Source organism: Sphaeramia orbicularis, chromosome 6 (assembly GCF_902148855.1).
Source record: "Sphaeramia orbicularis chromosome 6, fSphaOr1.1, whole genome shotgun sequence".
NCBI lineage: Eukaryota > Metazoa > Chordata > Actinopteri > Kurtiformes > Apogonidae > Sphaeramia > Sphaeramia orbicularis.
The window spans coordinates 25,030,913-25,100,109 of record NC_043962.1 but is presented as its reverse complement, the minus strand read 5'-3'; the positions used below and the strand labels follow the sequence as shown (position 1 = coordinate 25,100,109).

Sequence of the window (69,197 nt, the reverse complement as noted above, 5' to 3'; positions counted from 1 at the left end):
GGAAGCAAACACAAACCATGAAAATTCAAATCAGGTTCATCTCAAATGACAACACACATACACAAGAAATGGCTGCTGCAGCAGAGTAATGTACAGTGTATGTGACTGTAGTGAGTCACATATCTGAAAATAATCAATGCCACAGACAATCTGACCTGCGTGAGCAGAGATTATATAAAAGCTGCAGAATATTTCTACACTGTGGGAACAGGTTGTAAACTGCATGGCCCAAGCGTACATCCACTTAACATGCACTACTTGTCTTAGCTGTGCGTGTATCGTTGCCACAGGTGTTTATTCCTGTCAGGACTGCACAGGTTGCTATGCAACCTTGTGCTCGTCTCTTCCTGAGACATCCAGCAATGGTCATCTACTACCTGTGACAGGAAGCACTGAGGGAAGGTGTTGCAGTGCTCCTAGAAATGGTGAAACAGCAGACATAGTGCTGATATGTGGCTGTGAATGACGAGGTTATCTGGCAGCTCAGCTATTTTTGTATAGTGGTATGTCTTGAATGTTGTCCTTTCAGTTTGAGGATTCACAGATGCAATTTTTACACACATTGCTTTGTTCCACTTAAATGAACGGAGACCTCAACCCTCTGTGTGTTTGGTCACATTAACCCCTAGTTACACATTATCAAACGAATTGGAATTTATTCCAAAATCTATCAAATATGAACGATATCATGATCAATAATTTGCAGGTAGGGGATGAGTAGAAACCGGTATTAAAAAACCAAACGCTATCAAGACCAAGAAATAACATCGTTTGTAAATCTTCAGATTTGTAATCAAAACACTCAGCAAAGCATGCTAGTCTCACTGACATAGACTTTATTTAGTACGACGTAGTCAATACGATTAGTCTAAGTGATCAGTAAATAACTGAATTTACTCCCAGTTTCACAGACTATAACAAAACAGTCCAGCTGTGAAACCGGCCTGAGGAGCGTTAGTTTCATTTTAGGCAAATGTGGATGATAGCAATGCAGAATCAGACTGCATTTCATAATAAAAATAAATTGTCTTTTTTTACAACCATACGTCTCCGTCATCCGGATAAATCTGTTAAATGTCAGATTTCAACCAGAGATCAAGACCAAACTTTCCGTTAGCTTTGTTAACTAATCCAAGCTAGCTTTGGGGGCTAGCTAAACTGCTAATGGTTTAACCTAGGTAAATTAGCTTAGGGACCAACTTACTGCTCAGCTGCCTACTTAGTGACAAAACACACCACGACACAAACTAGTATGTTAATTAAAACATGTTGTTGAAGAAAAAACAGAAGTACCTAAGTAGTTAACTTTTTTGGCTAGAGTTGACTAAGCCATTTATATCAGTCCCCTAAAAGTGTTCCTGAGGCTACAACACTAGTTGACAAAAAGTTGACTTCGTTGTTATTTATCACCAGAAAAGTAGGACAGGATTTTAATTTTAACCAAATTAAAGCCCTAATTTATTCAAGTGTGGGTTAGCTCTTAATTGGCCACAGACACTGAGTGATACGAAGGTTCCTCGCCAGCAAATAGACCGAGACCCCGTCCCTCCGTCCATCCATCTTTCTCACCGAGCAGCAACAGCTTGACCTCCCGAGCAGCTTTTTCCCCGTCGTCCCGCAGATTCCTGTCGATCATCTTGCTCCGCTCCTGTGCCGCCTTGTCGTCCGTGCTCAGAGTACATCCCATCTTCTAGCCTGAACCGAATAAATAAAAAAAACGCAAACGCAACACAACTTTAACTACACTGACATGCAAAGGCTACCGAGCTAGCATCCAGGGAGGAGGAGGCAGTCCGTCTCTCCAACACTTCACTCAAACACGCCCTTGCCTTGCACTCAAGCTCCTAATTTTACTCTTCTCTGGTTTTACGGCCAATATGTTACGGATATTAAACAAAAAACGCGACATCCACAACGACGGGGTGTTAGAGTCGTGTTTCTATGGTCCAGAGGATTGGAGCACGGCCAATGTTATTCGCAGAAAGAAGGGAGTAGACGGCAGCATCTGCGTCGGAGTCTCAAACTGTTCGCTTCCTGTTCTTAGCACATACTTGTGAAATGCGCATGCGCTGCAGAGCAACAAGCTTGTTTCAAAATGTTAAGCTTCTTACTTATTGACGAAGTGTCTGCAATTATCACAAAGAAAAGAAACACAAACATTAAAGTTATACGCGGAAAAATATGTATATATAATGAAATTGTATAGGCCTGCTATAATTCGCCTCGAATTTTACTGAATCCACTGCATTCTATTAGGTAACACTGTTCTGGTTTGCAAGTAAAATGCCTCTAGAATAAAAGTAGTGGAACTTTACCAAGTTTGAGTAGCTAATTATGAACAATTAAGTCAAAAATGATGGTTGGCTGTAGTTTCCAAAATACAGTATTGGGTCAAAATGTGAAATTCTGAGAACTAATGAGAGAGTGGGTTTTACTCTAAAGGAATGTTTGTCTCAGAGCTACCAAATCTACTTCAAAATACTGTCTGCTCATTACAATACATACTTACTTTAATACGTACTTTAATAAGGTGATTTGGAAAACAAATGACAAAAGTGCAGGCTGATTTCACACGTATTGGTTTATGTACATTTATGCAATAGATTCATGAATCTTCCACCAGAATAAACCTGAAAAGACCATTTATTGTAATGTGAAAAACATAAAAATGGTCTGGGTGTAAATCTACTGCCATGCACTGACAATTAAGTTTTACTTCCTATTAAAATAAGCTTTCTGGCGTAAGCAAACACTCAATAAAGAGATAAGAGCAAAACACAAAACTGTGATGCAAATTTTGTTGTTGTTGTTGTTGTTGCAAATTGTTTTTAGTCCAAAGGAAGATAAGCTCTGATATATTAACTTTCGGTTTATGTCAGCGTAAGTTCTTTGATGATGATGATGGTGATGAAGACAACCGCAGGTTTCACTTCACTTCAAAACCCTGTCATCACAACACAAAGGTGATTACTGATGTGTATAAACAAGAAAACAAGAGGAATGTGTCTGAAAACAAAATTATTCCAGTTTTATTGGCAATAGTGCATATAAGACTTAGCACAGTTTCACACTCTGACTACTGGATTGCAGAGGGAAATATTTTACTCCTCAACCCTTATTCAACTTTTCAGATTACAATCTTTCATCCCCTTCCTGTCCAGTAAAAACCATATATCTTCAAATGTGTTGATTAATGTTTGTGATAAACTACAGAGTTGAGAGTAGTCCTAAAATAACCAGTTCTATTGGGTCATCACCAGTGGACAGATTAAAATGTCCTAAAATACTATAATATGCATATTAATTTTCCTAATTTCCTTGATGTAAATGAAAGTCATTATAGTTACTGCAGTAGGTACAGATAGAAATTTCATGTAGTTGTATTTAATGTTTTTTATTATGGTGTTTTATATTTATACTATAACTGTACTATATTTCAAAGTGAAGTATTTTTGTTCCCCTGCATTTATTTGATACTTGACAAAAAATAGACTTCATGGGTCTAGTTTTAAACATTTTGCAGTTAAGGTAATCGATAGTGAGCAGACAGCTGGCACCAGTTGAGGTAAATCACCATTTTGATTAATTGTAGTGCATTTGTTTTGTTTGAGTACACAACACATAGGTGTGCGAGAGAGCATGCCTCATCCAACACTGATTTGCATTGCAAGCCTCTCATTGTGCTCAGTAACATGTTTGCATGTGCAGCTCGTGTTTGTGAAGAATGGTTCAGCTATTTGAGAGTAGGCATTGGCATCTTCAAGCAGAAAAAAGTTTAGTATTTTACATATCTGTGAGTTTTGATTCAAGGTTTTTCTCATTATCTTTATATCCATACAATCCTTTAAGTCTGTTTAAATTATATCATCACATTAATGCTCACATTTAGAAGTTCATTTGTGATCACTGATACATAAAACTGTCTGTTGAAATATAGTTTTTAACACTTTAACACTAAAAATCAGGCTAATAAAAACATTTGCGGTACATAGTCGCTCACTTGCTACCAGGGGCAGATCTATGGGGGGCAAGAAGAGGTTTGTAGAGAACTTTTAGAAGGAATATTTTAATTTTACTTTTAATATTTATATATTTTAGGAGCTGCATAGGTTTGTCTGGGGTAGTGTGTAGAGCATGGTATAACAATGAATAGTTTATATATATTTACATTTATAAGGAGATTCCCATGTACTGTCATCTCATGCTACTTTGCAAAGACCACCTGACATCCCTTTGTCAAACCATGTAAAATTTTCTAGATCTGCTAATAGTTGCTACAGACACACACTCTTGGATAGACTGAATTAAAATATCCCTTGTTAAAGCAATTTGCTGATAAATGTGCGTAACCATCAACACAGAATATGCAAAAATAATTGTGTAGGATATGCCTGAATGAGCAATAATGAAAAAGTAAGATCATTATATGAATTGCAGAAGTAGGTTTATTCATTCTAATAGAATACTTAAAAGAATAGAAAACGCAGCAGGAGAGAATCCTTCTGTGTTTTTAGTATCAAGTTCATCCAGAGATGGAAGGATGTGATGAGCATCACAAATGAATGTCACACCCTGTGGTTGTACTTTCTCCATAACCACATCCAGGAATTCAAATGACTGGTGGGCGATCATGTGATTAAAGTTTAAGAACATACAACAGCTACACATGGGAAATCTGCTGAAGCAAAAAAAATAAATAAATAAAACCCTGTAAAGAATAGAATTGTATTATACTGTATATCAAAGTCATAACCTGCAGCATATATAATGCCATGTGATTATTTGAAGAGCATGCTTATATGCATATAGCTGTTGGGAAATAATAATAACAAGTGGTGCCAGGCATAACACACCCCGCCCCTCGCATGTATTTTGCCCATTATATGCAAATAGGAAGATTTTTAAAAATCATAAACAATTTGAACTTTGACCTACTTTTCCCATCTATTCTGGGTCACTGGCAATCTATAAACCCAATTTGGTATGAATTGAACAATTAAGTGTTAACAAACAAACAAACCAAACCAAAATCAATACCCTTTGCCTCCCCTTCGGGGGTGGGGTAATAATGGAGCCACTTTGACCCAAAGTGAACTTGTCATATTCATAATATTCATAATATATAAATGGGATAGGAAAGGGCAGAGCTGTGGTCAGAATTCATCTCCTTACTTTACATATATTTCCATTGCAGATATTCCCTCCATCATGCAAAGTATCTTTTCTAAGTGAACATGGAAAGATTTTCATGTGCATGTACAGCTAACAAGCAGGAGGCGCCAGTAGGTTATGTGTGCAAAACGGCATCCAAGTCAACTTTTCTGAATCGCAATTATCAGTAAACGACAAAGCACACCTCAAATGACAATGTGGTTGTTTTCCCTGCAGAGACGGATGCGTGATGTTGTTGCCATGTCACTGCACCCCCCAAGCAACAGGAAATGTTGTAAGTGATGGAGCCCCAGAAGGCCACGGGGTGAGCGACAGAGCAGCATGTCAGCACTCTGATGCTCATTATGGTCCACAGAGAACACGGCCTTAAGTGGGACCTGTGTGTAAGTGATATGAAGGCTTCTGTGTTCGCAGCTGTACAGATTGGAGCATTGCTCTGTATTATTAAATCAAACATAAATTACATGAAATCATAATCTGAAACACTTTGCATGTTCTTTGCATTCTGCTCTACGCTGCATTTATTTGGTGAATGATTTTGATTTGCAAAGGCTGCAAGCTGATCCGATGTTTTTGTTGCAGTATTTTTGCTTTACTATTTGGCATTGGAATTGAAAACCATAAATAAATCGGAATAAACAGATATACAATGTTACCTATAAGGCTGAAAAAAATTTTTCACACACATTCCTCTTTTTATACCTATTTATACACATCAGTACTCATCCAAGGCCAGATACATACTGAGCCCCAGTTACATTTTATCTACCAAGAATACATCACAATTGTCAAAATCATTACATGAGAAGATGTACAAATATTATATTCCAACTTTATGTGCAGCAGTGTAATTGTAATGATAAGCGACAATGGTGGACAAGACTGAACACCATCATAATTGAATAATATTCTCAAAAGTGATTGAATGAAAATGGGACAAAAATGATTAAAAACCAACCATTTCTATGCGTTGATTTGAAATTGGTTTGGCCTCGTGGGACACAGTACCTGAAAGTGTGTCAAGGCTTGGGGAACTGGTAGAGGACTGAGATTTTTGATAATATGGGAACAGAAAAAAAAGACACAAATAGGTCCTAGATAATATGAAACTTCTTTATAGTGTGTATCTAATCTTTTTTAAGTTGCTGGCAGTTCATTAAATCTCTTGACTGCACCTCAAGCCCATGAGAGTCAACTGTTTGGCAATTTAAGTGGAGAAAACCAAGAACTCTTACCAGGATTTGGAGAAAGGAATATATATCTATATATATATATATATATATATATATATATATATATATATATATATATATATATATATATATATATATATATATATATATATAATTTTTATTTTTATTTTTATTTTTATTTTTTTTTTTAATTTTGAGGAGGTCGATGAAGGCAGGAAATGAGGGGCAGTGACTGGTTCTAGAGCTTTGGGAATAGACTGAAAAAATTAAAATTTCAGAAGATGTCATTTGGGGTAGACGGTATTTGGATAAGAATAATGGGACACACTGAATTCAGGGGTTTCACTGCTAACATGGGGTGGATATGATATGATATGATGTGATATGATATGATATGATATGATATGATATGATATGATATGATATGATATGATATGATATGATATGATATGATATGATATGATATGATATGATATGATATGATATGATATGGTGTGATGTGATGTGATATGATATGAATTTTGTTTACACTGTCATATATAAAAGTGACACATGCTTCAGTTTGCTTTTAGTTAATTTTACTCAAAGTTAATTTTTCTTTTTATCTTTTCTTTAAATGTCCTACTTCTAGATTTCTGAATGTTGATTTGACATTTAAAGGGATAATCACTGACAACAATTGATATGAACTATTTTCTATCATGATAACATATGTAAGAATGGGAAAGTCCTACAAGCTTAAGGTGTGATGTATACAAACATTTTTGTCCATGTAGTATCTGTATCGTTGCTGGAGCCTCATTGCTTCCATTACATTTTTTTACACAGAGATATGTCTGTGTCTGTGTTTTTCTGTGCATTCAAGATTTTGTGGTTGCACAAGGGTGAACTGTGATAGGTAAAGCCACTGAACAGATTTGGCTAATGACAGTGACACCAGCTTTCAGTCTAAACTGTCATAAAAATAATCACTGTGTATAGTATATTATTAATTCTTGTCAGTGTAACTTCTTAAATTATGATAATGAAGAAGAATAAAAAGCAGATGAAGACATATTTTTCATGCAATATACCTGCAGATGTTCTCTGTTCATTAGAAGTATCGTCAAACACACTTTTTCTAATTCATTTATTTATTAAACATCTAAGCACAACTGAGTTATAGGTGTATACTATAACTAATTCATTCAGTTATTTCAACAAACTCTGATCAAAGGTAGACATTTTTCAGGAGCAGCTTTACTCAGAGTTTAGGATAAACTGGACAGTCGAATATTGTGTTAAAAATACAGTGATCACAAAGTGAAGTTGGCAAAAATTCAATTGGACTTGAATTCTACTTATTATCGTTATGAAGCTGAACCGGCCACACTGTCTCATATGTTCTGGTTTTGTTCAAAACTGAAAAACTTTTGGCAGCCTATATTTAAATTTCTTTCTGATGTAACAGGGTCTCATGTTGAACCTGAGGCAACATTTGCAATATTTGGCATTACATCACATTCTTTTCATTTTAACCAGAAATCTAAAAATCTGATTGCCGTCAGCACTCTTCTAGCTCATAGATTAATACAACTTAAATAGAAAGATAAACAATCTCCAACATTTAAATATTGTTTTTTGGAACTTTTACATTATTTAACATTGGAACAAAAAATTGATATCCTATAAGAGGATGTGCCAATAAGTTTTTCAGTACCTGGCAACCTGTTCTGAATCACATAAAAGAGGTAGATCCATCACTTATTCCAGAGTAGTCTTATTAATATGAGTCTGTGATTAATATCTGTGTTCCTTATTTATTTATTTATTTATTTATTTATTTATTTATGTTAATTATCATCTTTTTATTGTGCACAAGGGTGGGAATGTTCATGGGTGTGGGTATTTAAAAAAAACAATGACTGTATTATGCTTTTACAGATGACTCAATATGTAATAAAAACGCTTTGAACAAAAATACAGTGATCACAAAACACTGCACATTAAAGAAAGCAGAGGCACACACTAGACCTGTAGATGGCAGCAGAGTCACAAAACAGCATCTGTGTGAGACAGACAACTTCAAATGAGAGCAAACCACTGACCTGTGACATGATCTGAAACACTGGGACAATATAAAGGGTTATATCATGTTATTTGTGAAACTGTGGCAGACTGGCCCTATCGTCTGAATGTATATATATATATATATATATATATATATATATATATATGTACTATATGCAGACATGTTTTATCTCTGTGTTATTAATATTGTTGAGTACTAGTGTGTAAAATCAACTTGTTTGTCACTTTCTTTTTGAAGCGCTGTCTGGTCTGTGCAAGAAAATCATTAAAAGGTTGTCATATCCAAAAATTAGATTTTAGAGGTTATTATATTTTAGTTCTGTATCCAAATTAATATCACTGTCATCAACTACCGTTTCTTTAGGTGTGGGCTGAAAAGGAAATGTTATTACTGCTTGGATATTGGTGTTTCGTGCGTGTATCCTGTCCATTTTTAACTTTTAACTGTAACTCTCTTTCCTTTTTTACTGTTTTGTTTAATTCTTAGGACACCCCAGTAGCTGTGTCATTTAAGAAACATGTTTCGTATATTAAAAAAAAAATAGTGCAAGTATTTAAAGTATTTATCTCCATATAATATCAGAGTCAGTAACCAAATTAACATCCGGGCTTCATCCCAATGATGAACTATGGATGGTCTTTCTTGATGAATCATACTGGAGATTATAATGTCAGGATTTGCTCCAGGTCGTAGGCAGAGTTACAGTAAACGTGTATGGGTCATTAACACCAGCCTATCAGCACATCATGGAGTATAAAAGTATGCTCTGGTAAAGATAACTCCAGAGGGGTTCATGAGGACAGACAGATTCCCAGAGTGACTTTCTGTTTTTTTGTGGCTTTTTGATGACTGAATGCACCAGTAAATTTCATAAAATGTGTTACATAGAAGGCTGTTATTGTGTGTGGCCCTCCTCCATTCAAACAGCTGTCTTCGCTCCAACTACATGACCTCATTTCCCAGGGGCATTACTGAGTATAGTGAAGAGGAGAGAGCTTCATTGTTGTTGTTGTTGTTTTTTTTTATTCCTATTCCTGCCTTCATTCACAGAGAAGGGTAGACTGCAACTTTTAAGTGGCAGGGATCACTGTGCCACTATGTTGCCTATAGATTTTCAGGATCCTTTAGTCTGAAACTGTTGAACCCATGTTACATGTAAGGAGGAAGGACTGCACATGTGTACTGATAAGAAGACATGAGAAGACGTGATGGGGGCGTGACTGAGTGAAGGAGCAGTGTGTGTTTGCGTGTGTTTATGGAGAGGACAGGCTTTTATCACTCATGGTGTTGTGCAATAATATACATCATATACCCTGAAGCATTGCAGTCTTAGTGGGTTCTTTCTGCTCTCCATTCATGTCTGATCACTTTTACTTCAGCCCGTTACTGTACATAAAACTGTCAGAACATAGGTCGGGCTCTTGAAGAACCTAATGTCCCACTAGCTTTACTATTTATGAGCAGGTGTTTGAGTAAAATGTACTTCTTTTTTAATTCTAATGACATCATTTTCCCTAACTTCTTCAATTAGAGCAGTGTTTCTCAGTGACTTCGTTTAGGGAAACACATTGTCCTCTGGTCAAGCAAATTTATTTTCACAAAACTAGGCTTGTAAGCACATTTACTGTGATATAATAGGCTTTCACCTGCAAAAATGTACACATATTTTCATTGCTGCAATATACTGAATTCTCACAAAATCAATAGTTTGTTTTTTTAACATATTTATTTATCTTTTTTGGCGCAAATTGAAGTTACATTGAACATTTGAATATTCAATTTCAGAGGCAGTAAGCATGTCCCATTCTTCCCACCCCCTCACCCTCCCACTCCTGGCCCTACATAACATAATTAATGATAGTAAAAAAAAAAAAAAAAAAAAAAATAGCAAAGTACTCATAAAACAAAACAGGTAAAAATTTAAAAAAAGAAATAAGAAAAGAAAAAAAGATAATAATAGAAGCAAAGAAAAGAAAAACAGCCTATTAACAGACAGATCCGCTTATTCACAATTACATCCTACACAGAATATATAGGCATGAAGTGTTATTAATATAATTAGAGTACACAAGTATATATAGCACGCTGAATAGGAAAAAAAAAAAAAGGTGTGTATGGGAAAACCGCACTAAAAGCATTTTTATAGTTTAGAGTGTTTTAAGTTTTTTTTAATACTTAAAAATACTGTTTGTTTTTCTTGACACAGATCTGTGGAGGTCGTTTTAAATTCCAAACCATGTTTCAGTTCTGATAGCGTCTTGCCCTTTTGTGTGTTCAGGTGGGTTTTAGGTGCTTCTTGTCATCAATATTTCTCAGTCCACATTTAACACACACAGGTTCATATTTAATCGATATCTTGTCAATGACCATCAATGTAAGCTCACGTCTGACACCTTTCAATCAAATCCTGGCATTACCAAGACAATGGGCAGCGTCAAAGTATGTCCGACATCAGTTAGTCAGGCATTAAAAATAGGTTTTCATACATTTTTCTATGACCCTTTCACAATGTGTCCATGATCCACCTGTTTAGAAAGCTACATTTAGAGCATTTACAGTCACGGAAAAAGTTATTAGACCATCAAAAGTCACCAAAACAATAGTTATGCAATCAAGTACTAACTCCTGTGTGTATCATGTGACTAAAACAGGCAGAAAAATAAAACATGGAATGCCTAAAAGCACTGTTTTTGGCAGTACATTGCCATAGCTATTGATGTAAGAACTGAAGTGATTTTGGTTATCAAGAAAACATGGAAAATGTCTAGATATCAGCTCTGAAATTAAACTCTTATGAGCTATTTTTGTTGTTATCATTATATTCGTCCAAACAAATGTACCTTTAGTTGTACCAGGCATTAAAATGAACAAGAAACTGAAGAAAACAAGGGTGGTCTAATAATTTTTTCTGCAACTGTATTTACAGAAAATGAAATGTTTTCAGACTCAAAGAAGTTTGTGAGAAGTAACAAACTTTGCAGAACTTGGTGAAATAACACTGAGTTTGAATCCCAGTCTTCCTGTGTCTTGGCATGCTCTCCTCCAGTCTTTCACTTTGCTTTTGGGTGCTTTATGCCTCTTCTGGCACAAAAACACAAGCAGCTCGGCTTTGTTTGGTGACTTATGACCATCCATCTAATGCTGGGTGCAGGTTTTCATCGAGGTTCAGATCTGGACGTTTTAAGTGATCTTTTCCAGAGCCTTATACCATCCGATTCAGTAGAGCTAAAGATGAAACCTTAAATAAAGCAGAGACCTGTAATCACCACAAATGAGACATTGATTCAGTGCTTATGCAAGGTTTGCCCACAGTACATATGATGAAACCTACACGTGCAAAGTCATTGCCTGTGGCCTATAGAAGAACGTAACACCCATGTGTGACCCTTATGAATTATACATTAAATATGAAGCTTTAAAATTACATTGCCCAAAGGAAGTCATGAAAAACACCTAAATATGCCACATACATAAAACACACATGGTATTATTATGTCACAGTTGTTAAGAGTAGAACCTATAGCAATATATCTTTCTGTTATGCACAGCCTGGTCAAAAAAAGGTCACATATTCTTATATTCCTTTGTAATACTTTCACTTTGATTACAGCATGCATTCACCATGGCATTGTTCCCATAAGTTTGGACAATGTCGCATTTTCTTTCATCCAGAGTTACATTTTTCAGTTCTTTATCACCATCATCTCTTACCGTCTTAGAATATACCTGCACCATCTGTAGGAAAAAAAAACATTGATGGGAATCCTGGTCATTCAGTATATTCAGGTTGTCAGCTGATTTCATTTTTTGGACACATAACATTACTGAACCTAAACATGACCAACAACATATTCAGACCATATGACCTTTATCAACAGTCCAATCTCTATGCCCCCCCCCCTCAATCGAAGCCTTTTTCCCTATTAGCTTCACTGATACATGGTTTTCTTATGGCTACACAGCTATTCAGTTCAAATCCCTTGAGTTTTCTTCACAGTGTGTATGTGGAAATGTTCTTACTTTAACTGTTAAAAATAACCATGTATTGTAATGTTGATCTTTGCCCCACCCCCCAAAGGGGAGGCAAGGGTTATTGTTTTTGGTTTGGTTTGTTCGTTAACACTCTAGCAGCAAAACTATTGGTTGAATTCATACCAAAATTGGTTTATAGATTGTCAGTGACCCAGAATAGATGCCATTATATTGTGTGAAAAGTAGGTCAAAGTTTAAATTTTGTAAGAATTTTTTCAATCTTTTATTTTCCCCATTTACTTATAATGGGTGAAATTTCACATGTCTGTAGCAGCAAAACTACTGATTGACTTCATACCAAATTGACTTTATAGCTTGCCAGTGACTAAGAATGGATCTCATTACATTTTGGGAACAGTGGGCCAAAGTTCGAACTTTTTATGAATTTTTAAAATCTTCCCATTTACTTATAATGGGCAAAATACTGTATGTGCGAGGGTTGGGGTTCGTTGTGCCTGGCAACACTTGTTTATTATTGGAATTCACCAAACATACAAATGATTTCCCATCATGATCATGTAAGGCTTCACTAATGCACTGGATGGTTTTTAACCCGTTTTAGTGGCCTAAGTAATCTTTACAGTTGTTTTCTCTGACTGATGAAGGCCAGTAATTTGAACCCTCTGAACCCTCTTTTAACATGTTTTTTTTTTAACCCTCAGAGACCTTAACAGTCACCGGCAGCTAAATGCATTTATAAATATTAAATGTTAAATAACTTTTGAACCATGCATCCTATCAACGCATATAAATGATCCAGGTAAAAGGCAGTTTTTCAGCTTTTCAGTGGCATCAGATGTGACTTATTTGGATGTTCTGAGTCTCTGTAGTGAAGAGGAAACACTTATTCATGAATAAACCCCATGTAAATGGCAGTGGTTTCAGACATATGTTTTTGTGTGCAGTTAGTGATACATTTGGCTAAAAAAAGTCAGTTTTTCTGACATAACATTTGAATTCAGCCTCAACATCTACATGATCAGTAAATTAAATATAGGAAAATATCTGATTTTCACTGAAAAAAGCAAAATTCAGAGGATAATGTTACAATAAATGGTGATGAATGGTGCTGAATACAGAGGAACATTCATCAGTGAAGCAACAGCTAAAGTTAAATAATTTGTTGTGGTTGAAAAATATTCTCTCTAAAGTGATTATCCAATGGAAATCTCACCTATTTGCTTAGTGAAATCCAGGTGGTGACTTTTTTTTTTTTTTGGCCAGGCTGTCATTGTTAAGTTTTAAACATTTAAATTCTTAAAGCTGTTGTACTGTAACAGACTGTAAACACACAGGGATTTTTGATAATGATATTGCATTATATTTCAATTTTTGGACAATGTTTTATTGGATAAAAATATCAGTACACCACCTTTATCCATTCACATACCCAGTAGCTGGTTAGCCTATGTAGAGGAAACGGAAACGGCTAGCCTTCCTCTGTCCCACATGAAACAAATCTGACAATGATGTAGAGTAGAAATGACAGATTGTGGATTTACCAGTGATTATGTGCTAATTATTTACGTAAACCAACACTTTCACAGTTTTTTTTATACTTCACCCAAACTTTGCTGATGCTGACATCAACTTGGCAATCTAAACTAAGATAACTAAACTAACTGATTGTAGTTTACCCTGTATTCTCTATACAGACACAAGAGTGGTAATAGAAGCCTGACCCTCCTATTTTACATATATATTTAGTTATTTTCAGTCATTATTAGTAAATGCAGAGAACAGGACATGGATTAAGCCTACATGATACTCTCAAAAGCTCAGCCACTACACGCAGAGCACACACCATTGCACTTGACCCCAGTCACCCCCTTCATCCATATTTCATACTGCTTCCTTCTGGTCACCGCTACAGGTCAATAAAATGGAAAAAAAGTTAAATTCAGCAGAAGTTTCATTCCAAATGCAATAACAGAACTGAACAAATCATTAAAGAGACTGCAATGTGTTAGTTGGATATGTGTGGTGGCGGGTATATAGTGGTGGAATTGCTGTCTTTGCTGCTTTGGGCGTGTATATGGTTGTGTTATGTCATATGTTTTGTGAGTGATGTGCTGTATTCTCATGGCTGTATGTTTGTGAAAACAATTTTTCTGTGAAGGACAAATATATATCTATATGTATCTACCAGGTGAACCACTGCTGGAGCCTCTAACTCCTACATTATCTAAGCACAAGCAAAATGTCAAAATCTTTTGCAAATATTACAAATAATATGTTGACTTACCAATGTACTACTGCATTTAATATGTCTGTGTGTCCATGGTCTGAAATCGAAGTGTAATATCACAGATTAATCAGGTAATACAAGCAGTACCAATATAGGTCAGATTGTCTTAGACATTACAGGAAGCTCATGGAGACAGGAAACCAGGAACTGACTTAGCCAAATACACATGTAGGCCTATTATAGATGCAGCGTCCAATTCTCATATTGATTTGCGTTCTTGACAAATGAGTAAACAGGAGACACGACACTCATGGCCACAGACCGGCCATTTTTAATGAGAAAATTGTCCTTAGATCACAACTATAAAATGATATTTATGTGAGATCTAAACACGATCATTATACAGAATGTAAAATAGGTGATTTAAGGAGCATGAAATAAATCCCAGCAAATCAAATCTACCAAATGATTAGTGTGTCATAAGTCTTAGCCAGGACATGCACATAAATCAAAAATATTTTTCCTCACATGAAATCATGTTTACATGCAAGGTGTGTGCCTCTTTGATGACGTGCTTCTTATTTCATTTGCAATATTGTTTCAAGGAGAGGGGCCATTATTCTCTGTGGTAATTCCATCAAAGTAAGGTCATCCACCAACAGGGGCACACTGCGTCACTGGTTTGGTTAAAAGGTCAAAACAACAGAGTCTTAAAGGTTAAAGTCCTGCAGCAACAAAATAACAGTGCAACCCTTTCCTTTTGTCCTCTTTTTAATATTGCTTTACCTTTTTATTTTCATGTCACAGTCACTCAAACATGATCGCCTACAGCTTGTGTCGCAGGAGAATAAGATTTGTTTTTGTGCTGACGAGGCCAGTGCTCTCCAAGGTCCTGAAACAAACATTTCTCCCTGTCTCTGTCTCTTGTTTATTCATTCAAATTTGCGACTCTAGCTTTAGGGATACAACACAACAGTCACTAATAGCCCCCATAACCCCTCCCTTCTCTGTCTGTCAGTCTCTCTTTCTGCCCCACATACACACTCACATAAACACACACACTGGTTCTTGTCAGAGGAGGAGCGACATCAACGTCGGGTTACTTTCTGCTTCTCTTTCTGCTTCATTGTGTCGACAGAGGTGAGAGTAACATGGACAAATCGACTCCAGCTCATCCATGCCATTCACAGCAGCAAAGGTAAGGTCACTTGTTTATCAATTTCTATAAAACCACCTTTCGGATTTTTTACTTTTTTATCATAACATATTTCAGCCGAGCAGATGTAAAGATGGTGAATATTTAAAGTTTGGAAATAATTCATATTTCCTAATTTTTCTTTTCACGCAACTTTACATGTGGAGATTTTTTTATACAGTCTAGAAAAAGTCTTTACTAGACAATAAGCTTTAAGTTAAGTGAGGACAGTGAGTCAGATGTTATCACTGAAATAAGAGAAACGTTATTAATAGAAGCCTGACAGAAACAAGATGAGGCATAAGAAATGTCCCTGCTGAATCAGACAAATCCTATTGACAGTTTCAGGAATAGAGTTTGACGAATTGATATATTGATTGAAATTCTATCCTTAACTGCCATTTCAGTTCCTCAACTTTAATGTGAAGTAAAAGTAGGTCGCACTACTTCCCAAAGGCCACCCTAGAAATGTTTATTTTGTTTTGAGTCCTGAGCTGAAACGATTCATTTGGCCAGCAGCATCAGATACCGACTCTGGATTCCCCAGTCTCCCTGCTCCCAAGGAATCCCCCTGGTTACATTAGGTTCGTGCGTAGAAGGAAATTTGATTTCAAATAAGCTGCTGGTCCCTGAACATCTGTAGGCCTTTGATTAAATCAATTTATGTTTATAAATCTTTACACATTAAATTACCCTTTTCTGCCTCCTGAGACACACTCCCTCAGCTGTAGTCAGCTCCTCAGAAAATATTAAAAGCGGTGTTTACACCATTTTCTTTCAATGTATCACACCCACTCATACCTTTACCTTCTGCTCTTTTATTATGTTTTTCTTTCCATCCTGACCACTCTGTTCCACATATTGTTCCTTCGTCCTACACTTGCCTCTTTTCTAGCTTCACTGCAGCACAGCATAGGACATTCAGTCTTTTATTACTCTGTTACACTGCTGTGTGAGGCCAAAGCTCAGGTTGATGTGAAATTTCCCACTCTTCAGATTCAGGACACACACTATGAAATAACAACAAACTTGACCAGCAAACCCTCTTACAATAAGTGGTGGAAAAATGTCACAACCACAGTCATTGCTACCTTGAAAACCAATTTTATGCACATGTGTGAGCAACAAACCACCTCAAACTATGTGTATGCACAGATTTTAAGCATTGTAATATGCATCTACAGGATACATTTACAGGCTTGGAGCACAGAGTTAAGTTGAAATGACATCTCTACATGATTAAGTGCTTCATATCTCTAGTTAGAAAGAGATATGTGCCTGTTTTCCAAAGACTAGCAGGTTAAAATATTTTTTTTTTTTTTAGATATACATGTATTTATGTATGTTTGCAATGAAATAATTAAAAACTCAACCTCTTTGATCCATGTGGTTGTTATATTCCCCTTTTGATGAATCTGTGTACTCTGTGCAGCGTACACACCTGCTCTTGTCTATGCAAACAAACCCGTCTCATCTGCCAGGGCCACTGTTTTATCGTCCATAATATCAAACACAGTATAGACTTTTAAAGCTGAGCAGATGAGTACTATATCCTAGAAGCATATTACCGGTACAGCTGTTGCAGGGAGCATCTGCTGGATCTAATTACTACGTTTCTGTGCCTGTCAAAGAAATACTACTTGCCTCTGTGACTATCTCCAGTAGCTTCGAATAACAATTAGGGAGGTCCAGTAATAAAGGTCTTATTAGTGTGAAGAAGTGAGGACGGGCTTGTGAACATGAAGTAATGACATCTCACGCTGTTGTTGACCAAATCTAAATATACAGAAGCATCATGTATAGTGAAGCATTCAAACATACTAATTAGACCCCTCATTAGTATGAATGTAAAGGCGTTAATGTTAACCCTTACTGTCCTGATAGGCTTGACTGTTCTGTTCACAGTCATACACAAACATGCAAACACACACACGTCACTTAATGGTGGAAGATTTTCTATAGGGTCCATCTTTGCTCTTTCACAAGAAAAGACCACTTTCATTTTACTTCATCAAACCTGGATCATTAAAGTGAAGACTAATGTTAATCAGAAAACAGATTCAGGACACATCTGAATCTGATTTGCTGCACAATTAGTTCATAAACATCACTAAGTCATAACTCTGTTTAGATGTATACAGATATCAAGGGCTATGTTTGAAGTTACTTTTTGAGTTCCAGGTATGCATTAACTTTGGTATGAGTTATTTGAGTGAGTTAACTTTTTTCTGTTGTCATGTACTTAAAAACTAAGGCTGAAGTACATCTGGGGACTTGGTCCTGAAATGCAAGGTGAACCTATGAAACAGTGTCGTCAGTTTTATCCAAAACCAAAAACATTCTTCAGCTCTTGCGCTAGTTGGACTTAACCAACTTCACTGAGATGACAGAAAAAGTCCTCACAAGCCCAAATCTGCTCCACAAACTGTGAAGACATGCTCTTGAGAGTTTGAGCTAAAGCCGTAGACACACACTCAGTCTCCGTCTCATCTGCAACAGAAAAGGCCCAGAATGGGTCTTTGATGAGTAATTGATAGAGTTAGAGCTGCTGTAATGAAGTTTCATCTGGCTGTAAGAGCAGGAAGGAAACATCTCTCAGGTACAGCATGATGTTATCATGTGGCCTAATGGAGTCACTTACAGAGTTTACCAGTATTCAAAGACCCTCATGGTCCTGTCTAAGCATCTTTACATTGATTTTTTGATCTGAATACGTCAGGTAATCACATTGATATGTTGTGCATATTTCTAGCATTGTTTTCCTGATGTTTTCTAGATATTTAATCTTACTGATGGTGTTTTGCTGTCAGTTTGATAGCATGGGGTCATTTTAAACATAAATCCATTAAAAATACAACAAACAGGTATCAGCATATGCATAGTGTTGCGCATTGTTTAGTGGATGCTTTTATCTAAAACACCTAACAGCGGTATAAGTGCTTCAGTGTGGGTGGCCCCATGTGGAAATCTCTCGGTACATTCATTGTATCAGTTATTCAAAGCTCATGGAACAGAGAGATCCAGCAGCACAGTCTCTTTTTTCTGTCATAGACCATGAAACATTCCACAGAGAACCCCTCTTCAGCTTCTGCAATATGCTGACATTAAAACCGAGGCTTATATTTGCTTCAAAGATATATGCATGCACACACATGTACTGTAGTTGCAAGTGCGCTCACACCTTCACACACATCTAATAGCATCCCATTCCAAAATCCAATTTTCAAACCAGGCTGTACCTATTTGATAGGAACAGACATGCTGTTAGGAAATGATTTCTGTATGCCTGCAGGATCAAGATAACAACTTGACATTTTTTAATTGGCTTGCACACACAGATTAGATGTTCTCAAAGGGTATTTGTGACTTTCAGTACTGACTGGGATGAGCTCTCTAGAGGTATAGGTGCCCTTGTTTCATGGTCCTGTTCAGGCTCTCAGGCTATATCTGATCAGAGCAAAGGCCTTCGGGTCACTTTAGTCACATTAGGTGAGGAGCATTTCTTGGCAAGGAAACTGTTTATCTCAAGCACTAAATCAGAACAAAATGTATGTTTATATATGAAATCTGGGCATTTTGCATCGAAGCAGACATTAGAAATCCCTATAAGCTACAAGCCAACCTCAGTGTGCTATTCCTGATATGATTATTTGTGGTTGTAGATATTTAAATACAGCTGCTGAAGCTTATATTTGCTCACCTGTCTGTTGTTCACACCTGAGCCAAGCTGGAAGCTCCAAAATACTCAAACACCTGTCCCACACAATGAAAGTTATACATGATTTTGCATCTGTTTTGGGGAGACAGGAAAACACACACACACACACACACACATAAAGGGTCATCAGGAATGAGGTAAAAACATTGTAAAAACACTGCTTTTCTTATCATTTCTGTTGTTAGCAGGTATTGCAAAAATATGTCTTGAGCCTGACACATCTGTGAAAGACATTTTCAAGACCAGACAGAATGGAGTCTCTAAATTCATCCACCAACATCAGCAGTGAGGATCAAATCAGTATCTTCTCTGAAAGCCCGTACGCAACTTGGGAGATAGTGCTCATCATCCTGGTGGCTGGGTCGTTGAGTCTGATCACTGTCATCGGAAACATCCTGGTCATGCTCTCCATAAAGGTTTGGAGTCTTCTCATTCTGTTTGATCGTTCATGATTAATGACTGTGTTTCAAGCATCCATCTCTGGACACCTTTAGAAAACTCCAACATTAGACATGAGATTGAAAATGAATGCAACATGTGCAACCCTGTGCAGAGTGGTAATCTAATAGAAACGAAAAAACACACATCACATTGTGCACAAAAAGATTAGCATCTGACAGCCTGTTCATGTTGTTTCTCTAAAGGTAAACAGGAACCTGCAGACTGTCAACAACTACTTCCTGTTCAGCCTGGCCTGTGCAGACCTCATTATTGGCATCTGCTCCATGAACCTCTACACGGTCTATATCGTGATTGGCTACTGGCCCTTGGGTGCGGTGGTGTGTGACCTGTGGTTGGCTGTTGATTATGTTGTCAGCAATGCTTCAGTCATGAACTTGCTCATTATTAGCTTTGATCGTTACTTCTGTGTCACCAAACCGCTCAGCTACCCAGCACGCCGCAGCACCAAGATGGCTGGCTTGATGATTGCTGCCGCCTGGGTTTTGTCCTTCATCCTGTGGGCTCCTGCCATTTTGTTTTGGCAGTTTATCGTAGGAGGGAGAACTGTGCCTGAAGGTATGTGCTACATCCAGTTCTTCTCCAATCCAGCGGTGACATTTGGGACAGCCATAGCTGCTTTTTACCTGCCAGTGGCCATCATGATCTACCTCTACTGGCGCATCTCTAAGGCCAGCCGCAGCCGGATGAGGCGGGACAGCAGGAAGACTTCAGGCACCAGTTTGGGAGAAGCTGCATCTCACAGCCAGGAGGAGGGATGTGAGGTTCAGAACTGCAATACAACGAAAGAGGTGCAGAAGGAGGCCAAAGAACCGAAAGAGAAGGAAATGTTGCAGCAGCAGAATGGAAGTGGACCCTGCAAGGAGGAAAACCCTGATCATTTGGAGGCCAGTGCAGACAACATCCAGGCTTCAACATCCAGAAGCATAGCCACAGCAGCTGCTGCATTTCGTAAAGCATCAATTACTTGGAAAAAGCCTGACCAACCACAACCACCTTCACCTGAGAACTCAGCTGCTGACAGACAAACTCTCGTCACAAAGACAATGTTTAAGGTGGTAAGCTCTCATCAGCATTGTCTCCAGATGTGTTCAACTAAATGACAGAGACACAGTGAGTGGCAAACTGGTGAATACAGCTATAAAGTCTTAGGTAGCTTACAAAATATCTGCCTCTGGAGTTGGAGGAGAAAAAAAGTGTTTAAAGTAAAGGGATTTATAGGACTTACATTCACCAAAAGTCCAGAAACATGTCTTCTTCTTCATGTTTTCTGCATGTGTCAATAGAAGATGTTTCTGTCAATAAAACTGTTTGCTAACAAGTCTCTGTCACCAAATAGTGCTGAGCCCATAAAAGCCAAAAAGTTACCTACTCCCTAGAGGTTAATAGAGAAAAACAAGACCAAATGATAGTGGATATAAGTGAATAATGTGGTAAAGATGTATTTTTTCTGGTGCCCCTAAGCAAAAATTTAATGAATGAAATAAAAGTAAAGATAAAAGTTCCTGCTCAATAAAAAGCTCTTCTTCTGATGTTCTCTTCCAGGTAGCAAAGCAGAGCGCTATAGCAAAGTGGAAAAGGAAAAGCACTTCTTCCAGGGAGAAAAAGGTGACACGCACCATCATGGCCATCCTGGTCGCTTTTGTGATCACATGGACGCCGTACAATGTGATGGTCCTGATCAACACCTTCTGCTCCATCTGCATCCCAAACTCCCTGTGGACCATCGGCTACTGGCTCTGCTACATCAACAGCACCATCAACCCGGCCTGCTACGCCCTCTGCAACGCCACCTTCAAAAACACCTTTAAACACCTGCTTCTTTGCCAATACAAGAAAATACGGACAGCGAGGTGAAGTGGAATATCCTGACTTCTGTCTGGGTTTTAAGTTGACAACAATATTGGATTAAAAGTATTTTTGAAATGTACATTAGACTAGTATGGTACAGAGATTTTTTTTACTGAGCCCTTACTTAAATTTCTTTTCAATGATAGCATTTATTCCCACTCCCATTGAAAGGAAACTGAAATAATGACACTGTACATTTACTAATACACTGCAAGACTGTGACTTTAAAAAGACTTTGTGAGTATACATAGTTTCAATATGAATGCTGTCTTTTGCAAATAGTTTGTTGTAAAAAGTACATTTGACTCTGGGTGTAGAGTTTGTGTGGTACTTGGGGGGTGGGGTGGGGGGGGTATTTTCCTCTTGCTCCTCCTGTGTGACCTAGTGCAGTATGATGTTACACATGTAATTTTTATTAGTCATATTGTGGTTAATGTGATTGTTTTGTGATCAATGCAATGCAATACAGTATATGTTTTACCTTTGTCTAGTATAGGAATGTAGTATACACCAAAAAAAAGACATTGCATTATTGACACATCATTCCACAAATCATTAGGACTGACAATGAGCTGTGAAACAATGAAAGTCACATGAAAAATGTATTTTCATATAGAGTTGTAAAGGGACAAAATAAAAAGAGCAGGTGTGATGTTATGTGTATGTATACAGGCATGTATATGTGTGCATGCTTTCTCTTTGGGTAGATTAACTCACTTTTTATGACAAATCTAGCCCATATTGTATATAATGCAACCAGATGTGATACTTGTCCATATGTTATCTTCTCTGTGTAGATGTTTTCCTTAAAAATAAAAATGCAATGTCAAAACATAAAAATCAGAGTAATCTTTTGGATACGTTCTATTACATATAATACCCTGAGGATTAAACTAGGCTACTATGAAGAGCAAAGAAATACACAGAAAGGGACTCATTCACTCTCCCACCACTGGATCTCACAACCTTTACCCACTTCTTTGTAGTGGGAATGTCACAGTGGGCCAAAGAAAAAAATTATATTGTAATGCAGTGAATGTAAAGTAAAAGAGAGAAGGAAACACTGGGGCAGATCAACATGTAGATTAAAAGAAACAGGAAATTCAGGTGCCTGAGGAAAACACAGTAGAATTAAAGATGGTTGACAGAGTCGTAAAGGAACCGGAAAAGGAAACAAATCAGTCAAATTTCACTTATTTATCTGAGTTAGAACACAACTCCCTTAAGATGTAGACTGTGCAGAAACACAATATGACACATGCTACATTTTATCACCTTTTGGATTTCAATTTGTTGATAAATGAGGAAATTTAAAAAAAGGTTTTACACTTGCTAGAACTATGAGCAGCTGATATATGGATAAAATATAATGGTAACTGAACTGAACTGAACTGAACTGAATGAATGATGAGAGTTATTAAATGTGTGTGTGCATGTGTGGACCAATGATCGGAGGGCAAAGGAAAAAGTCAGATTAATTTCTGGGCAAAATGGATGAAATTCTAGGTCAGAGACTCCTGGTTACATCTCAGCTTGCATCTCTGGAAGTACGTTATTGTATTTAACCTTAAATCCTACCAGTAAAGTTTGAAATCCTACTTTTTTTCCCTCTTCTAAATAAGAGAAGAAAGGGCAAAGTGTTTCAGCTTCCAGAAAAGTCTCAGAGCTGTTATGCCCCCTAGTGGAACAAACAGCACCCCTCCTCTTTTCTATGACCACTGTTTCTGCTGCAGTAATAGAACAGGACAGATTATAAAGTCAAACACATATTTCTGCCAAAAAATTGCTGATTTTTCTTCCTATGTCTCTTTCACATGGCAGCAAAACCCTGTAAATCATTCTGTCATTTAGATGCACTGACACCTGGTCAGAAATGGACAATAACACAGGTAAGATAAGACAAAATGGCCTCAATACAACTGAAAGCTTACAAGTAATTTAAACAAGTAACTTAACTGTTAAAGTCAAGAAAGTGTACAGTATATTCATATTATTATGACACTTGACATTAGTTTTAGCAGATTAAATGAGACTGAACATCACCTGGCTCATGTTATTCCTCTTAGATATCATGTACTATTATTTTCACTGTACATTTTCCTTCCCTGGACTGTAAATATCTGTATATATGTAGATTTTTTAAAGTACCATTTCATATTAATATCTTATCTTATCTTCTTATCTTAAGCTGTTGCCCATAAAGCTGAAATAACATATTCTCACAATGTGATTTATTTTTGATAAAGAGTAACTGGGATTCAGTATGTATTCATTGCATCTGGTCAATGGTGATTACTGATGTGTATAAACAGGAATAAAAAGACGGAAAGTGTCTGAAAACATAACCATTCCAACTTTATGCAAAACAGTGTATTTTATCTTATTTTATCTTACCATGTTTTCCATAGAATGACAATTGCTTAACATTACAGGCACTTCCAGATATTGTTATGACTTTCACATTGTCAAACCTTTAATGTTTTTTTTTTTTTTAATCACAGTCTTGTTCCATATAATGTGCTCTTGATATAGATTTTTTTTGTTCATTTTTGGACGTGATGTGACTTCTGCCTTAAACTGTACTGCTTTGTCTTTGTTAATTAGCCGTTTTGTTTGGCCACTCTCCTTCTAGACGTCAGAGGAAGAGTTTGGTGGTCATGGCTCATCTGTTGATGCTGGTGGGGTTTAATGTAAACAAGTCAACGTGCCTGTTTGTTTCTAATGTAATCCTCTGTTTGCATCGCAGGTACATCTTTGCACTCATTGTGATTTGACTCTATGTTATCAAAGACAACATGCAAAGGAGAAGCTGCTCAGCAAGTTTAGAAGTCTGAAGATCTGGGTTGTGGCTTTTGTTTTTTTGATCAAACAGGAAACCTTGTAAATCAAAAGGTTAGATGTAAGATCATGTCTTCATTTCTGCAAAATGCATTGCATTTTAATTGACATATGTACATATATATATTTTGTGTGTGTTTACACTCACAGGACTAATTCTACACGTTACACTTTGTCAAAGTAACCCAAAAGCTGCTACTGTTTGGAGTCAACACACATCTTGTAGGAGGAAATATCACATGTATGTGGGCAGGTTATGGCTAAATGATTTCCTGTCTACAACTAAGGGTCTAGTTCACTTCTTCAGTCTCCATAGGTGAGTCATGGCAGAGGACAAGGAGCAGACAGGAGCCTCTTTGGAGGACTTATCACCCCCCGATGATTATCTTGAACCATCTGCGGAGGATACAGATACTGAACTTAACGGAGAAGAACATGTGGAGGAGTCAGCTTCCACTGAGGAACCGGCCAAATATCAACCAGCAAAGATCAGCCCAAACCTGCTGCAGATGCTAAAGGCAGCAGAGAGCAGACGGACGACTCATCAGAATGGAGACAAGACAGACGAGTCTGAAACTGACAAAGAAGAGGTCGTTACTGAAGATCTCAATACCCTTCAGAAAGGAGATAGAGACCAGATGGACGTGTCTGAAGATAAGAAAAAAGAAGTAGTTACTGAAGAACTCAACATTCATAAGAAGGAAGACAAGGATGAGACAGATGTGTCTGAAGGTGGAAAAGACGACGCAGTTACTGAAGCTCTTAAGACTGATATGGTGAGATAGGACTCTGAGTTTGACGTAAACTGTCAGGCCCCTCTAGACCAAGACATTATATATTATATATTATCTATCTGTACAGCTCTGCTCTTACATAAGTCTGGAGGAAGCATGAACCTGCATGCATTTAGGCTGTTAATGATTTGTCTTGCTTTGTGCAGGCCTCTATGAATGGTTGACCAGCAGGTCTACACTCGTATTGCACATGTTTCATGCCTCTGAAAAGATTTCTGAGTTTCAGTAACGCTGAAGAGCTATTTTAGTGAATTCGCACTGTATTGTGTGATTTACTTCAAGAAAACTTTGCATTCTTTTGTGTCACTGAATGACATCAATCTCTGGTGTTTTCACTTCACTGGTTCCTCTATAGCTATAGGCCTTAGCTGCCGTGTTCTTTTTCTCTGAAAAACTGTGTGCAGCACAGGGTCATGTATGTACATTTCTCTGCTTTATAGAAAATATACCCTCAGAGCAGAATGCACTTTACGTCCTCCTTAAACCCACCTTGAATGAGCTCCTCTTTTCCTTATACATCCCTTTCTTCTCTAACTTGTCAGTCTACATCTCCCCAAATATTTCCCCTGTAAGCCTCACAAAGACTCCATTTATTTCCTCTGTCTTACTCTATGTCTTTTCTCCACCTTCGACCTGGTCCGGTTAGACGAGGGTGTGGCGTAAAGTGTCGCTTTGCAAAGTAGAATCAGTCTGCAATTAACTGTGCATTAGGTGTGAGAGTGCTCAGCCAGCATGAAGAAAGTGTACAGTCTAGTGAACATGACTAAAGCCAAGGACCAAGAGGCAGTGCAGTCCATCTGCATCAAGGTATCACTGCTTTTATCTGTTAGTTTGTTTATGTAAAAGTTGCTCTTGATTGTGTTGGGTCTATGCATAGAATTAGGTGAATATCAGCTCAACTTGTTTTACTTTTTTCTTCATTTTTTACCTGGTTATTACTAAAACTAGTCATTTTGTGCTTTGCTCTTCCTTTATTTAGATCTTTAGGGGGTTTTTTTATATATATGTCGAGGCCCAAAACGGAATCTGGCCCGATTCAGAATCGGGCCGGCCCAGAATGGAATTCTATTCTAGGCCAGCCTAGAATGGAATCCTGCTGCTATAATGTTATTTTTATACCATGTTTAATGCAAATGATCTAAATTATTACAAAAATCAATACATGGAATTTGCAAATATGTGAAAAAAAAAAGAAACAAACAACATTTTAATTGTAAACTATAATACACTTTATTTACAAATAGAACCTAGTGGTACTCCCCACCAATATATGGTACAGTGAAATCGACTGAAATTGACAATAGTTACTCAAGGTATGTAAGACTGAAAATGTAAAATTTTGACAAATTATGGAATTATGGATCATTTGCATTAAACATGGTATAAAAATAACATTATAGCAGCAGGATTCCATTCTAGGCCGGCCTAGAATAGAATTCCATTCTGGGCCGGATCGGGCCAGATTCCGTTTTGGGCCTCGACACATATATATTTATATTTTTTCTTTAGGTTGTAAGTAATTGCATGACTTATTTCCAGACAGACCTTTTAGCCACTCTTAGCCAAATTATTACCAACTTTCACTGCACTTTTCATCTCACTGGTCTGAAATAAAGCTTCATTTCTGAGCCCTGTCAGAGATGACTTTATGATCATTAAGTTAAGTTTCAGACTGCTTCAAGTCACAGCTTAGCGTCATCTTGTGTTAAAGATTAAGCAGCTGCTTCAAGAGATACCAGCTACACCCCAAGTGCTGCATTCAAGGCACATTTTCTGACAAAAAAATAAAGTTAAATCTTATATTATTCTGTCTTTGAAAAGGTGCAAAGAGCGAGTATACTTTTTTATTGATTGCGCAATTAGGACTTAGTCCAGGATTGAGTCAAGTAGTTGAGAAAGTTGGGCTGACTTGCTCCTGCAGGGATCCAAATATTGAGCAGCTCAGGTTTAATTGCTCCTAATGAGGATGTAAGGGTTCAGTTTGATATATCTATAAGCCACATATTCCACTAATGCATCTAGAAATTCTCTATTTGACTCTAAAGACTTTTACCACCTGTTCAAGGAGGATTAACTCATATGAACTGACAAAAGAACGTATGTCCGTCCACGTGGGTAAGAAAAGGGTCAAAACAGAGAAAAAAAAAACATAATAAAAGGAGGAGATTGTAGTAGGAGGGAATAAGCAGTCTTTAAGCCTGTAGTTTCAGACTAAGGCAACAAAGGCAAAGCAGACAAGTCAGGGAGCGGACATGGCCAAGTGGGATCCCTGTAACAGCAGTCCATCCTTCATGCAGCCACAGTGGATGGTGAGACATCAACAGACACAGGGATGAGTGAGGGGAAAAGATGGAGAAACATGACAGTGGCTATGTACAGAGATGGTAGTTTATGAAGAAAGGTGGCATTTCTGTACTAAAATGAGTAATGAGTATGTCAGGTCTGTCTAATTCAGGCTTCATCTTTACGTTTTTGCAGCCTGCAGAGTAAACCCAACTGATAGGCCTATATATCCTGCATTTCACTTTTTGACCGTCATTGTATTATTATTATTATTTTATTTTATTTTATTTTATTTCCACAGCAAATACAGTTGACCGAGCAGAAGCAAGAATTCAACAAACGCCACACCAAGACTCGCCGTCGCTCACTGTCTCGTTCCATCTCACAGTCGTCAACAGAAAGCTTCAGTTCAGGTACGAAAAAAACATACACACACTTCCACTTACAAACTCTTAAGTCTACTCACATGTCTTTGATATATAAACCAACTCAGAGAACTGATTCTGATCCCACCGCCACGAGAACTAAAGGGCCCCAAGGATTAGGTTTGGTGCTTTCTCCCTCAGCTAAACCTTAATTAAGAGGAAAAGTATTCAGAAGAATTAAACTCTTTAATTTAGACCTAATCGGATCTGTGAGCCTTTCTCAAACATGTCAATCACTGCCACAGTTTACTCAGACTTCAAAGGCTCTGAAAAAAGCCTCCCCTAGCTGAAGTCTGATTGAAAACACAGCATTGGAAACAAAAATTAAGAAATTGTTTCATTTCTATTAAAGTTACCATGTTTACTTTCGTGATCTCTGTTATATTAGGTGATCATTTTTACTCATATTGTGTACAATTTGTCTATGTAATCATGTTTCTCTGCTTTAGCATACAGTGACAGCTCGGAGGATGAATCTTCACCCAAGGACAAACTCCAGAAGACGTCCAAGGGCCTGTCTGACTTTTGCATCAAAAATATCAAATATGCCAGCCATGGACGTAGAGAAATAGAAATTGCAGAGCAAGGTAAAAGACATAACTGTTATTTAGTATGGCACCCCTCTAACTAACTAAAGAAGAGATAATATCAGACAACAAGGCCCGATAAATGAAACAAAAAAAGACACATTAATGATGTCTGTCCTCAAACTGAATGTGTCCCTGTCTATGATATTTAGAAATGCCAGCACTGATGGTCCTGAGGAAAAGAGCAGGTGGGGAGAAGCCTCTAGCCGGAGCCAAAGTAGTGGGCTGTACACACATCACTGCACAGACAGCGGTCAGTTGAGTAAACACACATTCACGCACACATACATACAAAGAACAACCATCTTTCAAGTCAAACACACTGGAAGAAATTTGTTGCTTGTGGCTGTCTTTAAATTCCCATGAGACAGAAATAAGTTTGGGTTCAATCTAATGTGGTGCATGCAGCTCTTGGATTGTGTTGTAACCCTTCACTGCTTCAGATTTGTAATATCTGTTGGCAGTGTTGGTTAACACATTACAAAAGTAATGCATTACAGTACTGGATTACTTTTTGCTGTAACACAGTAGTGTAAGGCAATACTGATTAATTTTCAGTAATATGTTACTCAGTACATGTTCAATAGTGCCTTCGTTACCATACACTTTTCAACCATAATTTAATTGCTCAAATGAAAAAAAAAAACAACAGCAAAACTTAAGCAACCAAAAGTGCAGCAGGAAAGTTCTATTTCCTGTTGGTGTTCAGCCAATGGGTGAAGATGGTAGAAGACAGTACATTGGCGACATGGATGTATGCTCATTACTAACCCTAACTAGTCCATTGCTAACTAGTGATGTTCGATTTAGGGTGGTATCAGCGATACCGATCTGATACCGATACTTTGTTCAAATACACTTAATGTCTATAAAATCTTTTTTTTTTTCTTTTAAAGTGTATTTCAAATCATAACTTCATAAAGAATACAAGACATGAGAATAATTATTGTTTAAATTATTAAGAACTATTGTAAAAATGAAAACTTCCATATTAATTCACATTACATGAACATGTTAACATTAAAAATGAAAATGCTGAACATGTAATACAAGGGTGTCAAACTCATTTTAGTTCAGGGGCCACATACAGCCTAATATGATATAAAGTGGGCTGGACCAGTAAAATAATATAAATAATAGGATAAGAACTGATAAATAATGTAACTCCAAAGTTTTTTTCTATGTTTTTGAGTGGAAAAAGTCAAATTCCGTAATGAAAATGTTTACATCTACAAACCGTACTTGAACATAACATAAACAAATATGAAGTATGTGGAATTGTATAAATATTCTGCCTCTTTCAAAATGTTTTGTGTATTTGTAGATCCACTGTGATCTGTAAGTTGTGATGCATATGTATATATGATAAACTAAGGCATAATATCGTTCAAATTGCATTTATTTTTCTTAAGAATTTTCAGGTTATTCACATTTTTTTGAAAAAGGCTAGTCTGTAAATGTGAACATTTTTGTGTAATTTTACTTTTTTTTTTTTTTACACTAAAACAAAGAGAAAAATTTGTAGTTTGCATTAAATATAGGTTATTGTGATAGTATTTTACTGGTTCTGATCCACTTGAGATTGAACTGACCTAAAGTGATTCTAACATCCTTGACTGTTAATATCGTCAGTGTAATTTCTGTATTTCACAAATTCATCCCAGGGGCCAGATTGGATCCTTCGGCGGGCCGGTTTTGGCCCCCAAGCCGCATGTTTGACACCTGTGATGTAACACTTCAGCAAAAGTATCCAACAGTGACACTTTCCCTCATTCACAAGTTTTTGTTAAGGAACAATAGCATATTAATTGTTTCTCAGAGTTGACTGACTGAGAGGCGTGATGCAGTACACGCTTACCCAGGCGGAAGAAAAAGTAGTTCCCACCAATATCATTTGGACAAGATCCCAGTAGTTTAACTACTTTCCACTGTGCACCTGATATACATTACCTCAAATGACAGAAATATTAAAAGTATCGATATTTTGATTTGTGACTCAATTCTAGAGTGTAAAGATCTGGTATCGAAGATATTGATACTTCAGTATCCATCCGCAAATCACTAACCCTAACCCTGCTTTCAAGAAGCTAGTTAGCATCATCCCTTTGATTAGCAATGACAAGGTAAGCTAACGTTTCTGTTAGTTAGAGTTCTTTATCTAAATCCGCCCCCTGTTTGAACATGTAAAATGTTGAAAAAAATACACGTGTTCCTCCTGGGATTCGAACATTGTAGACCGTAGCGTTACTTACCGAGCTATCCGTCCACATGTACTTAGTAGTGATGTGACGTTCACGAGCGAATCGAATCTTTTGAACGGCTCTTTGAAATGAACACTGGGAACGAACCGTTCATTTTTATTTATTTATTTATTATTTTTTATTTATTTATTTATTTATTAATAACAGTGATTAATCACTGTTGGGTTTTTCCGTAATTTTTTCCCATATGTTTACAGACATTGTTCTTCTTCGGAGGGAAAATGCACTACAGTTGTTCAGGTAATTAAGTAATTGCAATGATAAATCGCTTTTGTGTTTTGAGCATTTTTTCTGTATGTTTACCAACATACTGTTCTTGTTCTGAGAATTGCACTATAGTTTAGGTATTTAAGTAATTGCAGTGGTTAATCACTGTTGTCTTTAGTGCAATTTTTCCGTATGTTTACACACATTTATTGTTCTTGTTTTGAGGAGAATAAAATGTTATTTCATAAGAAAATGTTTTATTTTCTTCTTCATTTTTAGGCTACAGACTAGTCCACATAATGTACCGTGATGTTTTTGGTCCAATTCCATCATTTGCCTAATGTCACCTCTCATGTCATGTATTTAGCCCACACATTTGAACTAACTATTCTTTTTTATGGTAAGATAATAATTACTGCTGCACCAATTAAACACCTTTAAAATGTAATGTCAATCATCACATGTAGCCTATTTAGTCATTAAAACATTGGTGTTTCAAAATAATGCCAAAACCATAAAAGAGCCAGTCTTTTGAATGGCTCTTTTCAGTGAACGGCTCCTGATTGAACGGCTCCCTTCAAAGAACCAAAAGTCCCATCACTAGTACTTAGGGCGCAAATGTATGCGTCCCAAGGCTCTCCTATTTCTTCTAATGGGAAGAAGTTGGGTTCTACTGCGCATCCGCCATTTATGAAAAGTAATACAGGAGTCATGTAATGCATTACTATTCTGAAACAGTAGTATTGTAAGGTAAGGAATTACTTTTAAATAACAATAACAAGTAATCTATAATGCATTACAATCTGGAGGTAACTTGCAGAACACTGTCTGTTGGTGAATGGTGTTTTACAGGTACTGATCGAGACTCTGTGTGCGCTGGGGGCTCAGTGTCGCTGGGCGGCCTGTAACATCTTCTCCACCCAGAACTCTGTGGCTGCTGCTCTCGCTGAAGCAGGTACATTATGATCATCTGCAGCGGCTTCTTTATTTGACTTTTAATTCCAGGTTTGACCATCACTTCATCATTTTGTTCATCCCTTGCTCCCGTACAGGTATTTCAGTGTTTGCGTGGAGAGGAGAATCAGAGGAGGATTTCTGGTGGTGCATCGACCGGTGTGTCAGTGCTCAGACCTGGCAACCTAACATGGTGACGTAGAAAAAATAATCCTGTCCTGATTAGTAGTGTTTGCATACATAAAAATGATAAAACAGAACATTCCAGTCAAAACACAGTATAATCTGCAGATATTTCAGTTGAAGACTGATGGTATTTGACAAGTTGTTACACATTTTTTGCATACTACAAATGATACAACATACTACCAACTGAACTGAAGTGATAAAGTTACATTTTCTCCGGAAACCAAATATCAGTACATACGTTATATTGAGTTTGTGAATTCAATAGTGTGTCTATGTCAGTCAGCCATAACAGCATAACCACTGACTTATGAAATAGTAGTAAGTTCCCCCTCATATTGTCCCTGTAGAGCAGGGGTGTCAAACTCTTTTTATTCTAGGGGCCACATAGAGGCCAGTGAGCTAGACCAGTAAAATAATAGCATAATGACCTACAAATAATGACAACTCCAAACTTCTCTATGTTTTATTGTGAATAAAGTAAAATTACATTATGAAAATTTTTTATCCAGTGGATAGCACTCATGCCTCACAGCAAGAAGGTCCTGGGTGTGGGGGGTGGCACCTTTCTGTGTGGAGTTTGCATGTTCTCCCCTTGTCTGCATGGGTTCTCTACGGGTACTCCGGCTTCCTCCCACCATCCAAAGACATGCACTGATAGGTTAATTGGTTAATCTAAATTGCCCATAGATGTGACTGTGAGAGTGATTGGTTGTTAGTCTCTATATGTCAGCCCTGCGATGAACTGGCGATTCGTCCAGGGTGTACCCCACCTTCGCCCATGACTAGCTGAGTTAGGCTCCAGCAACCCTTATGAGGATAAAGTGGGTTCAGATAATGAATGAAACTATACTTAAAAAAAATATGAATAACATAAACAACCATGAGCAACCAAAATTTCATATGAAAAAAAAAGTGCAATTTTTACAATATTATGCCTCAGCTTATCATTAACACATGTGCATTATAACTTAGAGATCACAGTGGATCTACAAAAGCACAAAACATTTAGTAACAGGCATGATATTGCTAAAATTGCACTTACCTCTCTAAATAAATCTCAGGTTGTTCATATTTGTTCAAGTTATTCACTACGCCCCAATTGAAATGGCCAAATGACAAGGTGATGGCATCTTTAAACTACAGGTCTTGTTGGAAGTTCCTGTTCTGCAATAGTTAAGTCCTACTAAAAGTGGACTAAGGACGAACAACTGGACCTCAATACAATTAAGCATCTGTGGAATGTGCATGACAACCACTTCATGGATGTCCCACCTCACCACTTACAAGACTTAAATGATCTGATGCTAGCATGTTGTTGCCAGATACCGCACCTTTACTGGTCATTTAGAGTCCATGTCTTACCATCGCAGACCGGGAACACTCAACAAGACTAGTAGTATTAATAATGCTCTGACCCACTCTTAGGCCCTGTTCAAAGCTTCTCATTGCCCTACACTTGATCATCAACTTTTACTTGCTGCCTAATAAATCACTCTCATTGTAATCATAGTTCCCATAGTGCCATTATAGGAAGATAATCTGCATCATTTCCACTTTACCTTTAACTCCCTGGTCCTCATTCCTGGTTCTCAAGAGCCACTATCCTGCATGTTTTAGATGTATCCCTCTTCCAGCACACCTGACTGTCATTATCAGGCTTCTGCAGAGCTTGATGATAGGCTAATCATTTGAATCAGGTGTGTTGGAAGAAGGATACATCTAAAATATGCAGGATAGTGGCTCTGGAGGACCAGGAATGAGGACCAGGGCTGTAACTGATTATAATGTTGTGGCTGATTGTTCCATAAAGACCACAGAGGGTTGTGAGGATGTATAGCTGAACATATTTCTAACCTCAGATTCTGGATGATGGGGGTGACCTGACCCACTGGATCCATAAGAAATACTCAACCATGTTCTTGAAGATTAAAGGCATTGTAGAAGAGAGTGTAACGGGTGTTTATAGGTGAGTTTCACACCAAACATCTGATTCAGCAGTTCCATGAAGGCTTTCTGCAGCTCTGCTATCTCTACTTGTGTTCCTCTCAGGTTATACCAGCTGTCAAAGGCAGGCAGGTTGTGTGTTCCTGCTATGAATGTTAACGACTCTGTGACCAAGCAGAAGTTTGACAACCTTTACTGCTGCAAGGAGTCTATTCTGGACGGGTAATGAATCATGTGGTGGAGGTAAACCAGAACACTACTGTGCAATGTGCTGACAGTGTTGAACTCTTCTTTCAGGTTGAAGCGAACCACTGATGTCATGTTTGGTGGAAAACAGGTGGTGGTGTGTGGATATGGAGAGGTCAGTCCACTGAACACGGACTAAAGAAACACTTAAATGAATCAGCTCTACTAGATACTTTCCCTCTTTCTTTCTTTCTTTCTTTCTTTCTTTCTTTCTTTCTTTCTTTCTATTTATTTGTTTTGAGCACACTTTTTCACATGAAACTTTTGTGTGTACAAGGAACTAATAGCAGGCAAATATATTAATAAATAGAGGTGATCAAGACAATACAGCAATTGCTATTTACACTTGTAATGGTAAATGGACTGAACTTATGCAGCACATTTTGTACACCTTTATGGTGCCCAAAGTGCTGTACAAGGCCTCACATTCACACACCAGTAAGCGCTGCCAGACCCTGCTGGGACCAATTTAAGGTTCAGTGTCTTGCCCAAGGACACTTCAACATGTGGACAGTTGGAGCCAGAATTTAGTCATTGGACAACCCGCTCTACCAACTGAGCCACAGCCACCAGCTGTAATAATAAAATAAATTCAGTATGTATGAATGAATATGAGTGGGAAGAAGAAAACTTATTAAATCCCACCTCCACCTCTCATTTATACAACATAACACATTACTTTTGCTTCTTTAGTGGCTTAATGACTGTTGTTTCTCGTAGGTCGGTAAAGGTTGCTGCGCTGCTCTGAAAGCACTCGGTGCCATTGTATACGTCACTGAAGTGGATCCCATTTGTGCACTTCAGGCCTCGTAAGCATTGCATTACACATGTTTACACATACGACAAAGATTATGAAATATATAAAATCATACTGGCTGTTTTTTACCTCAGCATGGACGGCTTCAGAGTGATCAAACTGAGTGAAATCGTCCGACAGGTAGATATGGTCATCACCTGCACAGGTAACATTGTTAGCCGCTGTTTTCACTTTACCATGAAATGCAAAGCACATAGTATTCACAAATATCATCTCAAATATCATCATATATTGTTTTATTTTTTCTTTCTGTAGGAAATAAAAATGTGGTTGTGAGGGAGCATCTGGACAGAATGAAGAATGGCTGCATCATCTGCAACATGGGACACTCCAACACTGAGATCGATTTGGTATGGACATACTCAGGCTGTGTGTTATTTATGAGTTTTTGTATCTATACATATATGTTCTAATAAATCTGGTGTTGTATCAGGCGGGTCTGCGGGCTGCTGATCTGAAATGGGAGCATGTGAGGCCTCAGGTGGACCACATTGTTTGGCCTGATGGTAAAAGGATTGTCCTGCTGGCTGAGGTGATGATACTTATAGTTACTGTCATTATTATTATATTTTTCTTTTTAATCTTCTAATTCCTCTTATACCTGTACATATGGGGCAGTGCTGCTACTGGAACCTTAATTTCCAGAGGGCTTTGTCCAAGAAATGAACAAAATTCTATTTAAACTTAAAAAAATACATTTCCTGCATTGTTCAAAAACATACATTAGAGTATTGGATCAGCACTGGATTTTTTTTTCAATCACTGCACTATGCTAAGACCAGCTCCTATCCAGTGAAAAAACTATAGTGATTTATATTCTACCCAGTGTATTATGCATGATTCTTTTATGTAACACACTTGCTGTAAGTCTTCAGGTTGTGATTAGAGTCTGATGTTCTTCAAACCTTTCTCTCAGGGCCGTCTGCTGAATCTAAGCTGCTCCACAGTGCCCTCATTTGTCCTCTCCATCACTGCAACAACACAGGTATTCTATTATTTTTGGCTTGAATGCAAAGAACTAATTTCCTGCGGGGCAGCATAGTTATTATGCATGTGCTGAATGGTCAGTATGTATGAGGCAGAATCTGTGGCATTCATTTGTGTTTCTGTGTTTCTGTCACTGTTGTGTCTCAGGCACTTGCTCTGATTGAACTCTACAACTCTCCAGAAGGACGATACAAACAGGACGTCTATCTGCTGCCTAAGAAGATGGGTGAGATATAATACAATAATGGAAAAAAAGTTTTCAGACACCCTTAAAATGTTACATAATCTCAAATATTATGATGATATATTGGAAAAAGAAAAAAAACAGGCACTCACTTGGTTAGAAAATTTTTTAAAAAACTTTTATTTCATGGGGGTCTGTAGATTAGTTCATAGGGGCTGGAGTTACAACCACACCAACACGTGTTGGCATGCGCCTTCTCCAGGGTGTTTTTGTTTTGTAACTCCAGCCCCTATGAACTAATCTACAGGCTCTCATGAAATAAAGGCTTTTTAAAATTTTTCTAACCTAGTGAGTGCCTGGATTTTTGTCTTTTTCCAATGGTTTATGCCCTTTCCATGAACACCTTTGGTTTGTTGAATACCAGTAGCTCCCTATAAATTTGTTGTTATGATGATATATTTGCAGAAAAACCTGTTGTTTTTTTTTGTGTTTCAAAAGGTGTGGCTGCATCAGACAGATGCAAATAAAATGCAAATGATTTTTTGCTTATTGTTAACAAGTAAAAATAACAAAACTAAAAGCTTGACCTTTTCTACATGTCATGTCCTTGATGTGTTTCAAGGGGCAGTATCTTGATGAAACAGTGCATGTGCAGAAGGAAGCATGTGTGTGTGGAGAATGGAACAATGCTTGGCAAAATCCAATGACTTAAGAGTGATTCTTAATGCAATGTAACCACAAATGCATGGGATGTCCAAAAACATTTTTCCACCACTATATTCAACTGGTATTATTATTACGACTTGTTTATTCCATGCCCAATCACAACTGAAATCCATTAAAAAAAAAAAAAAATCCTGTCAAATATTAAAGCTTGTTGATGTTTGCAGATGAATATGTGGCCAGTCTTCACCTGTCAACGTTTGAAGCTCATCTGACAGAACTGACTGACGAACAGGCCAAATACCTGGGCATCGGTAAACACGGACCCTTCAAACCAAACTACTACAGGTGACGATGAGCAAACATGTCAACACACAAAGAAAAAAAACACACACATTCAGGTGTTTTCTTACATTTACTTTTGTATTTTGTTATCCATTAGGTATTGACTGTGCACATATAGCTGAGTCTCTTTACAGTCAGACAGAGCAACGACGCCCTCTACAGTCTGAAACTCACTAAGACCAAAGGACATGGAGCTGGAACTGATCAAGAATGATGACTTTAGATAGTATAACAGCACTGCAATTTGTTAAATTATTGTCAACAGCTAATCATTTTTCAATAGCTTTGGGCAACACTGATATTTTATTGACTTTACCCTCTGAATGTCAGCTGATGATCTGATTTTTAATTCCCTCATCATGTATACACTCCTAATTTCAATGAAGATTAAATATTAAATGTGATCTTATCTGTAAAATCAAATGTACCTGATAATCAGTGTCGGGAGGGTCCTACTGAAATGTAAATGGGAATGTAATAGGTAACAATTATTTTATTCACTTCATCAAAATTATGTAACTTATGACATAAGAATCTATTAAACATCAGTTTAAACAAACATTGTTCATTAATGTACAAGATCTTGTCTAACTTTTAGTTTAAGCTATGCACCAGAAATAATATACTGACATACAAACTCTTAGGTTACGTTCAGACAGCAGGTCTTAATGCACAATTCAGATTTTTGGGTGAAATCCGATTTTTTTGTGTGTTTGTTCATATTACACATTAAATACAACTTGTATCAATTTTGAGTATGAACTGAATACGACCATGAAGTGACCTGCATGCACAAAAGAGGTCCTGACATAATACGTGACCACACAGGCACGCACTGTTTTTACAGAATTAACACACCTGGGACGCAGAATTGTGACGTTTGTCATATTTCAATGACGTAAAGGTCGAATAAATGTGACCTGGCCGTTCAGACTCAAGTGGCATTGCAAAATATCAGAAATGTATCGGATTCAGGACCACATATGAAAGTGGCCTGGGTCGGATTTGAAAAAGTCAGATTTGTGCTGTTCAAACTGCCTTTAATAGATCGGATACAGGTCACATATGGGCAAAAAAAATCAGATTTGGGCCATATTTGCCTGCAGTGTGAACATAGCCTTAGTGATCACTAGCATTTTGATTACATTTTTTGTTGTAACTGATTACCTTTAAATTTATTGTGTAATTTAACTATGTGCAAGCTGTTGCAATGTCGTAGTAATATACAGTACTGCGCAAAAGTCTCACACCAACAAAAGAATTATTTGTTTGTTTAGTAAAGTTATAGTGACCACACATGCATTTCTCAGTCTCTGATCCAATCTGGATTTATGTGAAGCATGTACGGCAGTAAAAAATAAAAGTTCCGGGGAAAAATCAGCTTCAATAAACCAAAGTGGTTGTATTTAGTGTGACCTCCCTTTGCACTTGACATGTCTGTAACCTTTTTTGTTCAGACAATATAAGATTTATTACATTAATTTTCTGATGTTTTATAGCAGGTTTCATTCAACACATCAGATATGTCTGTGCTGCTTTTTGTCATGGGGTCAGGGGTCACACTAAATAGTGACTTTAACTATTAGAACTCATTTAGTTTTTTGTGTGTTTTTAAAGGCTGTGCACATATTTCCTGTGTTTTCTTGTTTAATCTGAAGAAAAGAGAATGAGAAACAAATATATGTGCTTATTTCAACCTGTAAAAAAACAACAAACCCATAGGTGGCCTAAGACTTTACACAGTACTATATATACCACTGCTTTGGCTGCATATTTGTGTTGTTAAGCCAGTGATAAAGTAATACAATGTACCATTTTTTCCAATAAATAATGATCTGAATGACATTTGATTAATTTTATGATACATCCTCCTTCTTCACTTACAGCTATTGTGATACTGTAATACCACCATTATGATGATGATGATGATGATGATGATGATGATGATGATGATGATGATGATGGTCATTGTTGTTGTTATTGTAGAGTTGGTAAAGTAGTATTAATATTACTTATGATAAGAATAACATGGATGAGTGTTATACAGGAAGTTATATACATGTACAGTATTTACACACACACACACACACACATATTCTAGTCTTTGTGTTCTAAAAGCTAATAGGGTGCACTGTAGGTTAATCTTATCTCTTATCATACAAACAATCCACTCATTCTGATAGTGCTACTGTTTCTAAAGATAAAGTCACTGTACTGAGCAATAAACCAAAAGGCAAATCACCGTACTGTAGCAGGAAATACACTGAGGAGTTAATCAGTGTATTTACTGCTTCTCCCTCTGCCATTATAGACATACAAACTATATGCAAAACACAAAACAAATAAACACACCTGAGCATGAAAAACATGAGACAACACAGAAAGTAGGAGAAATAAGCTGCAAAATTAATTTCAGAGCTCTGATATTATTGTGTTATGTCAAAACCATGAGTCTTTGTTTTTTTATATCTTCAGTGATATTATATATTATATCATATCTCAGGATTAATATCATCTGTAATATAGGGGTTGTTTATTTATTTCTTGCACTACAGTATACTGCCACCAAGTGGCCTTCAACACCCACAGACAGAAGCATTTTGTCAGTGACAACAAACAAACAAACAAACCTCTAAGTCAAACTCATTTTAGTTCAGGGGCCACATTCAGCCCAATTTGATCTCCAGTGGGCCAGACCAGTAAAATAACAATGGAAAAAGGAAAATTATATTATGATCAGGTTTACATCTACAAAGTTTCCTTAAAAATCTGAATAACACAACTTGAACTGTCTTAAGGAAAACAACTGCAATTTTAACAATATTCTGCCTCGGTTTATCAGCTTATCATTTACACATGTGCATTACAATCGTACAAAACATTTAGTAACAGGCAGAATATTGGTCAAATTGCATTTACTTTTCTTAAGACATTTCCGTTTGTTCATATTTGTTCGGGTTATTCACATTTTCTGTAAAAGCATAGTTTGGTAATGTAAACATTTTCATGTAATTTTACTTTTTTACACCAAAAAACAAAGAGAAAATTTGGGGTTGTCATTATTTATAGGTTATTATGATAACATATTACTGGTCCGACCCACTTAAGATCTAATTGGACTGTATGTGGAACGTGAATTAAAATGATTTTGACACCATTAATTGTTAATATCTTCAGTGTAATTTTTGCATTTCACAAATTCATCCCGCGGGCTGGATTGGACCCTTTGGCGGGCCAGATTTGGCCCCCAGGCCGCATGTTTGACACCTGTACTCTAAAGGATAATTATGGTTCAAATGTAAAAGGAGGATTAGGCTCATCGTCAAACCTTTTCCTCACACGTCTGCCTCATAATTCTGATATAGTATTTATTCATGTTTATTTACACCACAACAAGAAAAACAGAGATCAAAATGCAATATATTGTGCAGGTGACAAAAAAAAAATCCCAAGACATTTTTTTTTCACACCCAAATAAACATAAACAACAAGACAATAACCAAATCAGATAAAGTGGTTGTGAATAATAAATAAAATAAAATAAATAAATAAAAATGAAATATAGTGAGTGCACTTTGAACATATATGGATGTCAAAAACACTGACCAAGAAATTGAGCATAGCATAAAACTCTATAAAACGAAACAGCGTGGTTTAAGAGATGTGGGAGTGTTTTAGTAATTGCTGCTGTGGACTGATTCACAACTATTAAAATTTAAGATGAATTTGTGACAATACTCATTTTTACCACTAGGGGGAAGAACAGCACTATTGACTACGTGTTACACCTAAGTCTACAAGTAAAATTCCTCTAGAATAAAAGTAGTGAAACCTTACCAAGTTTGAGTCACTAATATAGAAAATGTTGATTAAAAATACTGTTTGGTTGTAGTTTTCAAGACAGTTTTGGTAAAAAAAAAAAAAAAAAAAAAAAAAAAAAAAGAAATTATGATAATTAATGAGAAAATGGGTTTTATCCAACAGGAATTTTAAAGATTCAAGATTCAAGAAGTTTATTGTCATATACACAGCAGTACTAAGCAATGAAATTCTTACTTTGTGAGTTTCCTTCACACGACTAATGTAAACAGTTGAGCTAAACTAAAATGAAATAAAGGAACTAAACTGTACAGTTAAAACAATTTTAACTAAACAAAAACCCAATAAAGGAAATAAACTGTACACTAGGCAAGGAAAAATAAATAGTTAAAATAAAATGAAGCAAGTACTCTATGCAAAGAGTAAGTGTATCAAGTTGCAAAAAAAAAGAAAGATTGATTGTGCAAGATACAAAATACTGTCACAGTGGTTGACATTGAGTGCAAATATTCTTACTGTTGTGCAAATATGCAAGGATATGTACAGATATGAGCTGCAGTCATTTGTTTCTTTCATATTTACTAAATCTACTTCAAAATTCTGTCTGTACATTATAATACATTCACATTTCAGCCTCTTTCTATTGCAATACTTATAGTACTTATTACTTGTAATACTTATAAATCTATTGTAAACGTACATAAACCAATGTATGTGTAATAACACTTTTGTCATTTGTTTTCCAATTCATCTTATTCAATTATGTAAGATTTGGGTTATTTAGTCTCCAAGGCAGATAATTTCTAAAATAAATTGTTGACCAGTGATATTTTTAGGGTTGATTCTGTGATATTTATACATATTTTTATGCTATAATAAATCTGTCTTATTTACTACTGCTGTATTTCCGATAAGCTCTGATATGCGCTGATCTGTGGCTCCACTCACATTAATAAACATGTCACTCTGTTGAGTATTTTCTTTATATTTCCTCACATTTTCCTGTGTGCTGTCTAATTGTATTTTACTTGTTAATCATCCTATGTGATTTCCATTCACTTTACCATTGCATCTCTAACAAAGTATCTCACATAACTTCACTGCACTTTCTTGTTTCTCAAAGTTTCATCACCATTAGAAGTCTGTTGTGTGAACTGAACTGTCTCCATGACAACTGCAAATGATGACGGTGATGAAGGTCATGGGAGGTGAGCCAATCTAGTCATTAGACGTCAACTCTGTAATTTTTAATCAAGCCATTTCAATACGTCCAAGGTCCAGAATGAATCTTTAATCTCAGTTAGTTTACCTACGGTGGATTACATTAATTGGGCGTAAATGGCATATTTTTATTTCAGTGTCTCATAACCATGATTTCATAGGATACTGAATTACATTAGCTTTTATTAGAGAACAAGCTGCCTGATTTAGCTCTGCTACCTGATAGACTTTATGTAATTAACTTGGCTCTAAGAAAATCCAGTTGGGCCTACAACAATCATTATCTGTTTTCCTCGATTGTTGCATCCTGTCTGTCTCTGATCATGAAGTCCTAAAAATACCCTGGATTACTGTAATCCAGAGTGTCCCAGTGTTTGTATGCGAGTGTGTTCGTGCGAGTGTGTGTACAACAGCAGATCCTTATTGAACTGTACACCGTGTCACTTCAAGGTATAGCAGCATAGTGTTATTATTACAGTTTGTGCATCCATTACCCTGTACAATACTTTACATACAGTTGGTCATTTAAATGTGTTTCATTAATTGTCACCAAACCACAACAGCATTGAATCCAATACTAAATCAATATTTTAATGCATTTTAATCGACACTTACTCATATCTCTGGATCATTTCCCATCATTTCTTTAAGCATTTTCAGTCATTCTCTGTTTTCTGAGCTAATCATCTACTCATAAAACAATAGAATAACACTCACCATGCTCAAATTAATGGATTATACCTTTAATATGAAAAGACAGGTAACAGTGATACACATGGCAAAGACACAGTTGAGAAAATAACAAAGAACCATTAACATGAGACATTAATGAGGATATCCATTAACTTCCATGACAAATCTAATGACACCAGTTAGTCTCCTGTATTACCACTATCATATGGTGAGTGGGGGGGTTAGTGTATGTGTGTGCCCACGGGCCGAGCTGCTGATAATCCATTGGTCAGCGATGCATCTGAGAATGACAGATGGCCTGAGTGGCCTTTACACTGTTCAGTAAAGGCAGTTTTAGCAACCAGGAAATTGTGTATCAGTGTGTGTGTGTGTGTGTGTGTGTGTGTGTGTGTGTGTGTGTGTGCCCTCGCCTCCTCCCTGTTAGGGATTCTTCCTAAAGAGCTTTGATGCCTTCCCTGCATCACTACACAGGTCTAATCACTCGTACCAGCTGTCAGGTCTCCCTCGGTCGTCTCTGCGTCCACTGGCACCACTTAACCTCACATCCTCTGCAGTCGGCCATAATGGACTCACACAGCGTTCGCACTGAAACATGATGAACATACTGTACATCAGCACCCCATCACTCGGACTCCTCCAACCCTTGAGACACACACATACAGCACTAGTAATGTGGTTTGTTATGGTGCACTTTTCTTTAATATATTCCTTTAAATAATATATTTTTGCACCCATAACTCTATTGTACTAATTGAATTCAGCTAAATTTACAATATATCATCATCTTCTATCAATAATGGCCTTAGTAATCAGTTTCAGGTTTTTCTAAAAACAAAAAAATATCATACACTCATATATTTGGTTTAGTTTTTTCTGCTTTTTGAAAAAATGTGAAAATTCTGACTTTTTTTTTTTTCAAGAAGGTGACTATATTGGACACAGTCTTCCGTTTACTGCATTCTTTTTTTATTCATTATCTCTTTTTTCCAGTAGTCCACCTTACACTGTGTATTTTTCATATCCTTTACCTTCTTTCCCTTCATTATTCATGCCACTCAAGGCCCTAAATGCTATTGAAATTCTCATAAAGTATCCAAACATATGTATGAAACTTTAGATGTATGAAATTTTAGATGTATATTTTATTTTAGCCTTAGATTTTAGTCGATTTAGCCTTAGATTTTAGTTGATTTTAATATATTCATTTATTTATTCATTATTTTTTTCTATTGATATGGCTAATACGGGTTCTCAGTAACCAGTTTTGTTCTTTCTTTGTGATGGAATGACAAATGAACTCCTTTGAATCCTTTGAACCCTTTGAAACAATCAAGCTATTACTAAGACAGAACTGCTCATGAGATGTTTTTTTATGGCAGCAACTCTATTTACAGTAGAAGACACTTTATGTACCTTCATTAGACTAAAAATAGCATACAGAAGGTTTAGGTAACACTCTATATAAAAGTCAGAAAACATGTATGTGAGGCTCAGGGTTTAAACGCTGTACTTACTTCACTTCTAATAAACCTCAACACCCCCTTCCGTGACTGAATGAGAAAGCTGCTTCCTCAGGCCGACACTGAGGATTTACAGGCTTCCAAACACATGAACATGATTGATTTATTGACTGGGCAGGATGATGGTCAACACAATGCTTAATGGTCTGAGTGTAGATTTATGGGTGTGGGTTACGGCCCAGAAGCCAAAAGCCTCCTTTGGGTGACTCCTGTAGTGTTTAAGGTAGAGGGGCATCACACTTTTGAGATAAAAGAGAGATGATGCACAAGCTGTTTTTTAACAATATCTCTACACTGTAAAAAAAAAAAAACAAAAAAAAAAACTGGCAGCTGTGGTTTCCAGAACAATACTGTAAAAAACACATCCAACTGCAAACATATTTGCGGAGTAACATGTAGATTTAACATTTGAAACATGTAGATTTAACACTGGATTTAAATGGTAAATGGACCGCACTTATTTAGCACATTTTCTACTCCTTCATGGTGTCCAAAGCACTTTCCAAAACCACCAGGTCCAACTGGAGCAGTTTAGGGTTCAGTGTCTTCCATGGACACTTTAACATATGGACAGTCGGAGCCAGGATTCAAACCACCAACCCTTTGGTTATTGGACGAGCCGCTCTACCAACTCTACCAACCCATTAATGTACAAGTTTAAAATGTTAAATGTTTACTTTTTTTATAACTTTAAATATATAAATATATATATATATATATATATATATATATATATATATATATATATATATATATATATATATATATAAGCAAATATGCCGTTATTTCACATTATGGTCTTTGCAATTTAAACGGCACCACATTGTTTTTCAATTTACAGTTTTATTTTCTAAAAATAATAGAAATACATCATTTCTACATACAAATCTGGTTTTGTTCACATACTCTTCCTGTAAAAAGTACAGCTATATTTGATTTAATCGTTAACACAAAAATCTTTCCAAAAAAACAACTTTGCATTGTATTGTCACTTACAGTTTTTTTATGTTGCAATTTTACACCTTTTTGGTGTTCATTCTACAGTCATTTTTTACAGTGTATGTTTGTGATGAATTCAACTTTCTTTTGTTGCTGGTTCATTGGTGCTCTGAGGCTGCAAGAACGTTCAGGGGGGAAGGTGAAGTTGAACCCCTCTCTGCTCCGCCTGCAGCCACTCACACACCTAACATCCCTGCCACCCCACACCCCCACCTGGATGTATACACATGACATCTCCATCATCTCCATGTGTGAATCTGTGGTGGGTCCTGTGATGGTGCAGGGCAGGTTCAAGCTCTCAGTCAGTTGTTGGCAAGTCTAGAACCACCGGATCCTTCCAGCCCACCAGAGTGAGTTCTACCATTGCCAAACACTGTGGGAGAGTACACGGGGTCAACCACCGGCAGATCTGTGCGAGGACCGAGGCTCGGGTTACACAGGACGGCGTCTCAGAGACAGAGCTCGAGCCTCCATGGAAACCAGTGACATCTGAGAGGGACAATGCAATCGATCAGGTCTATAGTTCCATTCCCATGTGTTACTCCCTGAGCAAGATAACGCAGAAACTGAAAAACAGAGCTAATTTATGGACCCGGGAAGAGTTGATGTCATCAGGCTGAAAAGCACACCATTGAGTGTCTGTCTCGTCCCATATTGGCACTACACATGATTGCTCAAACAGGGAGAACGAAGCAAAAATGTGCTAGTGCCAAAGTGGGCAAAGAAGATTACATCCTTAGATTAGGTCAGTCTTGGGGTCTGATATTTAAAGACAAGAGGCAAGCAGTGTGGTTCTGTCTCTACTCTGTTTATGGCCCTTTGGTAATTCACTGATATTGTGCTGTGACAGTGAATTCTACCAGTGCCATACACAGAACAGGAGGATACAACTGGAGCTCCACATTACAGATCAGTATCAGCCACATAGAGACGTCCAAGCATCTTCTGCAAACTCCAACTCTGCCAGTCGTCCCATCTTGTGCGTGCTCAGGTTTGACCTTACTGTAGACGTTTAGGGAGGTGTCTTTGTGAAAAGGAGCCCACAGTATCAATGTACTTTTCTCCTCATCTCTATTTCGTCTACATCACCGGATAGGGACTAAATCCAGCCATGCCATCTGCTACTGGGACGAACAGGCCTGCAGCACCTTTTTCCCCTTTCAACTACAGATTCAGGATAATATCCAGAATATTTTTGCTGTTTTAAGGGCAGTATTTTGCAGCCCCCATCCTGATCCTGATCCTGGTCTGCTGCTCAGATTGATTCTGGCTGTGTAGAATGATGCGCTAAGTGATTTTTGAGATGCTCCAAATGGGTCCCAAAGCAGGGCTCATCTTCCCGTTTCCGGGAGAGATCAATAGAGTAAAAAGCTTGAGAGAGGGAGAGAAAGAGAACATAAGCAGAAACCTCCTGAATGGTTTTGTCTTTTCTTTTTTTTTTTCATATCATTTGTGATTTGGCATAAGTGGGATGATGATTAGTCCACACATTATCCCCACAGTAAAATACATTGAGGTCCTTCACTAAAGTTAATTTCTATTTTGATTATGATTGAAGTAGTGGATACAGTCCTTACATTTGGTTTTATCATACGAAATCCTTATATTTTAACAATACAGTTTAGAGCTTTTTATAGAAAACAAAAGCATCCATTCATTATTTATTTAAAAGTAACAATTATTTCTGGACTTTTTATGATATCAGCTCAAAATCATAAATGGCCACCTCTTCTTCTTCTTCTTTTTTTTTTTTTGAAAGATCCTTCTATTAATAATAAGACGGATTCTTACCTTTAACAGATGATTTTAGAGTCTTACTGCACTTGATATCTTTAGTTTTAATAAGACACGAAGAAACGCCCTTGTTGCACCAGGCCTCCAACATCCAGTAGCAGAAAAGCGTCAGGACCGAAGAGTGTTTACTTACATTAAAATGTGATTTCTAATGATTATTCGTTGGAAAACTGGGCTAGAATCAAATGAAACAGAACTGACTTCTCTTAACTTCTTCAGTCCTTTGGTTCATATTATCAGTTTACATTCTTTATATCCGTCTCTCCCTCCATCCGTCGCGCTTCTTTTCTTGTTTGAGCTGCATGGCAGGGGATTTTCTAGTGGACAGGTAATTAGTTGGTAAGCATCTTAACCCACTGGCAGTGTAGTAATCCACGCTGCCCTCCTCCCTCTCCTACTGTTCACTTGGAGGCCTACAGTACACTCCTTTCTGCGTCTTTTACGCACAGGACGCGCACTGCAGTTGAGCGTATTTCTGACTGAAAAACGATTAATCAGTGGTTTAAAAGTAGATAAAAAAATAAGTTTGTTAGGCTTTATTGTCACTAAAAATAAAGCACGTGTTAAAGGTCACTTCTTAGTTGTAGATTGTCGCCAATTTCAACCAAATAAAAGTAAAGTTGTATTTTTGTCTTTCTTCAGTACAAGTTTTCTAATTGTGTTGCATTCACTGACCAGGTTAAATCCTACATAATAAAGCTCTAGTGACTGCTATCGGACAGCAAACCTACCAGCATCCACGGGTGTGGCATCCTGCTGCAGCCTTGTCTCCTCTCCTCTCCTCTCCTCTCCTCTCTTCTCTGCGCTCTTCCTCTTCCTCTTCATCCGGACAAAGTTTCTCCAAGCTTTGGCCTCCTCTGCTCCTCGTTATATACAAGCACCCAAAGGTCCTACCGGGGTTCATTTACCTGCTGTCGGTGATTATTAGACAGATTGCAGGTGGAAAAAGAAGCATCATCCTTTCAGCTGATGTGAATCCGTCAGAGTGGGAAGGACAGGTTTGGGTTACGGCTCTTTCAAAGTTGACACTGAAATCCACCCGTGCACCCTTTGTCCTCTCCATACATTATGAAGGAGGCGCAGCCGGCCAGCAGCGTCTCATCGCCCTCTGCACCGCACTGCTGCTGCTGCTGCTCGCGTTACCGTCAAATAACTTTACTTTTCATCATCTGGACCACTTCAAATGTCTTATTACTTCGCAAAAAGTCAGTAAAAGCGCACTGCATTTGGTTAAAACTTGTTTATTTCCAAGTTTACGCGCAGTCTTCTTCCATTTTGTATTAAAAAATAGACATCTTCTCATCCATAAGTGGCAAAAAGAAAAGAAAAAAAAAGGTATTTTGGGAGATTTTTCTGTATATGTGCCATTAATGTGCACAAATAACCACACGTGATAATTCATAAGCTGATAATTTAATTTGGCCTTAATTTTGTGCAGGATCTTATTATCCCAAAGATACATTTTGCAAAGTATAATGTTCAGAAAAGGCCTGTTCATAAATTTAATCTGCGTTTCTGATTGTGGTGTTGTCCTCTATCCTGCAGCCAAATTAAACCGATGTTGAAACTGGAAACCTGAAAGAGGCTGCACATAAACATGAATATTTCATTAGATCATCATAGTGTCTGTTAAAGAGCGTCATACATCATTTCAGCATTTACAGCAGGATCATCTGACTGTGCTGCCTTTGTGTTTGTTCACTCCTTTACTGCATCTGTCTCAGTGCATCATTTAATGTAGATAAATGTCTGTTTCAGATGCAAAAAACTTCTTTAAACAGCGACAAACCATGAACTACAAATTTGCAGCTTTACCATTTTATCACGTTCACTTTAAATAGAATAGACTTTTTCATCCACACTAGGATCAAGTTAAAAGTTGATATGTTTAGAGGGAAGTTTTGTCTGATAATTGACCTTGATATTGTGTCTCTTCCTCATGAAAACATGTCTGACTGCCACCTAGTGGACAAAGAAGAGAAACACATTATTTAGCATTTGTGTCCAAATTTCACGGGTCTAAAATGTTTTTTTTTTGGAAATTATCTGCCTCACAGATTAAATTAACCCTTTCATGCATATTGGTCACTACAGTGGACATCTATTCTCCAGCTGTTCTCTTGTATATTCATGGGTTTTGTTGTTTTATTTTCATATCAGCCAACACAGTGGAGGCATGTGCATCATCTTATACACTGTAATTCATACAATTACTGCAGCTTTGCTGTTCTTGATAAACCTGATCTGCAGTAACATGTTTGAGTGTAAATCAGTTGCTAATTGTTATTACACTGTAATTAACAGTTTTCTTAATCTAAAAGTTTTTTTTTTTTTGCATATTATCTTCATAAAGTGAGTAATAACTAGTATTAGAGTATGCTAAAATGTGAGAAAACATCCGATTAGCTGCATGAAAAAATGTTTTTATTTCATAGTTTTCACACAGTATATCACTTTCTGACAATGGGTTTTAAACCAAAAAGTGGTGGGGTTTTTTTGTTTGTTTGTTTGTTTGTTTGTTTTGTTTTGTTTTTTGCATATTTTCTCCATGAAGTGAGTAATGACTAGTATTAGAGTATGTCAAAATGTGAGATAACATCAGATTAGCAGCATTAAAATCTTTTTTTTTTCATAGATTTTACACAGTGTATCAGTAAATGCATGTTTCTTTGCTTCAAAAATGAAACACATGGTGTCCAGCCAAGTGGACATTTTTGCAACTCTGTGAAAAATAGGTTCATAAAAAAATTTAAATCGCATTTTTTGTTGTTGTTTGTTTTTTTCATGCCTAAAGAGGAATAAAAACAAGTGGGGAAGAAAAATTTAGATTAAGGCTCTCATAATTCATGCATGAAAGGGTTAAAGTGCTAAATATTACATTCTATAATAAGAGTAACTTGAAACTAAATGAAAAAAGTGCTGGTAAATTGATGTTTTTAATCTGAATGATAAAGTGTTAGTATTACATATATTTGTGTACATTTCTACAACAGACTTATAAATCTTCCACCAGAAAGAACCTACAATGTGAATGTATTGTGAAGTTCAGACAGTGTTTTGAAGTAGATCTGGTAGCTCTGAGACAAATATTCTTTTTGTGTAAACCCCATTCTCTTATTAACCCTTTAAACCCTTAGTCTAAAATGGTTCGCCTGGATTTTTTCCTCTTCTTTTGACTAACTAAAAAGTTAGAAAATATGCTGTGAGTGAGTTCATTTGCCCATTTTTCCAGAGCACTTTGTTCCCCCCAGATTTTTCAAAATCTAGCAGTCATTTATAATTTACTGCATGTTATAAAATGGCTAAATTCTCCAGCTTCTAGTACAGACATTAGTGAATTTACCGAATTCACGCCATAAAACCTGTAAAGTGCAAAGTCTCAGGTTTCAGAAACCGTTGGAATTTTTCCAATTGCACAAACAGTGAAAGAGTTACAGCCATCCAAACTGCAGATGTGCATGGTGTGTCAGCGATGACACATCAGGTTTTAAAGAGTTGACCCATAAAGACTCAGATATCCACCATTGACCAAAACCATCTACAGATCTAAACTGTTTAGTCCCTGTTGATCCATTAATCCTATCAATACATGTAAATAATTGGTATAAAATGCAGTTTGTCATCTTTTCATGGTCATCAGATATGACCCATTTGGACGTTCAGAGGCTCCGTAGTTACTGCGGAAACACTGTCATTTTCTACAACACTGATTCACCAGTAAAACCCATGGAGTTGGATCAGTGACAGTGGATGGAGACACTAGGTTTGTGTTCAATTAATGATATATTCTGCTGAAAGAGTAACTCTTTTTTCAGTTTTCTCTGTTTCTTATATAACAACCCTTAACTTTAATCTAAGCTTTAATGAGCATCTACATGATCAGTCAGTTAAATGTAGGAAAATACCTGATTTTCAAAAAAAAAAAAAAAAAAAAAAAAGCCAAATAAAGAAGATAATATAAAATACATGGTGATAAATCGTTTCAGAAGAGTTAAATATGGAGAAAAATCCATTTGAGAACTGCCACAAAAGTAGCACTGGGTCTTTATGGGTTAATACTCACAATTTCACATTTTGACCCAAGACTGTATCATGGAAGCTACAACTAACCAGTATTTTTTTACTTTTTCTTTATTAGAGACTCAAACTTGGCAAAGTTTCATTACTTTTACTCTTTAGGGGTTTTACTTATAGACCTGGGTAATCTCCTAATGAATCAGATATTTTAACCCTGTCATTTGTGGATTATGAAAAACTGTGGAAATTTTGGATTACTGCCAAAGAAGGGATCAAACGTACAACTGGACATTTTTGGAGCTTTATATATAAATCAAACAGCAAAATACATACATATTGTGTATTTTATGCCCATAGTTCTTCAATATATTATATATGCATTGTATATTATGTTCACTGCACATCTGCCTGTTTGTATGTCTACTGTACTGCCTTATCATTCAGATACTGTAGATTCTGCAGTTGCTGCTTATTACACTTCTGGTTGCATTTCATTGTCTTGTACATGTACATGTGTAATGGTTATTAAGTTGAATCTAATCTAATCTTTAAAAAAAAAGTCATGCATGACATAATGTTAGTGAATAAAGTTTTTAAATTTTCGTTGAAATGTATTTTAAAATATTAAACCAAAACATTAAATATAGACAAATTTCACATGAAAACTTTTTAAAATCAAATATGTCAAAAATGTTACTAAAATTAATCATTTTGAGTGTATTTAAATTTTAGACCTATTAACATTTAGCTGGAGTTTTTTGTGCAAATCTTTCTCTATTTTAATGCTTTTTCAAAAGACTTTTTCTTAACAATATTAAGTGACAAATTGTCAAGTGTCATTTTTGTCTCGTGTTTACAGGTTATGGAAGACATTAAATATAAATAAATGGTATAAAAGCCTTATAATAAATTATGCTAATCACTTTTTCTTACATCAACAACACATTTTAAATGGTCATTAAAATGCCTTTAGTAACATCAGAAGTGAACAAAAATCATAGTTGTTCTGAAACAAAAGCAGTGTGAGTATGTGAGAACCATCTCATCGAGGACAGAGGTTAATCAGATGACACTGACAGTACCAAATTTTATAAGGATAAAGGATCAGACTTGCTCTGAAAGCTGTTTTCTACACTGTACATTTTAGGATACTTGACGAGTCTTTCAGTCTGTTTTAATGACATTAATTTGTATGTACTCATTGAATGTGACATAAAAAAAAAAGAAAATCAAGTAAATTTCCAAAAATAGTAAAATCATTGACTTTACACTAAGTATCCATTTTATTACTTCTACTAAAGCCAGTTCAATAATATATGCTGCAACTGTTTCAGATTAAACTACCTTTAGACTATTTTATCAAGTACATATTAAAGTATTACTTTTATTCAGTCTCACTCACAAAAAAAAAAAAAAGAATGAACGTTAATAACTGGAGAAAGGTAACAGACACATTTCCCTTTTAGATTCATTATGAAGAATTTCAGGTTTCAATGACAAACATGTTCTCATGTGCATAAGGGGAGGACTTCATCCAACAGTCATCCCAGTGGTACAGAGGATTTATAATTGCGCCCCCTGTTGGTCTGCAGTAATTACTACACATATTGCAGTTTTAATTGGAGCTTACATTGCACCAAAGAGTCCAATAGTCACAGTGAATGCACCGTCAACATATTACACACAGAAAGAAGGATAATACTGACTTAGTTTATCATATTTTTTATTTCTTTCTCCAATTTACAAGGGAAGCACATTTACTCTTCTTTTTTTTTTGCATTTAAAAAACAAAACAAAAACAGGGATATCTTGACTTGTATCCCGGACGTAGGGCTTAAAAGATAAAAATAAAAACATTCAAACAAATTATAGGCATCAAATATATGTATCATTAAAAAAAATACATAATATACTGATGAACCCAAATGGTTACAAACAACAAGGTTGGACAGTAGTTGTTTTACTTGAAAATTACAATTTACTCAAGGCAAAAATTAACCAGGACATCTTACTGTCCTAAGAACTAGTCCAACATATATTTGGTTAATCAACTCTAATTGTAGCCCTTAATTAGGCTATTTATCAAATATGCTTTAATGCCATGTGAAAAAACACAGTGACATGCTAGTTTTACCAACCTGTTAATTTCCAGATGAAGGTCAATACCTTCCAGCCAGACATCATGGAAAAGATCCCGATACCTTTTTTTTTTAATTATAAAGGGATTGCTTCATTTTTCATTGTTGATTATAATAATTATTTTCATCAAATAGGAAATAGCACATTTTGATGGGTATAAAGTAAAATTCCTATTTTTTTTCCCTTCCTTACAGAAATGACACAAAACTGGATCTGTAATGCAGCAAGTGCATGTTCTGAACTTCCTTTAAGCCTGTTTGAAAACAGACCAGTGTACCATCGTAAAGTTTAACAGTAAACAGCCACTGATCTGGTAACTCCTCCTCTATTCCTCCAGTGTGGGACACGGCTGCTAAAAACTGAACGTTTTCAGGTAAACTCGATTTGGTACGGGAGAAAATCTATGAATTTACCCTCTTGAGACAGAGAACAAGAGAAAACCTGCATCAGATTAAAGTATCTAATCTGAGATGGCCACTCGAGAGATAGAGGAACATTATTCATTTTCCCACTCGCCCAACCTCTGTGTAAACACTTCGAGGAGGATTTCCTTTCTGGGATACATGAAACATCGCCTGGAGATCAATTAGATTTTGGTCCCACATTTGGAAAGCTATGGGCCGTTGACAGTGTGAAAAAGTAAAAGTGAAAAAAAAAAAAGCAATTGCTACGACAGTGAATGGTTGAAACAAAGAGCACTTCTGTCTGGTGAGTTTCAATGACAAAGATGGTGGTGTTTGCATAAGAACGGGTGCAGGGGTGCAACATGTCTTTGGAGGATTTGATTCAACAAAGAGTCATCCCATACACAAAGATGAATAATTCTCCTCATTTTTACAGGACAATTAGATTTTAAACTAGTGTGTTATATAAGTATTAAACCATACATTATGACAGGATTCACCACCTGCAAAAAAGAACTATCCCTACGCAATTCAAACACCTATTATAGTTCAACACAAGCAATAGGCAAATTTTAGAAGTTCAACAATTCAACAAGGACCTGGATATAACCCCCACCCGACCCCAAACCCCACCCAACTCACAGAGGCCCTGCAGTCAGGTGTCCTCCCCATGTCTACAGTGGTACATCGCCACAAACCCAACACAACTTTACTTCTGTGTCATGCCACAATATACAAAGATACTCAGAGAATGACAAACACTTTCCTAAAACGGAGAGGAAGAGGAGGAGGAGGAGGAAGAGAAAATGGGTGCTGAAGAAGAGAAGGGTCATAATTGTGAAATTCTCTTGTGATGTGATGTCACTGGGCATCAGTTCAACACAGGTATCTATGCAAGATGATTCTCCCTGGGTTACATTCATGCATGCTCTCTCTCTCTCACGCACACAAACACACACACACACACACACACACTGTGGTGTTTGTGTGACTTGTCATGGTTGAAGTATTGATGTTCCGTAGTGTGTGTGTGTCATCCGGTTTGCAGAGGGCAGTCCTGTCAGAGATGCCGTCTGTGCACTACGCCACTGCGGCCCGTCAGGTTTTTAACTCCTCAGAGGCGATGATTGCAACGGCGACTCCTCTGGACGTCATGATGAAAAAGGCGGCAGTGTCGAAAATAAAAGAGGGATGTTTAAAAATGTGAATCCACTGGTTTTTTGGAGTATACACGGCCCATAAATCATGGATTGTCATCCTGCAGTCATCTGCTGGCAAGGGAAAAATGATATCTGATGACGCAATAACAAAACTAAACACGCGACAACAGAAGAGGCAGTGAGGTGTGGCTTGTGTAACCAAATGGGAAAGTGAATGTAAACAGTTTAGATTTGTGTCGGTTGACTCGGTTGAGTGGCAAAACCTCCTGGCCCCTTCGTTGGTCTCAACAAGGCCTGAAGCCACAATGTATCATGGAAATGAATGGCTCCTTTCAGATCTACGCAGGCTCTCGGGGTGAAGAGGAGGGGAAAGGGCAGGTGGTCATGAGTTCCTAAATAATATTCTGCAATAGCATACTGCAAATCCTTGTGTAGCCATACAAATCCTTGTGTTGCTGTAAAAAATTGTCTCGTTTAAATATGAATATAGTACTCAGTTTCTGCTCTTTAGGAAATGACTCTTTAGTCTGTTCTGTGGCGAAGGGGACACGACCTCCCCCTTCACTACAACTCCATGTCCTGAGCCTCGTCCTCCGAAAAGTCTGACATGGAGCTCTCGGAGGAGGAGTCGCCTCCTCCCTCCTCCTGCTCTTTTAGAGCCTCCTCTGTGGCGTACTTCTGGATGTACTCTGAAACAGGAAGACAAAGAACACATGACTGAGAATGTGTGAGAGCAGCAGCTTTAAATTTAGACAATCTCAGATCTGTCAGTCATGAGTAAATGCAGTAACTCTTCATTTTTATTCATAACTCGGATGCTGTGATGTGAATATTGAACGTAGTGATATTGTGATTTTTCACTGTTTAGTCCAATAGTAGTGGCAAAAAAAATGTTTGGACACCCTTCAAATTTTACACAATCGCAAATATAATCATGAAATATTTACAGGAAAGTATTTTTTGTTTGAAAAGGTATGGCTGCATCAGACAGATTTCAGACAGTTTCAACATGTTATGTCCTGAATGTGTTTCTTTATCTCGCTGAGACATCCAATTTTGACCTTGACAAACAGAGCACATGCAGAATAATAATACTTGGTAGAGTTCAATGACTTAAGAGTGATTCTTAATGCAATATATCACAGATGTATGGGGTGTCCAAAAACTGATTTACACCACTGTATAATGTACCTGCATAAAGAAAAAACAATACTGACGTGTGTTTATCTGTATCTGAGCAGAAATTGAGTAGAAAGTCTAGAAAATATTCTGCAAGAGGGAAATTGTGAAGAAACTGAGGCTAAAGCTAAGTTTTTATTTTCGAAACAAATTGTGTTTTTCTTTTAATGCAAAAAAGTGGCTTGTTGCTGCAACCTTTTTTTTGTCAGTACTGGATTATGGAGATGTTTTATACATGAGTGCTTTTGCTCAGTGTCTTCAGATGGTTGACACTGTCTACCATGCTTCTCTGAGGTTTATTAAAGCATCGACTCACTACTGTGAGCTGTACTCTTGGGTAGGATGGTCTACTCTGGCCACCAGAAGGATCAACCATTACTACATGTTTATATATAAGGCAATGCTTGGCCTCTTGTCTGTCTATATTTGTACATTAATTGAGAAGAGAAATTCTGATACTTATTCTCTCCGTGCAAATGATCACATACTGCTCTCTGTTCCATGCACCCATACAGAAATGGGTCAAAGGGCTTTTGTTTACTCTGCACCTGATGCATGGAATCAGCTACAGAAGGACTGGAAACTGAGTTAATTTCTTTGAGCACTTTCAAATCCAAACTAAGAGTTCTTGAGGCTGACTCCATAACTTGCACTTGTTTTTCTTAATCTGCTTGTAAATGTTATTTTTAATGTTTATTGTCAAATGTGTCTGTTGTATGAATTCTAACTGTGTAATCCTGTAACTGTGTGTTATATTTCTATCTTGGCCAGGACTCCCTTGTAAAAACTCCCTGGTTAAATAAAATAAGACACAAAGGGGCTTAAGCTCTATTGAAAGATCTGTTACATTATATTTCAAATAAAATGAAGTGAGAAACCTTTATACGCAATATGACATTACTCAGTTTTTTATATTCTCATAAAGCTTTTATCTTGCTTTTGAAATTGGGGTATAATGGGAAAATATCCTTGTGTGAATTCACAGTCCAACAACATGCCAACCTTTGATCTTGTGCTTGTAATCCTCTGGCCGGTGCAGATACATGGCGGCTGCATCTCCGTTCAGAGGATCGATGGGGTTTGGGTAAGCGAGCAGCTGAGGGAGGAACGACTCGAAGATGTTGGTGAGATCTGTTGGATGTTGAGAGAGAGGTCAGTTAACTTGGCAGCAGATCTCATTACATACATCAACAGGATTTCTGCTCAGTGCTGGTCTTCGTCCACTAGATGTCTCACTCGTAACATTGTGCTCAACTGAAGCAGCTGCAATGTATTTGTTTAGCTCTCAGGCTTTGCATGTTGAACCACGTCATATCACACATTCTGCTTGTGCAGTATTAAGTATTCAATATGACTCCTAACTCTAAAATTTGAAATTTCATTTAACCCTTAAACACCTAGAAATATTTTTGTAGCAACTTCCAAATAAATTTTGCTTTATGTTTCATCTTTCTATCATTAGTTAATGTAATATTAGCCTCTGTACATTTTTTTTTTTTTTTGGTGAAAATCGAGTATTTTAAGATATTTAATCTGCTAATCATATAGATGTTCATTAAAGCTCAGAGGAAAGTCAGTGGTTATTGTATCAAAATAGAGAAAACTGATGAAAAACCTAGTTTTCCAGCAAAATCTTTTATAAACTGAATGCAAAAACAAGTGTCTACAGCTGCTGTCACTTCTCAAACTGCTTGGATTTTTACTGGGGAATCAACATCACAGAAAATGACAGTTTATCCATATTCTCTATAAAGCCTCTGAGCGTCCAAATAAAACATATTCTGATAACAATGTACTGATGTATGCATTTAAAGGTATCCATAGGATTCGAGGTTGAAAAGTTCTTTAACATTTAAATCAGTAAATGTGTTTGGTCACTGGCGGCTGTTTAGGTCTTTGAGGGTTAAAAACTCTCAGTATATCTCTGCTGTCGTGTCTCAGACTTCGGTTACAAGGTACTGAACATCTATTGTGTCTCAGATTTCCAGCATCTTGTACATTTCAAGTTGTTTGGATGGGAAGTGAAGGAAGCTTCTTAAAAGGTTTAAGGATTCTCAACTTTCATTTGTCATTCAAAAAAAATAGACTAGGCTAATCAACCACTGGAATTTCTAGGGATAAACATCAATAAAATATACATGTTCAAACTCATCTGTATTCATTATTTGACCTGTTAAACATCTGATAAAGAGCTGAGAAAAATTTTAATTCCACTTCAGTCATCTTCATTATCAAAGTCAATAAGTGCTGTTTTTTCATTTCAAGTTCAAATGCTCAGCCTTAGTCACCACTGCTCAAGATTATTATCTGTATGAAGCATTTATCATACCAGCATCAGAAACACCTCTGCAAAGCACGACAACAGTTATCAGTGCATTTACGCAAACCCAACACGTCTAAAAACAAACAAAGCTGTGAATCTCTCATCTGCTGTGGGTCTTCATCTGTGATGCAGACTTTATTCCATTCACAGATGATTTTAAACTGAAAAAAGTGCTGAATATGTTGTCTGTGTTGGTTCTCATTTGCCCAGTTCATCGTTCTTGGTAGTTCTTCTAGGTTCATCTGGACTGATTTCAGTCTTTTGAAAACATTTTGTCTCTCATTCAAGAGACTTCTTCAGTTACAATAGCTGGTGGGAGAAATTGGACTCACCTGAAAGCAACCCCCCCCCCCCAAAAAAAAAAAAAAAAAAAAAAAAAAAAAGGATTTGGACAGCCACCCACCCCAACGACCCTGGAACTCACACACAATATCCACCAACGACCCTGACCCCCAGGAACATACCCTCTCTCTGACCCTAACACTTCCTAATTTCATTGTACACACAATAGCTAAAGGTTATTCTATTAAGTTCATTAGCATATGGATTAAAACCTACACAGACCACTCCTCCCCACAGGTTATAGGTTCAATTTCCCCCACCAGTTATTAGAACTGAAGACATCTCTTGGATGAGAGATGAAACATTTTAAAAAGAGGGAAACCAGTCCAGTTGAACCTAGAAGCGCTATATAAATCCAATCCATTATTATTATTATAAGAACTACCAAGAAGTACTGAATCTGTTCCTTAAGTCTGTGTAGGTGTTAATCCATATGCAAATGAATTTAAGTGTTAGGGTCGCAGAGAGGGTGTGGCCCTTGGGGTCAGGGTCATTGGTGGATATTGGGCGAGTTCCAGGGTCGTTGATGAGGGGAGGGTCACTGTCCAAATCCTTCAGGGGGGACTGTTTGCTTTCAGGTGAGTCCAAGTGTAGGAGGTTTATAAGTCCACAGCTTTATTAGTCCAATTTCCCCCACCAGTTATTAGAACTGAAGAAGTCTTTTGGATGAGAGATTTTTTCAAATGAATGAAACCAGTCCAGTTGAACCTAGAAGAACTACTCACAGTACTCTCAATGACTCACAACTCTATCAACTATGAATGAACACAATGGCTTCACATTAGTCTCAGGTTAGTGCCTTCACTTGATCAGCACAAAGGAATGAGGGGAAAAATGTCCTCCAGGTGAGTGTGAACACTTTGCTCAATGTATGACCTCAATACATGCAACACCTATCACTGATGTGTAAGCTGATTACACTGATATACTCTGCCTGAAGCTGCACTGTGGACGACTTAGCCGCCTGCTTTGTGTTTGTTTTCTTTAATTAGCAGCTATTACAGAATGACTGGTGGAAGTCAATAACGCCGTCCCAGTGCGAGCAGGGACCTACCATAGAGTGCTGTCCACGTCTGGTTTATAACATCTAAACACACGGTTCCTGACCTGAAAAAAAAGGAAAGAACTCACATTAACAACATAACAGAGGCTGCCAAAAAAAGAAAGGTGCAGAATGAAAGGTAAATATTATGAAGATACGATAAGTCTTACGCTTCATCGATGTTGGGATGAAAGATCTTATTCATGAATCCTGAAAAGTACAAGAGGCAGGTTTTAATCCCGGCACTAAAAAATTCAGTATTGAGTTTTAGGGGTTTTACTTCAAATTTAAGGACAAAAAAACACCACCTATTGATGGCGATTTGAAGGGGTATCTATCTGGTAGATCCACTCGAACTTTCCACACACCTCCTTCATACGGTGCTGAAAAAAAAATTGATATACACTCAACAAAAACAAATTCCTCCACTCTACTATTCAGGGAGTTAAAACAAAAGTTTTAATAAATAAGGAGCAAAAGAAATGATTTACATGACCTGGATACAATTTGATAATCAGTAAATATCTCTTACTCCCTGGAGGTCCGTGGAATTTGACCACAAACTCGTTGAGTCCACTAAGAATGGTGACCTCGTGTTTGCTCTCAATGCTGAAAACCTGGTCAAGGAAAATGCACACCAGCAAAATAGAAAACAAGCGACAAGAAAGGCAGATAATTCAAATAATCAATCAAACCACCTATCTCTGTCTGTGTGAGAACATGTGTGGACAGAGGTCAAACATAGGATCAATAACATGAGTCATGATGGCTAGATCAATAATGCAGTGGCCACTGTCACACAAACTCGACAGATCACAGATCTCCTTACAACCCAAACAAATTCACCATAAGTCGGCATCAGATAAAACGGATATAAAAATTCTGACAAGCTTTCGCTCACTGATTTTGGATTTTTGGGATACAATATTTCGTAAAGAAAGACCATCACAAAAGTGCTCTGGTTGATCATTTACAGATCATTTAGCTAGAGGTTTTCAAATACCTCAATTTTCCCTAAAAGTAGGATCTACGTTTTTGAGGGTTATCACGTTTTTTGAACATACAATCAGGTTTCTGAGCGGTTTAAAAAGTGTATAAAAATAATGTAAGCAAGTAAATAGTTACCACAAGTTTTCTAGAGTGATGTAAGGAATTTAAGCTGTGAATGTTGATGCGAAGAATCGCTACAAGCCACAACTTTTGTTAATTAAAAACACACCCTCTAGCTGTATAAAATCAGTATTAGACAAGACCATGTTACTGCAGATCCTGAACCATTACTTTAACCAACCTGTACTGTAGTAGTGATCCGTGGTTATCATGACAGCAAGAAAAGGGAATAAGTGTGAGGTAATGTATGGAAGTCATTAATGCCAAATAAACCCAGATAGATGGATGCAGGACATTTACAATCACACTGAACAGATTTATTTCTAAATTACAACTGGCTCTGAGGACATTATCCCACTTATTACACAGCTAGATACTAAATAAATTAATAGTTTGACAAAAAAAAATGCTGAAAAAAAATGATTTGAAGTGTGTATATGACATCAACAGTATGTTAAAAGCAGACATTACTCTAGCAGAGTTCAACAATGAAAAGATGATAACCCATAGAAGTGCAGGTCCTACCTTTAAAATGGAGGCGGCCTAAAAGGTAGATTCATCCTCTTTGATGCAACAAACACTATAAAGCTCAGTGTCTGCAGCATAAATGTGGCACCAGTTAAACAGTGACGGAGACTTCCATTTGTTTTGCAGGTGATATGCAGCTGCAGGAGATGATGGGTGACTTGCATGGGGAGGATGTGTCATAATCACAGCGTGTGGTGACAGCAAGACGCATAGGACTGAGTCAACAGCCCGACAGCAACGTACAAAGGCTGAGCACATCAACAATCACAGGCTTTATGAGTGTGACACAATGACAGATGGGGGAAAAACACAAAAACCACAAAAGAACTGTTACACCCTGTTTCATCATCAAATCATAAATCCTGCTGTCATCTGTATCACAAATATCTAACCAAGGTAACGTAAGGATGCCTATTTAGACAAACTGCTGGAGCACAAATAACACCACGAGATCACCTGCTTACATAATTGTCAGGAAAAAATAACAGTAAACTTCAACCAAAGAAGAGCGAGGTTTCAAAAGCTCAGCCACTTAGTAGAGAGGGGTTCGCAAACCAGTGATCAAAAAGACAGGGCAGCTCTAAATGCATGTCCTATAAATAAAAGCTGTTACTGATGTAGACTTGCAAAGTAAAAATGTGCATCTTTCACAGATGCCATTCCCCAAGGCTTATCCATAGAAACCCAAGATCTAACAGCATATGCTCACTCAAGAGTAATGTAACTACACAAGGGAGAACCTTTCTTTGGACACAAACTTGGAGTGCAGAGAGTTAACAGCACTACTCTAAAAAGAGAAGATTAACAGGTCTTTTTTTTTTTTTACATTGTACAAGCCCGCATGCACAAATTTTAATAATACATGTAAAAAAAGCCTGAAACAAGTGCAAACAAGTGATTATTAATCCCTCCCAAGTACACCCAATAGGTTGTATTAAAGAGCTGCAACATGTAAGCAATTAATTTATTGTTAATTGTTAAATTATTATCCAACTATTCTGATAATGCTTAATTTGTCCAAGTATTTTTCAGACAAGGGGTTAAAATTCCCAATTACAAGTTCTTGAACTTAAATATTTTCAGTTTCTTAATTCCTTTTGTCAGTGACTACGTGTAAACATAGCCTCAGGCTCGGAAGATTCCTCCTCTTTGTTGTCGGTCTGTGGTAAAGTGGACATGTTTCTGTGTTTATGTCTATTGTTTACACGACGATGGGCACACGCACCGAAATCGGCCAAAGTGGAGATTCCGTGATATCAGTTTTTTGTGTTAGCATGTAAACAGAGGGAAACGGAGGTGGACGTCACAGTTTTCGAAGGAAATATTCTACTTCACATGTGATGATACAGTACAGAGGAAGAGGATGGAGATGATAAGTGAAGTTGCAAGTATTAAATGAGAAAATAAGAGTTTGGTGCTAGCAAATGTTAGTATCTTAGCTAATTAGCGCCCACAACATCTGCTTAACAGGAACTTTGTGTATTTACTTGATATAATCAGTTGTGCAAATTCCTTCCATACTGTAATACATCACAGATTATTTGTTACTGTTAATTAAAAGTAATCGCCCACACACACTACAAGAGATAGGAGAGCGTTGGGACGCATACATCTGCGCCCCAAAGTACACGTGGACGATAGCTCAGTAAGTAACGCCACGGTCTTTGATGTTGGAATCACTGCCAGTATTTTACATGTTCAAACAGGGGGCGTGGCACCGAGGACGCCGGTGTCCTGTCGAGCCACCCTACCTGTCAAGTTGAGCTACCTAGCCCTACTGAGCATGCACATGCGCATGCCCCTAAGCATTTTCACAGTTTAAATGCCCATTGATTTGTGCTCCCCCAGGCAGAAGTGAGTCATATTTTGTAAGTATATTTCTTTTATAGAGCCTTTTGAGCAGTAAGCATGGAAGCAATTATGTGCATGAAAGATAGACATAGAATACTGACGTGAGATGATAATAACATAAGGAAGTTCTCATTGTATGATATAGCGTTAAGTGCATGGGTCAGGTGGGTGTTAATGGTGTTTAGATTATTGTTTAAGTTAGTTCAACAGACGCCAATAATGGTAGCCTACCATTTAACTGACTAAATCTTTGTTAACAATTCCTGTAAGCAATTACATGTGCACGAAGGACAGACATAGAATATTGAAGTGAGATGATAATAACGTAAATAATTTTGTTTCTATAGTAGGAGCTTTACTTAATAGAAGTTATAAGCCTGTATAAAGTATGTGGGTCATAAACCCACTTTTATTAGTCTTTGGTACGTTTATTTGTGTATTTGGGGACCCTAACAGTTCAAAAAGTTTGAATTTGAATCCTCCAGGTGCTGCAAAGCTAACTTTATATACATATTGGCAAAAATTGAGTGGTTTTCTACAACCTGTTTGAATTCCTTCTTAATTAGTTACATCTGTAATTAGTTACGTCACGACATTTGCACATATAAGGTCAAAACTTCCAATGAACATTTGTCCGAGTACAACATAATTGTTTGTCAGCAGCAGCAGTAGTCCATACTGAAAATATGTCCAAACTTCAAGCTGATTACCTAAAATGTTCAGTTATTAGTTGTATTAACGAACACAAGTGGCTGAACAGGACAGAGTTGCACAGTCAACAACCTGGAGGGGGTGGTGTGTGAAATAGCTCATTTGCATTTAAAGGGCCAGTGCTAAAAACAACCTTTCTGGTGTCATTACTCAGAAATAGGGTTGAAGATGGGCCTGTGGAGTTTAATTAATAAAGAATTCAGACCCAAGCATAGCAGTCACAATTTATGTAGACCACAGGGAAATGTTTTAAAATGCATAATTCCATTTTAAAAAGTAAAATATCAGTCCTTTAAAGGTGCTGGAGACTTTCATGACCAATTTTTCATCAAATCTGTAAAACCTCAGTCAGCCTAAGTATCATGAATCTTTAAGTCTTTCTGTGATTACTCACCTGAATCTCTTGCATTACGGTGAACAATTTCTTAGTGCCATCCACCATAAACAGTCCATATGTTTACAACCGAGCCGGGAGGTCACTCGGGGATCTTCGTAATTTTGTCGCAACATGCATTGTGGGAAGCGAAGGCTCGCGCAGCCACCTGACAGCGGCAGCTGGAACAGACACGATCGGAAACGGCAGGAACTCCCTTCCTTCTATGCATATTCCTCCAGTCGTTTCCGCATTTCTGCGTGTTTGTTTCATCCATATAATACTATATGGCCGCTGTCAGGTGGCTGCACAAACCTCCATTTCCCACAATGCACGTCGCAACAAAATTACGAAGATGCCCGAGTGACGTCCCGGGTCGGTTTGTAAACACACGATTTGTTTATGGTGGATGACACTTCGAAATTGTTCACCATAATGCCAGAGATTCAGGTGAGTAATCACAGAAAGACTTACAGATTAGTGATACTCAGGCTATGACTGAGGTTTTACAGATTTGATGAAAAATTGGTCACGAAAGTCTCCAGCACCTTTAAAAAACACTGACTGGCAGTTTTCACAACTAATTGCTAAGTCAAGAAAGTAATTCTCAAATGAATGTAAAAAGATCCCAATTTAAATAAAATTTGCATGCCCGTCCAATTTTTAGATCATGTTTTTAAAATGTACATTGTAATTAATAATAATCAACTATTAAACTATAATCAAATCTGTCAACTCTAAAATGCTCCTATTTCAGAAACTACAACAATATTCTCTTGTTAAAAGACTGAGAATCTTTTTACCAATACGTCGTTTGTTTGTTACAAAGTTCCCGATCCCGTTAATGTGAAAAAAACATGTTCACCCACTCAGCCTGAGTCTACAGATCTATCCCTGCTGTGGACTGGATGTTCCCAGCCCCCATCCCTGCATGTGCCCGTACAGCACGCTTGTTGTTCCTCGATCAGCTGTCTGTGAAGCTCCGCCCTCTACCATGTTCCGGATGGTAACAGGCTGACCAATCAGAGCACAGCATCTAGCTGCAGGACAAAAACAAAACAATTCAGCTCACGCTGCCAGAAAACCTTTACTGCAAACTTCCACTGATCACCAAAAATATGTGAACAAAAAATTTTAAAATGACATCCAGTGACTGCTTACTGCAGGAAGAAGGGGATAGTCAACAAATTCAAACATATTCTGAGTTTTTCGATGCAAAGAAGAACGTTATTGAGGCACATATACTATTGTGAAGGAAAATAAAAAAAAAAAAACTGAATTGTTTCTTTTCCATTAGTCATTGTACATATAAATGATAAAATACATGCAATTTAAGTGTATACTTGTATTGTTATATACAATCCATCGGTGTTTGAGAAAAACGATTCGTTTTGTTTATCGATTAATTTCAGGCCTTTTATTTGAGTAGATATAAAAACACAAAAGGTGAACGTTCGAAACGTTGGTCTCTAAATCTTTCAGCACTGAGCTAGCTGTCGACTTTTTGTTCTTTGACAAACATCATCTCTGTTATGCTAGCGTTACATCAGCCTTATTTGTTCTCTCTTGGCGTTAGCATGCTACAAAGCAGCTGCTTTAGTATCGTTAAATCGACAAAATACAAGTGTCTTTTCAAAGTTGAGTTTTCAAAATTGACAAACGGCCTTCACTGATCTTTCGCATTGTGTTGTCAGTCCGGTACGGCCACATATATCTGGCTGATTAGCTAACTTATCGCCCTCAAGCTATTGCTAACAATGTTCAAAGCTAACAGAGTTAATAGGCAACGTTATATTGCGACAGATTCCTCTGCTAATTCTCTACTGATACAAATACTGCACTGCTAATGTATTAGCAAGCTAACATTGGTTAAAGGCAAGTTAGTTGTCATACGTAACGTTAAATGTACAGCCTCTTAGCCATTCTTCTAACTCGACAACAAGCTAGCTAACGTATACCAAACCTAACATTAGACACAGACCTGTCTATTAACAGAGAAGTATTTAGCGTTAGCCACACACTTTTCACAAAATCTGTTTGTTAATCTCAGAGCTACTGTTTACAACATGTACATCAAAACAAAAGACACTGGGAGCAAATGTTGAAACAAATAAACATTACAGCTGACAATCATTATCATAGATGACTTTCGTCTTTGACTTGGCTGTTTAGGCTTGTTTAGGTTCAGTGAAGGATACAGTTTCACCACGTCGGTATCCATTCGCCTCTTGCCCGGACTTGGAGACGACATTTTTATATTCCTTTCAGAAGTGTTCCAAAAATACTGCGGCGGTTACGATACCTCAACCTTTCAGTTTGAAAATACCTACGAGCCCTGTAGACTGTATCAACAGCCTTCCAACAATGTCCATAAACAAGATCCTAGCTTCAACATTGCCCACTTTTTTCCTTCTGAACGGAGCCTGCGATCCCCTGACCACCTATACCTAGTGGTGTGTCCTGTCCTGAAGACTCTGCCAGTGACATCAACCTCCATCGACCAGACTGAGGAGAGGAGGGGCTGGAGTGTAGAACTACACCTCATAGAAAACAAACACACTCCTCCAATGTTAGGCTTTAAAGTGAATACAGTTGATCTCATGTCTGCAAGCCTCGAAGCCATTCTGTGAACCATTATTCATACATCACGTCAGTTTGGATACTATTGGGCTCAAACAGTACACAGAAATAGAGTCAGTGTTTATCTATAATACTTAGATCTAGCATGAAATTAACTCGGTGAAGCAGGCACTTGAGGCCAAAGTTGTTTCTTCACAGGAACTCAGACAATCAGTTAGTGGTGACTTAAGCCTGTTATCCAACTTATTTGCATTTTATACGTGTAGAAAAGTTTGTACAAGACTGACTAAACATAAAACACAGTAGTTACCGTTTTACTGGGCATAAGATACCCTGCAAAAACAAACCCCCAAATGAATCCTGCCTTCATGAAATGGAATACCTATGTGAGTACTCTACTTCATGATGCATAGCCTCCATGTATCTATTTATATACATTGTGTGTGTGTGTGTGTGTGTGTGTGTGTGTGTGTGTGTGTGTGTGTGTGTGTGTGTGTGTGGTAGATGTGAGTCTTAGCTTCCTTATGGGGATAAAATGCAAGTCTCTTTAACATAAACCATTACCTCTGGGGCTTGATGTTGCAGTTAATGTGTTCTCTAGGAAATTAGTCTGTAATATTGTCTGTTTGTTCATAACATGTAAGTATACACAGATTTGCAGGGTTGTACACAATGAATGTTGCAGGCGTCAAGGTTAGTTTGATGTCTCTACAGTCTCATGTGTTCTTTGTATTCAAGATTCTAGATCCTGTATTGTCATTCAACATATAGTATGATGAACAAAATTACAATCCACAGGATCGACAGTAAAGTGAACATTTAAAACATGCACATTTATAGTGGAAAAACTCAAAAAATTGAAAACCACATTAAAAATAGAAAAAAACACAGTAAATTGCAGATAATGAATAAACATAGAAGAGGAGGAGAAATTACTGAAATGTAATCAGTTTATTGCATCTTATATTGTAGTAAGTAGATTGCATAGCTGAATGTAGTAGTGTCATTATATTTGCACATAATGAGCTGCATGGTGGGTATGATGTAATTACCAGGAGTGTTTGCACCATTTAGATGTGAGTGTGATAACCTCTGTGTTTGTGTATTCAGGGCATGAAACCTCCAAAATCCTATCAGTCTCAGTAGTTGTCGTCTGAGCACTATGTTGATCATCCCCAATCCAATCTACATAGACATGACAAAGGTCTCAGTTAATGAAACTGAATGAATTACAGTTCAGCTCTTGTGACTTGACTCCTGATATTTACACAATGATGTTTAATGTTTATTTTCAGTCAGTATTTTTGTCTTTAATAACCTCATTATGTCCAACCACATTGTCCTCTGAGTAATGTTTACATATTATCTTGCTTGATAATCTATCTAACAATATAAGCAGCAGTACATTTTAATTTCACTACAGTGTTTTTAGAAGGAGCCTGTAAACAATGGAGTTGGTGACAAGTAAATTCAAGCTGATGAAACAGATGTTTATGGTTAATTTGCACAAAATGGTCATGTAGTAATGAACAAAATCAAACAATGGATCTAGCCTAAGGCTGAGCTTGTTAGTCTATTTATGAGCAATCATTTTATAGTAGATGTTTACACTGCTGATTAAGGACATGTCCACATGAAACCGCATCTTTTCCTATCAAATGTTTTTCTTTGTCATTTTCACAAAAGGGCTCTGCAAACATGGAGTCATTTCAGGAAATATCTGTGTCCACATGAAACCACTGAAAAAGACTGAAAAACGGTGTAGGACAAATGCCAGGCCTGTATGTGG

The 69,197-nt window shown here is 37.2% G+C and overlaps 4 protein-coding genes and 1 long non-coding RNA gene across 11 annotated transcripts in view; 2 read left to right on the top strand and 3 right to left on the bottom strand.

Moving 5' to 3' along the window:
- LOC115421126 (guanine nucleotide-binding protein G(i) subunit alpha-1) overlaps nucleotides 1-2,037 on the bottom strand; it is a 12,795-nt gene extending 10,758 nt beyond the window's left edge. The window contains exon 1 of the mRNA XM_030136855.1: nucleotides 1,570-2,037. Within this exon, the coding sequence (XP_029992715.1) occupies nucleotides 1,570-1,687 (118 nt within the window). The 5' untranslated portion in view covers nucleotides 1,688-2,037. The remainder of the gene's footprint in view (nucleotides 1-1,569) is intronic.
- Nucleotides 2,038-15,658: 13,621 nt separating this feature from the next.
- Nucleotides 15,659-22,711, top strand: LOC115420702 (muscarinic acetylcholine receptor M2-like). 4 transcript variants are annotated; one of them, XM_030136158.1, is made up of 5 exons: nucleotides 15,661-15,854; nucleotides 19,758-19,985; nucleotides 20,214-21,086; nucleotides 21,574-21,901; nucleotides 21,938-22,711. In XM_030136158.1, exons 2-4 carry the CDS (start codon nucleotides 19,821-19,823, stop codon nucleotides 21,883-21,885), a joined length of 1,350 nt encoding a protein of 449 aa, XP_029992018.1. In that variant the 5' UTR covers nucleotides 15,661-15,854; nucleotides 19,758-19,820; the 3' UTR covers nucleotides 21,886-21,901; nucleotides 21,938-22,711. The 4 variants fall into 4 exon arrangements, with proteins under 4 accessions (XP_029992020.1, XP_029992018.1, XP_029992019.1 ...); XM_030136160.1 differs by having other exon boundaries at nucleotides 15,659-15,854; nucleotides 20,214-21,083; nucleotides 21,574-22,508; XM_030136159.1 differs by having other exon boundaries at nucleotides 15,664-15,854; nucleotides 19,755-19,985; nucleotides 21,574-22,508.
- A 2,306-nt stretch (nucleotides 22,712-25,017) lies between these two features.
- Nucleotides 25,018-38,373, top strand: LOC115420701 (S-adenosylhomocysteine hydrolase-like protein 1). Of its 4 annotated transcripts, none has more exons than XM_030136153.1 (17): nucleotides 25,018-25,493; nucleotides 28,096-28,207; nucleotides 28,669-28,806; nucleotides 28,959-29,059; nucleotides 32,127-32,229; nucleotides 32,327-32,421; nucleotides 34,277-34,383; nucleotides 34,467-34,583; nucleotides 34,659-34,722; nucleotides 35,328-35,416; nucleotides 35,499-35,569; nucleotides 35,680-35,774; nucleotides 35,858-35,956; nucleotides 36,341-36,409; nucleotides 36,559-36,637; nucleotides 37,486-37,606; nucleotides 37,701-38,373. In XM_030136153.1, exons 1-17 carry the CDS (start codon nucleotides 25,041-25,043, stop codon nucleotides 37,705-37,707), a joined length of 1,920 nt encoding a protein of 639 aa, XP_029992013.1. In that variant the 5' UTR covers nucleotides 25,018-25,040; the 3' UTR covers nucleotides 37,708-38,373. The 4 variants fall into 4 exon arrangements, with proteins under 4 accessions (XP_029992013.1, XP_029992014.1, XP_029992016.1 ...); XM_030136155.1 differs by lacking the exon at nucleotides 25,018-25,493 and adding an exon at nucleotides 25,826-26,318; XM_030136154.1 differs by lacking the exon at nucleotides 37,701-38,373 and having other exon boundaries at nucleotides 37,486-37,610.
- Nucleotides 38,374-43,370: 4,997 nt separating this feature from the next.
- Nucleotides 43,371-45,144, bottom strand: LOC115420708 (uncharacterized). The gene is made up of 2 exons (XR_003935585.1): nucleotides 44,664-45,144; nucleotides 43,371-44,447 (listed from the first exon to the last, which is right to left on the bottom strand). It is a non-coding gene; the product is annotated as an uncharacterized LOC115420708 (long non-coding RNA).
- Nucleotides 45,145-53,372: 8,228 nt separating this feature from the next.
- LOC115420705 (ubiquitin-conjugating enzyme E2 H-like) lies at nucleotides 53,373-67,323 on the bottom strand. Its single transcript, XM_030136162.1, has 7 exons — nucleotides 67,027-67,323; nucleotides 60,788-60,864; nucleotides 60,564-60,638; nucleotides 60,426-60,465; nucleotides 60,268-60,320; nucleotides 57,551-57,679; nucleotides 53,373-56,058 (listed from the first exon to the last, which is right to left on the bottom strand). The coding sequence occupies exons 1-7, from the start codon at nucleotides 67,077-67,079 to the stop codon at nucleotides 55,934-55,936; spliced, it is 552 nt and encodes a 183-aa protein (XP_029992022.1). The 5' UTR covers nucleotides 67,080-67,323; the 3' UTR covers nucleotides 53,373-55,933.
- Nucleotides 67,324-69,197: the final 1,874 nt, after the last annotated feature.

Bases quoted from the DNA above. Each gene is read 5' to 3' on its own strand.
- LOC115420702 (XM_030136158.1), top strand. From the start codon at position 19,821: ATGGAGTCTCTAAATTCATCCACCAACATCAGCAGTGAGGATCAAATC. The intron at 19,986-20,213 runs GTTTGGAGTCTT...GTTTCTCTAAAG, and splicing joins TGGTCATGCTCTCCATAAAG to GTAAACAGGAACCTGCAGAC. The intron at 21,087-21,573 runs GTAAGCTCTCAT...GTTCTCTTCCAG, and splicing joins CAAAGACAATGTTTAAGGTG to GTAGCAAAGCAGAGCGCTAT.
- LOC115420701 (XM_030136153.1), top strand. From the start codon at position 25,041: ATGGCAGAGGACAAGGAGCAGACAGGAGCCTCTTTGGAGGACTTATCA. The intron at 28,208-28,668 runs GTACGAAAAAAA...TCTCTGCTTTAG, and splicing joins AACAGAAAGCTTCAGTTCAG to CATACAGTGACAGCTCGGAG. The intron at 29,060-32,126 runs GTCAGTTGAGTA...GGTGTTTTACAG, and splicing joins ACATCACTGCACAGACAGCG to GTACTGATCGAGACTCTGTG.
- LOC115420705 (XM_030136162.1), bottom strand. From the start codon at position 67,079: ATGTCGTCTCCAAGTCCGGGCAAGAGGCGAATGGATACCGACGTGGTG. The intron at 60,321-60,425 runs GTAAGACTTATC...CTTTTTTTTCAG, and splicing joins CATCCCAACATCGATGAAGC to GTCAGGAACCGTGTGTTTAG. The intron at 56,059-57,550 runs GTTGGCATGTTG...TTCCTGTTTCAG, and splicing joins TTACAAGCACAAGATCAAAG to AGTACATCCAGAAGTACGCC.